At 32.9% G+C, this 72089-nt stretch overlaps 1 protein-coding gene across 1 annotated transcript; it reads right to left on the reverse strand.

The window, feature by feature from the left end:
* Positions 1-25689: 25689 nt before the first annotated feature.
* LOC126883915 (basic salivary proline-rich protein 2-like) lies at positions 25690-53536 on the reverse strand. The gene is made up of 2 exons (XM_050649634.1): positions 53369-53536; positions 25690-26563 (listed from the first exon to the last, which is right to left on the reverse strand). Exons 1-2 carry the CDS (start codon positions 53424-53426, stop codon positions 25857-25859), a joined length of 765 nt encoding a protein of 254 aa, XP_050505591.1. The 5' UTR covers positions 53427-53536; the 3' UTR covers positions 25690-25856.
* Positions 53537-72089: the final 18553 nt, after the last annotated feature.

A 72089-nucleotide genomic window follows, 5' to 3' on the forward strand; every position in this document is an offset into this window, starting at 1 on the left:
TCATTAGGCTTATGGTCCTATAGTCTTCACAAACTTTTGCTCCTAGTTTTTTGGGCAACGGTACAAACTCAGATTTGAGCCACTCTGCTGGTATTTTTCCTGCCTTTTATATGTCATTAAATAGTTCAGATATTATTTTTATTTGTGCTCCATCTAATAGCTTTAGCAGTTCTGCAGGTATCTCATCAAGTGTCGGTGCCCTTCCATCCTTCATTTGTCTGATGGCTGTGGTTACTTCTTCTGGTAGCATTTCGGGACCTGAATTATTTTCAATGGTGGGTGCTTTTCCTGTTCTAAGGTCGTGGAAAAGTTTCCCCAAGTATTCTTCCCATACTTTCTTTTTATCTTCTTTGGTTATGGCAAGATTGCCTTCATCATCTGTTATTTTTCCGCTGCTGCGTTTTCGGAACTTACCAACTATTTTCTTCACCTTTCGGTGGATATTGAAATTGTCATATCGACTCTGATACTCCTCTATTTCTTGACATTGTTCTGCTTTTTATTTCTCTTTTGCTTCTCTTATCTTTGTTCTGACGATGGTATGTATTCTTTTATATTCTTTGAGATTTTCTTTGTTCTTTTTCCTCTGATCCATAAGATCGAGTATTTCATCGGTCATCCACGATATCCGTTTCTCTGTATCTTTCTTCAGGTGTTGTTATTTTATTTGTCTCACTGTTTCTTGTATGATGGTTAGACTTCCATCTATAGTTCCTGCATTTCTGCATTTTAGCATCTTTGTATTGAGGTTTTTACTCAACTTCAGTTGAACATTGAGTTCTTTCAGTTTTCTAATATCATACCCCTTCATCGACTTACTTGTAACCCTCTTTATTCTGACTTTGAAATTACCTACAACTGGTACATGATCAGAATTTATGTCTGCCCCCGGGTATGTTTTGACATATGTACAGCTGTTCCTATACCTCTTATTTACTAGTATGTAATCAATCTGATTTCTCACAATCCTTCCCACAGAATCCTGTGGAGATTTACAGGTGTACAGTTTCCTTGGGTGTAACTTAAACCAGGTGTTCGTTATTACTAATTGATTTGCTTCCGCAAAAATTTCCAATGTGTCTCCCCGATCGTTCCGGTTTCCTAGTCCAAATGGTCCAACTGCAGATGATATTTTGCTAGCCCCAACTTTGGCATTGAAGTCACCCATGAAAATTGTTAGGTCTTGCTTTTTCAACCTTTTCACGACTTCATCAATGCTACGGTATAGTTCTTCTACCTCTTCTTCTGTTTCTTCTGTTGTAGGTGCATGCACTTGAATTATATTGATGTCGATTGGTCTGGCTTTCAGTTGTATAAGCATAACTCTTGCTGAGACTGGGATGAAGTTGTCAACAGATTTTGCAACTTTTTTTGTCAATATAATACCTACACCTAATTCATGTTTGCCGTTATCTGTTCCAGAGTAGTATACGCGGTGTTCTCCAATATTTGCGGTTCCTGAGCCTGGCCAACGCATCACGCTTATTCCTAGAATATTTAATTTCATGTGTGCCATTTCTTGTATTGCATTCTGGATTTTACCTTCCTGTGCCATGGTTTTCACGTTCCGTGTGCCTGTTCTCATGTTTTCTTTGCATTTTAATCTATTTGTTATACTTGTAACTGCTCCTCTCGGAGATCCGATTAAGGAGCTTACTCCGGAACTGAATTTCGCTGCAAGCATAGCCATTTGATTCTACTAGGACTTATCCAATCCGGATCTTTAATGAGGTGTCTTGTCCCAATCTTTCTTCCACATCTCTATGCCGTTGGCCGCTTCCGCGGTTCTTCCGCCTTTGAAGCCAATTTCCCAGCTCCAGGACAAGGGGTTGCCCTACCGTTTACTCGCTACTCCACCCGAAGCTGTTGACCAGTAAACGGGGATTGCTTATTCCGGCAATCATTCGGCCCCTATCTGCCTATCTGCGTCAGCCATCAAAAGTTGATGTTGCCAACCTTCTACCACGTGGAGGTGCAGATTCGGATTTTCCCTTCATCAATATTAAGACCTTTCGGCATTTCCTAATCTCTCCAGAGCTTTAGAAGGTACCTGGAGAGTACCTCTGGCCCTGTTACAGGAATTATGACAGGTGATAAATAGCAGTCTGATTTTTACATGAGAGTTTAATGAAAGGGTAACAAATCAATTGGAAGTTTTGACGGACAAAATACATGTGACGTTTTCGTGGTCTGACCGTTCCAAATTTTTAACCTGTTCCACAATTAAAACTCTCCCTGTTCCAGTGTTCCCATATATCACAGTTTGTCCGACTTGACACCCTTAAGCTATTAACAAATTTTCAGCTTGCTATTAATCAATTTTTTTTTCATACGCAGGATCCAGACCTAATTTTGAAGGCTTCGATATTAGTTCTATCGATTTTTTTTAGAGTCCGTTTTTCAACTACATATATAGCAATGGAAAGAATAAGAGAATATCGCATGTACCAACATGAGCTTAGTACTTTTTGATATTTTTCGGTCCATATTTTAATTAATTTAGCTGTTATGGTCCGGGCCAATGCTAGTCTGCGCTTGATTTTTGAGAAGCTATCGCTATAGTTGCTAACCAGGGAGCCCAAATATACAAATCTGTCTACTATGTCGATATTCGCCAGTGGCATACTAAGCATGATTCCGCGGTCCTGTGGAACCAGGGTCCGAGCCCCACAGGGGCCCTCTCTAGCGCCCTTTTTGCTTCTTTTGTTTCTAACTTGATATGGACATTTTGAACCACACAAGTACACAGTACACACTAGGAAATCTAACTGCTTAATAAATTTTAATTTTTGTGTCGTGCCGGTGGTCCGGAGTTCAAATCCTACCACCGGCAAGAACAACTAGACATTTTTAAAATGTTTATAGGCCCCAGGTCGACTCAGCCTAAATAAAATGAGTACCTTGGGTAAAACCAAGGGTAATAATAGGCGGTTGAAGCGTAGCACTGGCCCTGTTACCTTTCTTGTATACCGTAGGCACTAGATAATGTAGCAGACTACCCTGCTATACTCCCAAAGCCACGTGAGCGGTATAAAACGGGAGATTATTATTACTTATAAATAAAAACGAAGAATACCTACCAATATCAAAATCAAAAAATTTAAAAACAATATTTATTAAGAAACACAGGGATTGGATAAGTCCGGAATTGGATGAACTAACTAATTCTAAGCAACTTTTTTCTATACCGTTTTTTCACGAAGTCAATACTTTTCGTGTTATTTGCGAGTGAAAATGTTTATTTTTCAACAAAAAACCACGTGCAGGCGGTTTTTCGCAAATAACTCAAAAAGTAAGTATTTTATCAAAAAAATATTACATATTAGCAAAAATATAGCTTATAAAGAAGTGAAAAAAATGGTGTATGTATAAGGTCTGTAGACCCAGTAGAAGCAGTTGTAGCTAATGAAAAGTGAGTTCTTACTAGTCAAATCCCGAATCGAATATTTCAACGTGAAATGACCAAAAAATCAAGCACTTTTCGGGGAAAACTCAAATTTTTTTAAAGTATTTGAAAAAAGCTTTTTGTTTTTTAAAAAGTTTCTAACATCAAAAGTAAGTAAGTTACGATCAAAAGAATGTTAATCCATTTTTTTTGTTGGTAAAAAAAAATTAGCATCCAAAATTAAATTAATCGTTACCACTTCAGAAATTACTTCTAAAAACATCTGTAAGATTCATTGGTTCAAAGTGCTTATTTTTGACAAGGCTGCAGTTAAATTGGTTTAAACGGGTCACTAATCACGAGTGTATGCAAATTTTGAACAGCCATAGTTTAACCAATTTTTGTCTTCAGGAAAATAAAAAGTCCAAAATACGTATTGTAATACCTATAAAATTACCAAACCTAATTACCTATAAAATTACGTATTGTATTATTACCAAAACTTATAATATAATTGTTTAAAAAATATTATTTTTTTTACTACTTGAGATTTTTGGTATCACCAATAACTTACAAGAGACCAAATTTATTTTGAGCGCTACATACTTAATTTTGATGCTAGAAACTTAGAAACATAGAAGAACTAGCTGGAAACATAAAAAAAAACAAAAATAAAGCTTTTTTAAAGAGTTTAAGACAGTTGCGATGAGTTTTTCCCTAAAAGTGCTTTATTTTTTGGTTATTTCAAGTTGAAATATTCGATTTGGAATTTGACAAATAAGAACCTAATTTTTATTACCTACAACTCTGCTCCTACTGAGTCTACAGACTTCGTATATAATCCATTTTTTCTTCTTTATAAGCTATATTTCTACTAACAAATTCTTTTTCGATAAAATACTTACTTTTTGAGTTACATATTTGAGAAAAACAATCTAAAAACGTGTTTTTTTTTGTTGAAAAATAACCATATTCACCCGCAAATAACTCAAAAATATTGACTTATACTGAATAACACTATAGAACTAAAGTTGTTTAGAATTATTAGTCAGTTTATTCAATTCCGGACTTAGCTTAAACGCATGTTCCTTCACCCCCGAGAAGAGGTGAAACTCACCCCCAGGGCAAAAGTTAACTAGTTTAGTCGCTCGAAAATGGTAACCATTTCGACTTGTTAGTGTAAACTGCCTGATTATACCAACGAATCTGAAACTCCAGCTTAGCCCAACTCAGCTTATAGATAGGGCCGCTTTAAATCTCACTTACGTTACATCATAATTTTCGATTCTTATCTAAGCACGTCTTAATTGAGACGAAGTTTAAGATGCAATCCACGTGGCAATCCATTGTGGCAAGCTGAAAATTGATCTAAGGGCCGGTATTTCCAACCTCACTTAAGCCAAAGCTTACTTTAAGCCTGAGCTTAAGCGTACATGCCTGTATTTCCACTTCAGTTAGAGGCTTAAGTATGGGCTTAAACTAAATAAATTTAAGCTCGCGCGGGAGTTGGTTTAAGCCTTTGCTTAAAATTTGTTTTCTATTTTTTGACGTTAGATTGACAATTATAGTTATTTTGAAAACCAACTTTTGGGTGAAATAAATAAATATATCGTTATTATGGATTCTTCGGATGAAGAAATCGAGGACGTAAATTTTGTTCTCTGGATAGGACGTCCTCGAAAAGAACGTGTATATCGCAATCGCCTAGATCATTTTGTTGTGTGGAATGATAACGAATTCTACCAACGATTTCGCCTGTCCAAAGAGCAAGCAATTAGGTCTGGATCCCGCGTATGAAAAAAAAGTTGATTAATAGCAAGCTGAAAATTTGTTAATAGCTTAAGGGTGTCCAGTCGGATAAACTTTGATATATTGGAACACTGAAACAGGGGCAGTTTTAATTGTGGAACAGGTTAAAAATTTGGAACGGTCACACCACGAAAACGGCACATTTATTTTGTCCGACAGAACAGACTTAAACTCTCCGAACAGAGATTAAACTCTCATGCAAAAATCAGACTGCTATTTATCACCAAATTGGCGTTTTAATGAGTGGAACATGTAGAATATGTAAAATGACAGGAATTATGACAGGTGATAAATAGCAGTCTGATTTTTGCATGAGAGTTTAATCTCTGTTCGGAGAGTTTAAGTCTGTTCTGTCGGACAAAATAAAAGTGCCGTTTTCGTGGTGTGACCGTTCCAAATATTTAACCTGTTCCACAATTAAAACTGCCCCTGTTCCAGTGTTCCCATATATCAAAGTTTATCTGACTAGACACCCTTAAGCTATTAACAAATTTTCAGCTTGCTATTAATCAACTTTTTTTTCATACGCGGGATCCAGACCTAAATGTTGTATTAAACATGATTAGATTTCAAATCCAGGAGCCCAGTGACAGGTAAATTAATTTTTTCATTGATTAGAAATATGTCTGTTTATAATCATACATCATACTGAAGAACCTACCTGTACATCACTAGTCAACATTTTCAATACTGATTTTGGTTACTTTTTAGAAATCGAGCCGTGTCTCCTGAACAAAAGCTATTAATGACATTGCGTTATTTAGCAAGTGAAAGTTACTTTATAGGTATTGGAAATTTTGCAGGAGTTCATAAAAGTACTGCTTGTAAACAAATATAATATGGATTGTAAAAAGAGAACTAGCAAATTTAAGACCTCGTTTTGTTGATTACCCTGGGACAGTCGATGATATAAACCAAATCAAAGAAGATTTTTACAGGATTGCACAGTTTCCTAGAGTGGTAGGTGCATTGGACTGTACTCACGTGAAAATTCTGTCCCCAGGTAGGGGAAAGGCGGGCAAAATGGGGTACTTAAGGTTGAAAGATCAGTACAAAAAAAATGTGTATATTTACAATAACATCATATGATTTTATTAATAAAAGCATATTTGTACATCCAAAAAAAAACATAAATTATTCCTAGCAAAAAACAAATACAACATGAAAACAATAAAAAATTAAGAAAAGTCCTTTTACCCCGTTTTACCCGTCAGGTAGGGTAAAATGGGGTAGGATCAAAATAAGGCATAATAACCCAATAAACACGTAAACTACCTATTTGCAGAGTTCACAAACAAAAATCTCTTCGTCATCTTCTTCAATCCCAGCGCATGACATATGCGCCCAACGAATGCACCTGGAACATGAAGCCCATCCTTCAGAGGATGTAGAATAAAGATCTCCACAATGAAGGCACTCTGCGTCACTAGCACATGATTCACTATCACTTGAAGAATCGCACTTTTTAGAAACTTTTACTTTTTTCGTGATAGTTTTCCCTTAATACCATCGGTTTGTTTGATGGTTCCTATTTTTCTTTTTACTACCCCAAGCATTGGCATTCTTTTCGGCTTATTTTTTTCTAAAGCGTCTTCCAGCTCTTTCTTGTAAGGAGTAGAAGTCAAAATAGCAGTTTTTCCCTTTCTGTATGAACTCCGTTTAGTTGCAGCACTGGCTTGCGGAATAGGCATAAAAACGGTTGGTGATACTAACGGAAAAGCTGAATCATTGGAACTAGAGGTACCTGGATTCGCATTGCTGATTGGTGTTGTATTCTTTTCAGGGGTTCTTTCGCCGAATGGAACAGTAGCTCTTGATGTGTCTGGTTGTGGGCTAACGGTGGGTATTGTTTTCTTTCTTGGTGTTATTTCTTCGAATTGAGTAATAGCTTTTGAAGTTGATGGCACTGCATCAGAAAACGTCGGATTATTATTTGTTTGCTGGTTTGGCTTACTGCTAGTTCGATAGACCTCACAATTTTGTTCAGAAGTTCTCTCTCTTTTTTCAATCTCAGTTGTTGCGGATGGCAAAAAATCTGCGTCAGAAAAAACACCTAAGTCTACAGGCCACACCCCAGTTTTTTTAAACCCATTTATAGCAGTTGTCATTGTAGCCGCCCTTATAAAAGCAGCACTAAATAATGATGAGAGTTGGTGAAATGTCACTACTCTACCTGGATTGGTTCTCAGCCATTTTCTCACTTCGTCATCGTAATAAGTGCTTAGCGGCTTCATGAATGAGACGTCAAGACGTAACATAAGAGAATTACACCGTTATCTCTTGCATAATTTATTAATTCAAAATTCTTTGTATGGGAAGAGTGGCCGTCCAATAAAAGAAGCACCGGTGCTTCTTTTGACGCTTTAGAAAATTTTACGAATTTCTTAAACCATTTAAAAAAGAGTTCCATGTCTATCCACCCTTTTTGATTCAACTCCACCCAACCACCAGGCACCAGTCCATCCATAAACCCTTGCTGCATTCTTTTGCGAGGAAAAATCAACATAGGAGGCATGTAAGCACCTGCTGCTGAAAAACATATCTCCGCAGTTACTAACTCTCCGCGTTCTCCGGATGTTAAGTTCCCCACCTGCCGTTTACCCTTCGTAGCTATAACTTTGGAACTTCCCTTTGGATTCACTCTAATTCCGGTTTCGTCGACGTTATATATTTTTTCTGCTGAAAAATTATACTTTTCAACTACTTCTACCAGTAGTGTAAAAAACTGTGAAACAGCAACTTTATTGAACCCTCTAGCTCTCATTCCAGACGTAGCCTCAGGTTTTCTTATCGACAGCTCCGCATGTCTCTTTAAGAAGCTTTGCATCCAAGCTTTTCCAGTTTTTTGAGTTCTTTTGTTGAATGGATGATCAACACCATTTAATTCAGCTAACTGAAAGGCGAGACCTCTGCATTCTTCCATCGTAAACCCAAATAATCGTTCTTCCATATTTTTTAGGTAACCAGCGATTTCCTGTTCCTGCGTCTGTGTAAAAACTGGCTTGTAATTTCCCACAGTTTTTGAAATAGGCACATCTGGATCATTTTTTCGTTTTTTCACATAACGTTCGAGTGTGGTTTGTGGGACATTAAACTGAACCGATGCACGGTAATGTCCCATTTCGCCGTTGATTACAGCTCTGACCGCCCCTTCCATAGACTGTGTAGACCAGCTCTGCCTCTGGGTGACACGTTTGTATTTAAACACCATCTGAAACAAAGTACCTAATTTAAGGAAGGGCAAAATGGGGTACCCCATTTTACCCTACCCTACTCTACCCCGTTTAGCCCTCTTTGCACTATTTAGGTTAAGTGTTAAAAAATTCTTAAAACATTGTTTATTTGAACAACCGCTACGACATATTACGCTCAAAATAGTACATGTTTAGCTGAAATGAAAAAAAATAATGTGCAAATAACATAACAGTACTTACCTTAGTTTAAATCGGTCTTAACAATTACAACTACTACTCGTCCGTTAGTCACACAATACACTTCAGTCGCCTACAACGGTATTGTTTGCACTACCGGTTTAAAACTCGATCAAATTACAGAGGCTCCTCTTCTGCAAGTACCTGTGACGGTACAAAGTAGATAGAGTTGGGGGTTTCGTTCTCAATCGCGGTACCCCGTCTTGCCCGTCCACCCCGTTGTGCCCGCCCTTCCCCTAAGTTGTATTAAAAACACTTACAACTTGTGTATAATCTTTTAATTTTTTAGGAGGAGATCAAGCTGAAATATACCGAAATCGCAAAGGTTTCTTCTCTATAAATGTACAAGCCATTTGTTCAGCTAAATTAAAATTATTAAATGTGGTAGCTCGATGGCCAGGGTCTGCACATGATTCCAGAATTAATAATCAAAGTAGGATAAAAATGCAAATATAAACTGAACCACGATTTCAACACTCTCTGTTAGTGGCAGACTCTGGTTATGCCACAGTATAAAGAGGGAACCTCTATATACTGTGGTTATGCCAACACAAACTACTGTATGACGAAACTGAGAGAACCAATTACTCCAGCGGAGGTGGAATTTAACAGAGCATTAATCTTAACACGGTTAACCATTGAAATATGTTTTGGGATCTGGAAAAGAAGATTTCCAATACTAGCTGTAGGTATAACATTAGGCCATCAAAAAATTCAGCAAACAATAATTGCCACTGCTGTGTTGCACAACATAGCAATTGATGAAAACTTAATTGAATTACCTCCATTAACTGCAGAACAACAGCAAGCTACTGAACATGTTAACAATGTGCCAGTTCCTAATGTAATTGAAGAAAATAATGCAAATAATGTTACTAGAATTTTTTTAATAAATCATTTTACAAGATAATTAATTATTTTGGTTTTTTAGATTTGTAAGTTGTTCCTTTTTTATTTGTAATTCGACTTGTAAAATTCTATTTTCCAACACCATTCTTCTTCTGTGTAAAGTTTGATTTGCTTTCAAATTCTTAATTCTGATTTTTCTTTCCAAAATCTCCAAGGAATTTACTTGTTTTTTATGTTTGGCTTCTTCATTGTCCAATCGGAGTTGGTTGGTAAGTCTTTTTTTTTAATTTGACCCACCCGTGTCCATTCTTTATTTGTGGTGGCAGCGTTATTAGGCTATTGATTATGTATTTTAAAAAGGAACTACAACGTTAACGGGGTTTTATTGTTTCATGTAGTCATTGGACCTCTCAGTACGAAAAAACCGCGGAGTGCTACCATTTAAATGGGTGCGTTTCTGAGAAAAGGGTGAATTAGTCCCTAGGCACAGGGCGAATTAGCACAGGGCACATTTGGTGCGAACGTGTCTTCAGGAAAATTGTTTCAGGTTAAATTTACTATAGAAGTATCACATTTGAAAGTTATTTTTTTTTACAAAAATATATTCAAAATAAAAGCAAGAAAAAAACACGAAAAATAGCAATTTTGTTTTTTGTCCCAAAACTTTTTTCAATGGGGATATATGTATAGGCATTGCTTTTTTTCTTTAAAGTGACGTTTGGTATAAGTTTCTATTATTTATAATTTTCAAATTATGATTTTTCAAAGTTCGCCACTCACAGCGATTTTGGGACATTTTCCTTGTTACTTCGCAAACATTGTTCTGTCATTTTTTTTCTACGAAGCTTTAGGTATATGGAATGTTGCATTTAATAGAAAGAAAAGTCAAATTATCTTTAAAATGGTCTATCGTAAAAGGCTGTGTGACTATTTTTAAACAAGGTATGGTTTTTCAAAGTTGTATACTTTTAATGATTTTTGATATATTTTACGATTATTTTTAAATTTAACTTTTTTTATTGTATATTTAGGTATATACATTGTGCAGTAAAAAAGAAAACTTATTTTATTTACGTTAAAACTGTGAATTGTAAAAAATTTTGGACTATTTTTAAACAAGATTTTTCAAAATGTCACATACACTTGCAATGGGTCCACTAAGCTGGAACCGTATGAAAAACTTTTTTATTAATAACTTTATGAAAAAGTTATTCTTTATAAAATGCTATGCATAGTCTAAAACGTAAGATGCAATCATCAGATATAAAATTTTGTCAATAGTGTACGAGGTATGTTAAAAAATATGAATTTCGCTCAAGAGTAAAGTAGTTTTATATTTCAAAATATCGAAAAGTGTTATTAAGAAAAGTTATTTGAAATTAAAAATTATGTTATAATATGCCATTATATTCTTCTAATTGAAAAAAAAATTAAAAATTTTAAAATTTTTCTCAAATTACGGATACCCTTGGATATCTTACGGATATCTTGTTTAAAAATAGTCCTAGAATTTTTTGCAATACACCATTTTAAAGTAGAGAAAACATGGGTTTTTTGGTTCACAATGTTTATACCTGAATGTACAAGAAAAAAAGTCATAAGGAAAAATTCTAAAAATAATCATAAAAAATATCAAAAATCATAAAAGTATAAAATCTTGAAAAAGCATAACTTGCTTAAAAATAGTCGTACAACCTTATACGATAGACCAATTTAAAGGTATTTGACGTCTGTTTCTACTAAATGTACCATTTTATATACCTAGAAATGCGTAGAAAAAAGTTACAGAACAATGTTTGCGAAATAATGGCGAAAATGGCCCAAAAATGCTGCAAGCCGCGAACTTTGAAAAATCCTATTTTGGAAACTGTAAATCCTAGAGACCTATACCACACGTCATTTTACACGTGACGTCATACAACTGGGCGTGATAATGTAATCGATGATTTTTTAAATGAGAATAAGGGGACTGAAAATTTATATAATTTATTTAATTAAAAATACATCTTACTGCTGCCAGCAAACAGAAAAAATGTAAAATTAGATCAAAACTGGATTGCATTTCTTTATATTATCACATAGGTTTTATTTATATATTCAGGCTATACACTCCGTGCTGAGTTGGAGCCAGTCTTATTGAGCTCCTTGACTCATTTATTGTGGGGAGTCACTCCACATTCTTTCTTCTCTCCAGTTAACTAGTCTAATCTAGAGTTCCTCTTAGCGTCCTCTGTTATTTTCCTCCATATATCCCTGTCCTATATTTTCTGACTCCATCTTGGCACTTTTAATCTTTTTATGTCCTCCAGTACCTGGTCCTCCCACCTACTTTTTGGTTTTCCTTTCGCCCTTGTTATATTTGGGTTTCACATTGTAACTTTCCTTACATCTCTTTCTTCTCCCATTCTTCTTAAGTGTCCATACCACTCGTAGTCGTATAGCTTTCACTATATCCTCGCCTCCTAGTATGTCTCTTATTTCTAAATTCAAGAGCTTTTCATAATCTCCGTGCACGGTTTTCTTTGGTCCATAAATTCTTCTTACTATTAATCTTTCAATTTTTTTTAACATTTCTTCTTCCCTCTTTATTAAGCTCATGGTTTCTGCCCCATATATCACCACTGTTTGAATTGCTGTTCTGTATTTTTTTTTCTAATTTTTTGTTTTTTAAAATACTTTTGTATTTATAATACGCTCGATGAACCGCTTGTATTCTGTTGGTAATTTCTATATTTCTTTCATTTTTGTTGTTAATTATGACTCCTAGGTATTGAAAATTACTATTTCAAAATTATGATTCCCGATTTTTATATTTCTATCCTCTGTATCTTTGTTTTTCCTATCTATTTTCATGTATTTAGTTTTCTCTTCATTTATTGTTAAGCCTCTTTTCACCGCTCCCTTTTCAATTTGTCTGGTTATGTCATTTAAGGTTCTTTTGTCTCTCGCCAGCACCTCTAGGTTATCGGCAAATGCTTCTGTCTGGACTGAATTTTTGGTGATCGTCCCATTGAGTTTGCACGTCTTAATTATGGCGTCTAAAGCCATGTTAAAGAGCGTAGTTGACAGCCCATCTTCTTGTCTTACTCCTGCATTGTATTCGAATTCGTCTGTTCTTCCTTCCTGCGTTAATACGGATTCTTTCATCGTCATTTCCACGAGTCTTATTTTCTTTTCAGGTACTTCTATATTCTTCATATCGTTTACTACTCTCTTAATGCTGTCAAATGCTTGCTTGAAGTCAATAAAAAGGATATGCAGCCACATATCTTATTCATAGAATTTCTCGACTGAGTCACTAGGTGTATGGCATCTATGGTAGATCTTCCTTTCCTAAAACCATTTTGATAATCCCCTATTATTATATCTGTATGCTCCATCAATCGTTTATTTATCATTGTGGTCAAGATCTTATAAACCACATTTACAAACATATTCATATCTGTTGTTAGATTGCCCATTCATGTCCCATTTTCATTTGTTGTGTCATATGCTGTTTCTTTCCCTGCTACCGATCTCCAATATTCCTCAATATCCATCTTGGCATTGAAGTTCCCTAGAATTATAAGTGTGTCATGATTTTTAATTTCCTCACAGAGACTTTCTAGAGCTTCATAAAAACCACCCTTCTCTTGATCATTGGCTTGTTCTGTGGGTGCATAGATATTTATCATTGAGATATTAGCAGCTCTATTACTTACTTTTTACTTAGTCCTAAGCTTTTCTACCTTTAGGTGTAAGGCTGGTGGAGTTGAGTTTGGCACTGTAGTCTCCATGCTTTCCCATCTTGCGTTAGGTTTCTTGCACTTTCCAATGTCAATCCCTTCTTCTCGACTTCTTTCCTGATTTCATCTACCCACATAACTCTTGGTCTTCCACTTTTGTTTTTCCCTGCACTCTCGTTTCGAACACTCGTTTTGTAAGCCTCTCGTTCGACATTCTACACACCTGCCCGAACCATCTAAGTTGTCCCTCCACTATTTTTTCATTGACTGATTCTAGTTTTAGGTTTTGTCTAATTGTTTCGTTTCGTATTTTGTCTGTCCTCTCTCTGTTTGCTATTTTTCTCAGGAACCTTATTTCCATAGCATTGACTCTGGATTTTTGTCTTCCCGTCAATGTCCATGTCTCGCTGCTATACATGATTGTTGGTCTAACTACTGATTTAACGACTTCCGTTTTTACTTTCTCCGGTATCTCTTTTTTCCCCAAAAATGTTGTTTTCATAGCGTTAAATAAGCTTCATGTTCGTCCCATTCTCTCGTTTATTTCCATGTCTTGTTTACCATTTGATTCGCTTATTACTCCTAGGTATTTAAAATATTCCACTTGCTCGAGTTGTTTCCCGTGTAATTCTATTGCGTGTGTTTTCCTCGTATTTGAAATTATCATTGTTTTTGTTTTCTCTGTATTAATTTTCATATTTATGTTTGATATGTAGTTCTTCTTCTAGGATTTCAAGATTGTTCTGTAATGTCGTCTGCAAATAGTAGATCCGATAGTTGAGTCTGTTTCATTTGCCAGTATCCTAATGTTAGTTTTCTCATTCTTCTCTTGGCTTTCTTTATCGCTTCATCCAGTACCACTGAGAATAGCAGTGGACTCAGCACGCATCCCTGTTTGACGCCTTGACTTGTAGTAAATTCTCTGGATTCCTTGTTATTGGTTCTTACTGTATTTGTATTATTTTTGTAAATATCCTTTATTACTTCGATTATGTGTCTTTTATTTGTTATAACTAGTTTGTTCTCCATACATATTTCTATTATTCTTTCAACATTTTTGTTTAGTATTGCTTCTCTTTCTTTTCCCATGCACTCCTCTTTTCCGCTGTTGTTGTTTCCGACTCTACCGTTTAGATCTCCCATTACAATTATGTTTTCTTCCGCATTATCAATTTGCATTTGAAGCTCCTCGAAAAATTTGTCTTTCTCTTCCTTTCTTGCATCTTCATTTACTCCGTAGGCTGTTATTATTGTCCATATTTCTTCGTCCATCAGTTTCATTTTCACCGATAATATTCTCTGGTTAACATATATTTCTCCTATACCTGCTGTATTCTATTCGGTGCAATTATTATCCCGACTCCTTCTTTTGTTCTCTCTTTTGTATCCGCTCCTACCCAAAGTAACTAATATCCTTTGTGTATTTTCTTAAGACCTTTTCCTTTCATCTTCGTTTCCGTTATTCCTAGTATTTCTACTTTGTGTTTTATCATTTCTTCTACCAGTTCTTCCCCTTTTCCATTGATGCTTCTCACATTCCATGTTCCCATTTTTATCTCTCGTTTTGTCTGCAATCTAGCTTTCCCCTTCTTCTTATTTTCATCCTTGTTTACTTGTGCATCATCTTTTTCTTTATCGCTTTTTCCATTCATTGCCTTGGTCGTCATTGTTGTGGGTCCGGTCTCATTATTTTCTTTTACTTTTTTGGAGTCCTTTCCCCGATATTTCTGTGAATTTGTATAATTTTCTCATTATTATGGTCCCATTTCCACTCCTTCCCATTAATCTCCAGTTTCATATATCCTATCTTCGTATTATTACCTTTGTCTTGTTCTTATTTAGCCATTTTCCTAATTTTTGCTTGTATTTCTCTTTCCTTTTTTGTTAAATCTGATTTTATTATCGAGCTAGCTCTATTATTTATCCTTAAATAAGATGTTCTTCTATTTACTTTTTTCAATTTTAATACATATTCTCTCCATTTTCTACTTATCATGAAGCCTGTTTCATTTCTACATTGTGTATTTTCTCCTCCATAGTACATTGTGTAATTTTGCTTGTCTATCCTGCCTTCTCCCTTCCATCTAAAAATGCTTGCAGTGTTTTTATGTCTATATTATAATCTCTCATTTCTTTTGCTACTTCTTTCATTTTTCCCATGGCTAGCATAGTTTTTATATCCCACGTTCCTACATTTATTATACGTCTCAATTTTCTATTTCTATTACTTTTCAGTGCTCTCTTATTCGTTTTCCCTATCCACGCCTGGTCATTATTCTGTACATCCACCATTTGTTTATCACTTGCTAGTTTTTTGGATATGTTTTAGAATTTTCTTTGTTGTTCATTTAGCCTATCACTCTCTGAGGGGTCGTTCACTTGTAGAGCGTTTATAGTATTTTTCTTTTGTTCTTGTTCTTCTTCATTAAAGTTTTCCACTTTATAGCTTAAATAGCTATCCCAGTTTTTTGGTTTTGTGCCAGTATTTTTTGCCATCTTGGTTATTCTTGGCATATTTTCTGATTAATTTACATCATCTCCTGGTGATATTTCAGTAGGTATATTATGTTCTTCCCCTTGGTTTTCCTTGAGGTGTTTTACCATTAATCGTTTCGCTTTGTGTCAGCTGTCTCTTATATGTTAAGTTTTCTACAGTATATATTTTATCGTCTATTTTTAGCTTATTATAATTTAACGATCCACGATTCAGTATTTTTCTTTGGTCTTGTATCTCTTTGGAATAGTCTTCACTTAGGTTAATGTCAGTTTCTTTTTTTTTTTTCGCTTGGTATATTATTTCTGTTCTTTTGGTACCGCTTTTAAGTTCCAGTAGTATAGGTCTCGGTAAATGTCGTAGAGGATATCTTTGGATACTAAAGTGTTTTATATCTACTATATTTTTTATACTATTTATCATATCATTTTCTTGTTCACCTTATTTTTCTGATATACCATATAGGGGAATGGGGGGCATGACGGGGTCTCGAGGTAAGACGGGGTACCGCACACAAACAAGAAACTATACGTTGGTGTGTGTGTGGAAAGATAATGGCATGGAATCAAGTCCATTTGCCACAGAAAGTTGTAAACGGAATTTTCTTATAGTATAACTACAGAGATGTGGGTTATGCCGTTTTTTTGTATTTTATTTTCTTTAATAAAATTTACTAAAAGTTCCAAGGTGTTTTTATTGGCAGCTAACAAAATGTGTGTGAGATTTAATGGAAGAAAATATTTCATTTCAATAAGTGTACGAATTAAATCATTGGATTTTTTTAAATGTTTTTTGCAACCGAAAAATATATGATTTAGATCTCCGTAAGAGTTCTGATCACAACTACAGGCCGAGGACTGTATAATGCCCAGCTTAGCAAGGTGCGATGGAAATCGCCCATGATTTGTTTTAAGTCGAAAAACACTTGCCGAAAAGAATTTTGAAGTAGGGTAGTTGAAAATATATAGAGGTGGGGATGGTAGGGTAGGATGTATTTTAAAGTAGGTATTTTGTGAGTTTTCTACAGTATTTTCCCACTGTCGTTCCCATTTTAATCTTATTTTATTTTTTATCAAATGAAAGGCGTCTGGTAATGTATAAATATTACAAAGAACTCCGTTAAGTACTGCTTCCTTAGCCAAACTATCAGCTTTTTCATTACCTAGTATACCTGTATGACCTTTGACCCATACAAATGTTATATTTAAATCTGCTATCAAATTTTTTAAATTGCATAATATAGGACATTTCATTCTTTCAAATTTTATGCTAAATTACTACACTAAACACTACACGTTGGTGAATAGCATGCAGTAACTCAATAGGAAGAGTCATTCGACTAAAGGTAGACTTCCGCACCAAGCGACCGAGACAGGAGACCGCGACAGGCGACAGATAGGTCGCGATTAGACGATAGTTGGTCGCTGGTCTCGGTCGCGGGCTGCAGAACTACCCTGATATAATTGCATTGAGAGCAGTCGTGGGGAGACCTCGCCTATCTGTCGCCTGTCGCGGTCTCCTGTCTCGGTCGCTTGGTGCGGAAGTCTACCTTAACGGTCCCTGCAAGAGAAACCGTGAATGAGAGTGCACGCGTTTTTTGTTTACAAACGGAAAACTGTTTTAGCGATCCGTTGATCTAATTTTGTGCAAGGACAACCATCATTATTTTAAGGTAATTATGATCACCTCATTAATGTCTTTTTTATCGTTGTTTACTAGTATTCTTATTTTAATAATGGCATATTGTTTGTGTGAATACGTTAAACATTTAATTAGTGAATTTTTTTTTGTTCAAAGTTACCTTTTGAGGCAAGATGGGGTATTGGGTGCGGGGTATGATGGGACATTGGTGGTAAGTCTGGGTTAATTTAAATTTCTTAATAAATAACATTGGATTATTATTTTAGATAATACCATGGTACGTACTTACAAGAAAAAAACAAAAAGAGGAGAGTGGTCGAGAGATGCTATGAAAACAGCCATAGATAAAGTGACATCGTCATTCGTCAGAACCCTGGGTAGGCTGCCAGATCTGTGGATGTTGAGCTCACAATGCTTGTGCTAGGGTGGACAATGAAGATCTGGAGCAAATACACATTTTTGTTTGTTTTGTGAGAATTAATTAGCATCACCATCATGCCCCAATTCCATTACCCCATCATAGCCCATAGTATGGGGCAAGATGGTTTTTCATAATGTTCTTATTAATGGCTAATTTTTGAAAAATGTGATAGGTTGATGTTCCAAAGATTGTACCAAATCATAGTTAGATTAATGACGTAACGTGCCATCAATTAGTAATAGTAATAAACGTAGTAATTATGTTGTATTTTTGTTATTTTCCTTAGCTACCCCATCATACCCCCCTTCCCTATAATATTTTTCTTTCTGACTGATCTTTCTAGATCTTCTATTCTTTTTTCGTGTGCTTTATTTTCTGATTTTAATGCTATATTTTCAGCTTTTAATTCTGTCATTTCCAGTTTCATGAGCTGTAAATCATTTTGCACTTCATCTACTTTCTGTTCCGTTCTTATACCTCTATTATCCATACTATCTAATTTTTCACTCATCTTTTCCAATATATCCATCTTTTTTCAACTATAGATTCTCTTTCTAAATCTCTAGAATAGCGTTAGAAGCTTTCTCACCTCAACGGTTCGGAAGACTTTGCTTTTATCCAATCCTAGAGATTAGAAGTTAACTATTTTTGACACACTTACTCCCGCGGATTTCTCTTACAATCCGGCAACGTCGCCGTTTATCTGGCTGTGTTTCGTGATCTTAGAGTTCCTTAACTGTCAATAATTGTCAAATTTGTCAAAGTGAAATGTCCGCTTACTTTTTTAGTTGTTTACGCTATTTATACAGGGAGAGTCTGTAATTTGGAATAAATTCAATATCTCAAATACTAATTGTTTTTTTGAAAAATGCTCCGACCCGTCGATTAGTATTTCAAATTGTCATTTTTGACATACAATAATAATGTATACAGGATGTCCCAGTTTAGAGATATGACGTCATCGTTGATTTTCTTAAATGGCAACACTGTCATTTTAATAGCTATTTTGATAGGGTGTGTAAAGTTATACACAACTGCAAAATATCAAATTTTTATTCTCTACCATTTACAATATAATAGAAAATAACAAAGTTATGTCTGTAATTTGGAATAAATTCAATAATTAAAATACTAATTGTTTTTTTGAAAAATGCTCAGACCTGTCGATTAGTATTTTTTAAATTGTCATTTTTGACATACAATAATAATGTATACAGGGTGTCCCAATTTAAAGATATGACGTCATCGTTGATTTTCTTAAATGGCAACACTGTCATTTTGATAGCTATTTTGATAGGGTGTGTAAAGTAATACACAACTGCAAAATTTCAAATTTTTATTCCCTACCATTAACAAGATAATAAAAAATAACTAAGTTATGAAAAACAAGTAATCAAATAATAATTAAATTTAATTATTTCAATTAAGCAAATGCCATAACGTTGTCCATTGACAATTTGACAATAATTGAGGGAAATATTATGAGTATTTGTTTAATTGAAATAATTATTAAATTCAATTATTACTTGATTACTTGCTTTTCATAACTTTGTTATTTTTTATTATTTTGTAAATGGTAGGGAAAAAAATTTGGCAGTTGTGTATATCTTTACACACCCTATCAAAATAGCTATCAAAATGAGAGTGTTGCCATTTAAGAAAATCAACCATGACGTCATATCTCTAAACTGGGACACCCTGTATACATTACTATTGTATGTCAAAAATGCCAATTTGAAATACTAATCGACGGGTCTGAACATTTTTCAAAAAAACAATTAGTATTTTAATTATTAAATTTAATCCAAATTACAGACATAACTTAATTATTTTCTATTATCTAGTAAATGGTAGAGAATAAATATTTAATATTTTGCAGTTGTGTATAACTTTACGCACCCTATCAAAATAGCTATCAAAACGACAGTGTTGCCATTTAAAAAAATCAACGATGACGTCATATCTCTAAATTGGGACACCCTGTATACATTATTATTGTATGTCAAAAAGGACAATATGAAATACTAATCGAGGGGTCTGAGAATTTTTCAAAAAAAAAATTAGTATTTGAGATATTGAATTTATTCCAAATTACAGACTCTCTCATCGTGATAGACTTCATAGGTACCGGACGTATTTCTATCAACAAAACCAGTGATAATTACTGATATCGGCTATTAATTATTTAATTTTTACTTTGTAAACTAGTTTAAACTCTTTTTGCGATAAAGTGTACGGAGTGTAAATAGCTCCCCCTAAATGGGGGAAGCTGTAAATATAAAGACGCCGTTAGGTGAAACGATTAACCAGACAGTGAGTGTAAATAACTCTAAAAGTGATGCGAATTATGAATCGGTCCCCGTACAAGAGATGGATACCACTGCTTGTTCTGTAGCAACAGCTGGAACCAGTCGTCAGCTCATTAGTGATAATGAAAAGGATATTCATAAACAAAACAAAATACCTAAACTTTTTAACCTAAGGAATGGAGATAAGTATAATTTGAATAATATTTGTGTTTATATCGAACGGAAAAATATTCAAAATGCAGGTCGGTTGCATCCTTTATGTGTGGCAGATATTTTGCATAAGAAATTGAACGTTAAGAATATTATTCAAATTCGAAGCGTTGGAAAAAATAGAATAAAAGTTTGTCTAAAAACATGTTCTGATGCCAATGCTTTGGTAAACAATCCTCTTTTATCAGAAAATGATCTTGTAGCGTTTATACCAAATCATTTATTGGAAATTAAGGGTTTGATAAGAGATGTTGATACTCAATACGATACGAAATATATTTTAGATAACATAACATCTTCCGCAACAGTAGTTGATGTTAAACGTACACATCGTAGAATAGAAAAGGATGGTGATATACAGTATGTCCCCAAAAAAAACCGTCATTGTAACCTTTGAAGGGAATATTTTACCCAATTATATTTCAATAAATAGTGTTTATTTTTCGGTAGAGCGGTTTTACAGCAGAATTACTCAATGTTTCCGGTGTCTGCTTTTTTGGACACATTTCCGGGAACTGTAAAAGGGTTGAGGAATTGTGCATTAAATGTAGTAACGTAAAAGGCGAAAATCACGTTTGTAACGATTCAGAAATTCGCTGTATATATTGCAAAACTAATGACCATGTTTCCATTTCAAGAAAATGTCCGCATTATGAGAAACAACGTAAAATTAAGAATATTATGGTTGTGGAGAATATTTCCTTTATTGAAGCAAGAGAAAAATATGAAATGTCTTATTCGGGAATATCTGTTAAAAATAGTTTTTCTATTTTGTCCAACGAAAATTTTCCGCCTTTACCAGCAGTTGAATCCAGGTCTGGAAATTCTAACTCCTTTTTACACTCCAATTTTAAGAAAAATAGCAATTATGTTTTGCCCACACATCCTACACGTAGTCCTACCGGCAACAGCAATAAAAAACGTCGAATTTCTAATGACACTCCTCCTCCACAACCGATGTTCCCTTTTCAGTTTGGCCCTAATCAACCACTGCCTCGAAATAATAATCCACCAACTTATCAAGATTTAAATAATAAAAACATTGTAAAGTCAATTGCAGATTGTATAGTTGATTTTTTAAAAAGTATTCATACTATTGAAGATATAAAAAATTTAAATAATGATTTAATTCAAACAAGAATAAATAAAGTGTTGGAGGACACATGTAAAAAGTAACCTTCACTCCATTACTAAAGACATTAAATATTTGTCAGTGGAACGCACGTTCTGCTGTTTCCAATAAAAATAGTTTAATGCATTATCTTGTAAATAATAATATTGATGTGGCAATAATAAGTGAAACATGGTTTAAACCCAACAAAGTATACAGTTTTGTAGGTTATAATGTAATTCGTAAGGATAGACAAGATGGTTTTTCTGGAGTTTGCATTTTGGTCAAAAAATCGATTTCACACCTAGAATTAAGCATAGTTTCCAATTTTAATGTCGACCTTCTTGTTTGTGGTATTAATATTAAATTCAACAATAAAATTTTAAGTATAGTTTCCGTTTATAGGGCACCGGACATTAAAACCAACACGACTGATTGGGTAAATATTTTTTCGCAATTTTCAACTCCATGTATTATTGGTGGGGATTTTAACGCGCATCATTCTACCTGGGGATCGCATAAAAACGATTCTATTGGTAAACAACTCATTGAAGCAAGTAATAATTGTGATTTTGTAGTTATGAATACGGGCGAACCTACGTGCATTACCCGGCCAGGCTGCAATGTTTCTATGATAGATGTTACCTTTTGCTCCTCGGATGTAGCTAGTGATATAGATTGGGCAGTTTACTCTGACACACTAGGATCGAATCATTTTATGATAAAAATAACTCTTGCAATGCAACAAATTCCGCAGGATATCACAGTTCCGCGATATAGATGGAACCTAAAAGGAGCTAATTGGGAGCAATATAAAGAGATTGTGGAAGACTATTTTTATAATTTTACTGATGCAGAATATCCAACCACCAAAGAAAAATATGCATTCTTAATCAATTGTATAAATAATGCAGCACAAAGAACTTTAAGAGAATACAGACCATTTAAGTGCAAAAATCGAACACCTTCACCTTGGTGGGATGCAGAATGTGACAACATAATTTCTGAAAGAAAACATTTACTGCGAGTATACAAAGAAACCCCCACAGAAGATAATTTTCTTGCTTACCAAAAATGTATGGCACTTACTAAACGAACATTAAAAGAAAAAGCTAAAAAAAGTTGGATTGAATGGTGTTCCAATCTCAACAAAAATACTCCAGCGAGCATGATATGGAAACAAGCAAAAAAAATGAATCGTAAAGCAATAAACCTGGGTAAGCCACATAATGATGATTTAATAGATGAGTTTTTTAATCATGTAGCTCCCCAGACTGTTCCTTCCACTGTAAATATCGAACAAACGTTCTTAGATAAAAATCATTTTTTGGCAAAAAAATTTCACATTAATGAACTAAATTATGCTTTAATAAATAAAAAATGTACTGCCCCGGGTTTTGATCAAATAAAGTATCCAATGTTAGAGAACCTACCAATTATAGCAAAAAGGTTTCTTCTACAAATTTTTGATGAGATGCTTGCAGGTGAATGCATTGAAGACTTTAGAAAAATTATAATCACACCGATTCCTAAACAAGGTAAAGACCCTAATTTGGCCCATTCGTATAGACCGATTTCTCTGCTATCATGTGTGCAAAAAACTTTCGAACGTATGCTAAAACATAGGCTAGAATGGTGGCTACATAAAAAAGACCTGCTTACGCCCTATCAATTTGCATACAAAAGAGGAGTGGGTACGCTAGATGCACTTACAACCTTAGTAACAAATATTCAAAATAATTTCTCTAGAAATAACTATCTTCCAACAATTTTTATTGATATTGAGAAAGCATATGACACCTTAAGCTTAAATATTTTGAGTAAAAAAATGATTATTGATTTTAAAATTCCTAAGGCAATAGTATATGCTATTGTCGGATTATATTCAGAAAGACATGTTTATGTCAGGGATTTTAACAACCATTTATTAGGCCCAAGATATGTTTTTACAGGAATTCCACAAGGAGCTGTCTTAAGTCCTTTGCTTTTCAATTTATACACAGCTGACCTACATAAATTAAAGTTGGAAAAATATCCTTTTAAGATTATCCAATATGCAGATGACTTCAGCATATACTGCGAAACAAAGAAGAGAGATGAAGCTTTTGGATTTTTAATGGATACTTACAATGTTGTAGAAATATGGTTGGAAGAAAATCACCTTCAACTGTCGACCACAAAATCAGTAATGACCATTTTCAGTAGACATAATATTCCCAATATAGAAACATTTATAGTAAAACAGCGAGAAATTCCTTTTAAAAAGGTAGTTAAATATTTGGGCATTATACTGGATCACAAACTCACATGGAAATTTCACATAGAATATATGTTAAATAGATGTGAAAAAGGCCTAAACTTTCTGAAAATGACAACTAAAACTTGGTGGGGAACAGATGTTCAGACTTCCTTACTTTTTTATAGGACGTACATTCGCTCTATCGTAGATTATGGATGTTGGTTATATGGATCTGCCAGCAAGAACTTACTAAACAAATTAAACATATTTATAAACCAGTGTCTGCGGATCTGTATTGGAGCCATGAAGACAACTCCTATTGAGCCCCTTTATGTTGAAGCACTTGAGCCTCCAATTTCTCTTAGAAGACATTTCCTGGCCGAAAAATTTTTACTGAAAATTAAACACCAGAACACTTTCCTTTATACCGAATTAATAAATTTAAACAATTATGATTTAACGAATAAATATTGGATGAAGAAAAACTCTCCAACCCTATGTGAAGCTCTTAGAGAAAACACAGTTTCTGCTGATGAAGCTATTAACTTAAAATCACACACAGATACAAATGATTTTGAAACATTTTTTTATGACGTTAAATTTATTAAACCAAATTATGTAAACACTGGAAGAGCAAATAACAACATTATAACAAGCATCTTATCCAATTGGGATTACCACAGTACTATCTACACGGATGCCTCCAAATCAGGAGACGGTACAGGATGTGCCTTTTACATCCCCATGGAAAAGGTAGAAAAAATGTTCAAATTAAAAGCAAATATTTCCATATTTAGTGCGGAAGCAATTGCCATATATCAAGCCCTAGTTTTTGTTTCTAACAGGGAATCCTCCGTTATTATTGTTACAGATGCGATGTCAGTTCTCACAGCTATTAACCAACCTATTTTTCCAAGCACATACTCCAATCCCTATATAATATTAATTAAAAAATTGGTGAAACAATTTAAAGAAAATAAAAAAAATGTGATATTTATATGGGCAAAAGCACACAGTGGGATTAAACATAATGAGCATGTGGACCATTTAGCCAAATTAAGTATTTATTCAGGGGAAACCACAGAATATCTACCAAGTATTTCTGATTTGGTTGCCACACGTAAGGCAGCCTTGAAACATAAATGGAGTGACCTATGGTCTGAGTTTTGCTTTACCAACCCAAATAGATACACTTCTTTACACACAACTGTCCCTGTTTCACATTGGCATAGAACCTATAATGTCCCTAGGCGTTATATAACAACGATATCTAGGCTAAAATTTGGACATGCTTGCTTTCCTGCTCATCTTGCAAGAATTCATGTGGTTGAGAGTAAAAACTGTGTGGAATGTGGAGTAGAAGGTGACCTAGATCATGTAATTTTTGGTTGTGCCAAAAATAATCTGGAATCCACCTTATTATATAATAATATAGTTCACATTACCGGTAAATCTCCGTTTAACGTTTTATCTGCTCTAGCGACTCAAAACAGATTAATTTACGACTGCATAATCGATTTTTTGGCCAAATGTAATATTTTTCTTTAGATAAAAAAAAATAATAATTTGTTTTTACTGTTTACCTTTGTTTTCTCTCCTTTATATGTTTAATCCTATTTACCGTGGCCTAGTTTTCCTGTATATGTTTTATATTATAATGTCCTGATGGGCCCCTGGACGTGAAGCGTGTGACCCTTGTTAATGTGTATGTATATATATAAAATTTTCTCTTCTTTTCACTAATTGTTGTATTGATTTCCAACTTTAAATTTATCTATTCTAGTCTATATTTAATTGAAAATAATTCATAAACTTTTTACTGCTCCTAATGAGATTAAAAAAAACATGTAACTGGGTGTATGGCAAACTGCCAAAGCCATATAAAAAAAAAAAACAGACTCTCTCTGTATATGTCTACTTAGAGTTTTACTTGTGGTTTTCTATTCACAGCACTTTTTTCTATGTAGTTGCTACTTTCTGTGTAAATTTTTTTAATTTATAATCACTATTTTTCGACTATTGTTGGAGCGAAATGATTTTGATGTGTTACCACTCACACACGCTGTTGCCAAGTCCCAAGTTTTATTGATAAAATATTAATACAGCTTTGTTACAATATTCATAAAAAGCATCGGTAAGGAATTAAAATGCCAATTTCTTAAATATAAATATTAGACGCCCCTTATCTAGTGCAGAAAGTTCCATTCTGTGTAGAGTACCTACTTGTAGATTTTATATCGGTGGTGGTGTAGCAGTTGGACCAGGAGGTGGGGCTGGACGAGTATCCGGTGGACTAGGAGGCTTTCCAGGTGGACCTTGAGGCTTTTCAGGTGGACTTTGAGACTTTCCAGGTGGACTTGGATGTTGGCTAGGCGGTTTTCCAGCTGGGCCTGTAGGCTTACCAGGTGGACTTGGTTGAGGTTCTGGAAGTTTTCCTGATGGACCTGGAGGTGAGCCTGGAAGAGTACCCGGGACACTAGGAGGTTTTACAGGTGGACCTGGAGGCTTATTATTTGGACCTGGAGGTTGGCCAGGAGGTTTTCCAGGTGGGTCTGTAGACTTACCAGGTAGAACTGGAGGAGCTACTGGATACTTTTCTTGTGGAACTGGTGGTGAGCCTGGAGGAGTACCAAGTGGACCAGGACGCTTTTCAGATGAACCTGGAGGTTGGCCAGAAGGTTTTCCAGGTTGACCGGCTGAAGGTGGGCGTGGAGGAGTATCCTGTGGACCAGGAGGCTTCTCAGGTGAACCTGGAGGTTTTGCAGGTCCTCCACTTTTACAGCCAGCTCTGCTAGGCCAATCACAAGCAAGTATTTTTGGATTGAAGTGTGTTCCAGGTCCGCAGGACATTACAAAGTTTCCAGGGCATAAATAAAACTTTGTGCAATCTGTTGGATAAGGAGCATTTTTATCTTCATTGCTACATTGCGCCAAAGTAGCTGAAATAAAAGTAAAACATATTTATAAATGGTATCTTTAAAAGAATATGAAAATTAAATGAAAGGTATTGTTTTATATGAAAATATATGGAATAATAAAGTTCTGCTGATAAGCCAGTCAATTGACGAAGGTTTCGGAAGATATTCAGTTCATGAATAATTCTTCCTACCAATTACTCTTTTTCCGTCGACCTTTCCGTTGAGCATTAACTGCAGTATCCAATATCTGCTGCCTCTCATTATATGCCCCAGATATTCTCTTTTTAACAATGATGTTGAAGAGACTAAATGGGACCACTTATTTGACGCCGTGTCATATCCAATACGGAGACGCGCGACGGGCAGGTTTTTATGCGTAATATATAACAGGGATCACCAAATGGCGGACCGCCGTCTGCATTCGGACCGTAGGCTAGTTTTGTGCGGACCGCCATTAGATTCAGAATATAGTCCTTGGCAATTTTGAAAATCTTTGGCAGTGAAATTGTGTACTATGTTTGGCGCAATTTATGTGTGGGAAGCTGTTTTTTCAACAATGAACTTTATTAAAAATCGGCACAGATCTCAGCTAACAGATCAACATCTCAACTCTCTAAAGAGAATCAGTTACACTAATCTTACTCCAAACTTCAGACAGGTTGTACAAAATAAAAACTGTAATTTTTTTCACTGATAATTTAATTTTGTAACGAGTTTTCCCATTATTATTAGCCGGATTTAGGAGGGGGACATGGACGACACGGCTGTCTCACGGGACACGTTGAAGAATCATCTGATATGAAAACATTGGCCAGTTTATCATACGACGGGATGGAGCGACAACGGGGACGTGCGCTGTCTATTTTTCTAAGTCACGTGCCGTCCACGTCCCGTCGTAAGATAAATTGAGTTTATGTTTATGTTTATTATAATCATTAATTTTGAATATAAGTATACGGTAATGTAAAATTGTCATGTGCCTTTTTTATATTCATTTAATCTCTACATGTTAAGTGGAAGTACTTTTTAGCTATGCATTTAATTAAAATAGTTTTCAGAGTTATAAAGTTTCCAACAAACATATTGCATTAAAACTAATGTAGAGAAGATTAACATTTTGTACTATGATTACTTTAATACTGGAAAAGACTGAGGGAGACCTGTATCCAGCAGTGGATAGATCCGGTTTGAATGATGATGATGATGAATATGATTATTTACTTTAAATTGTTCAGTTTCAATAACTGGTTTAAAACAAAATTAATAACTATGTACAAAACTGAAGATGCCTAAAAACTTAAGACATACGTCATTAATATTGAAAATATAAATTCCCGACTTTTAAAATATTCTCTGTGATAATTTAAAATACTGCTGTGTTCAAAATATACTGATAATAATATCAACAATACATAGTATATTTCATTTACTGTACCAAGAAAGTATTCAACCATAAAAAGTGTCCAAAAAACAATCAGATATTAATTTACCATTCCGTATATAGTTTTTTATTCGCCGTAAAATGTTCAGAACTGCAGTTGTAAAGTAAACAAACAGTATTTACGATAAGCTATTATACTCTGGGCTAATTAGTAAAATTCATGTAAAAGTTATTTACCAGCAATTTTATTGCTGGAATCGAATTATAAGATCCTATATATTAATAATATAGGTATGCAAAGTCCGCAGATAGTGTGCTACTTTTTTTATAAACAAAATGGCGCCGACCAATCGTATTTTTTTCAATTATTGCTCTATAAGTCCGAAGATTTTAACTTTACAACAAAAACACCCAAATAAAAATTCACTGCAATTAAATTCTGCATAGAGATATGTTTTCCCAACAAAAACTGTAATTTTCAAATAAAGTTTTAGGTAAGTAATTACTATTCGATAATTAAATAACTTAGTGACATCAAAGCTTTCTTGGTGTAGATTATAACTGCAGAAGCCGGTGAAAATTAAACGAATATTTTAGCAACAATTCAATTGTTAATTAACAATTTACTGTCGCAATAACAACCAAAATAATCATGAGACACTGATCAAATTTATAAAGATTATAAAAATGAGATGCTTATTTAATATTTTATCGACAAAATATAAATTTTTCGTTTTTTTGCATAATCTTTAAATGTTTTAAAAAATAGTTATAAACAAATTAATATTTCTCAGAAATTGTTTATTACATTCTAATTTAAAAAAATAATTGAAGTGCGTATTTCAAAGGTCTTGAAAATGAATGCTTTAAAAAAATTTTCCAACCATTTGCAAAAAGTTATGAAACAGCAAAATAAATATACGATTTCTCCGTTGTTTATAATTCGTTTTAATTGTTTCAAAGCTTAAAAGTGAGTCTGTGGTACAATCTAATTACTCACAAAGAATATCAGATATAAGTCAAATGGTTATATTTTAATCAAAGATTAAAAATACTTTTTTTGTAATTTTTATCGCGAAAGTAGGCTTGATACAGAGCCGGAGCTAAAATGTTCACTCGAAGCGACTGACACGCAGCATACATAATACTATAATTTTATTTATTAAGTGTACATCGCGCGGCGGACGTCGCTTCGAGTGAAAATTTTAGCTACAGTACTGTATTAGTCTACTTTCGCGCGTGTAAATTACAAAAAAATATATTTATAATCTTTAATTAAAATATAACCATTAAACTAATATTCGATATTTTTGTAAATAATTAGCTTGTACTTTAAACTCACATTTAGGCTTTGAAAGAATTAAAAAAAAATTATAAGCAACGTATTAGTCGTATGTTTATTTTGCTGTTTCATAACTTTTTTGCAGATGGTTGAAAAAAAGTTTTAAAGCATTCATTTTCAAGATATTTGAAATACGCATTTTAGCTATTTTTTAAAATTAGAATATAATAAAAACTTTCTGAGAAACGTTAATTTGTTTATAACTATTTTTTTAAACATTTAAAGATTATGCAAAAAAATAAAAAATTTATATTTTGTCGACAAACTGTTAAATAGGCATCTCATCTTTATAAGATTTCAAAGTTTGATCAGTGTATCATAATTATTTTGGTTATTATTGCGACCGTAAATTATTAATTAACAATTGAATTGTTGCTAAAATATTCATTCAATTTTCACCAGCTTCTGGAACTATAGTATAAACCAAGAAGGCTTTTAAGTGGCCAAATTATTTAATTATTGATAGATAATTACTTCTCTAAAACTTTATTTAAAAATTAAAGATTTTGTTGGGAAAACCCGCATTTTCCGAGGAAAATTTTCGTCGGAGTAGATCGGGAAAGACATATCTCTATGCAGAATTTAATTGCGGTGAATTTTTATTTAAGTGTTTTTGTTGTAAAGTTAAAATCTTCGGAGTTATAGAGCAATAATTGAGAAAAACACGATTTTCGGGCGCCATTTTGTTTATAAAAAAAGTAGCACACTATCTGCGGACGTTGCATACCTATATATTATTAATATATATAATCATGAGCTTCGATTCCAGCAATAAAATTGCTGGTAAATAACTTTTCCCAAAAATGGCTTATTCTCCGATATAATCAGCCCAGACTATTACTAAAATTCAAAATTTAAATGCAATATTGCCCAAATTTGTTCCATAAAATTGTTGAACACAATAGTTGCAGAAAAAACAACCAGAAACAGGTAGCATTATATCCGGAACCCGGAAGTCTCATAGGTTTTCGAAACGGACTCTAAGGCAATATAATTGGCTCTCCCTGATATATTTAATATAATACGCCAGGGAAATAGGGCAAAGTATACCATGTTCGGGACACTTGAGCAGCCAGGTTGCAAATGGGTTTTTTGGGTAATATATACCTAAATAAATACAAAAATGCTCGTCACAGTTCGGACGAGAATTTTTGTTATTATCAAATAAGGGTCAGAAATGGCGATTTTTTTTGTTTAAATCGCTACAGGTAAAAATATTGTAATTAAATATCTTATTTATAGTATCCTTCTTTTAGTAGGTGAGCAAAGGTTTAAAATGGCAGTTTTTGAATTTTGGTCCGATCATTTTTTTCTTCGAAAATTGCAAAATAAGACTAAAATTCCGAAAATAAAAAATTTGCCATAACTTTTGCGAAAACGATGTTGAGACTTTCATATTGCATAAAAAGTTAAGTCAAACAGTCCATATAATTTACAAAAAAAATTAAGACGATTGGTCAATTAGTTTAAATTTTATTCAATTTGTTTATCATAAAGAGCTTTTGCTTTGCAATGTTATTGTTCAGAAAATAACATCGATACAGCAATTCTCTGCAAACTACATGAAAGAAGAATAGTTATGTTTTGAAGTTATAAAAAAATTATTAAAAAGTCATTTTTATCATTCCGAAAACGTTTTACTAAAGTAGAGTCGCTTTTAGCTTATAAACAATTTGAACAAATTTGTTAGTATTACGGTAGATTAAAACTACTTTGGGATTTAAATAGCTGGTATTTTTACACAAATTCTCAAAAAAAAACTTTTCGCCTAGGTTAATTACGGTCAAAGTTAGCCACTTTATTTTATTTAATTCACTGCTACTTTGTTTATAATTATTAAGCAACCCAACTAGCGCCATTTTGAAGTTTAAGGTATATATTTAATGTGCAAAAGTTTGAGTAAACTTTGAACTTTAACAGAGTGGTTAATAAAGCTTTAAAAATGACGTCCCAACGAAATCGATTCTTGGTCGGTGGAGGGGATAAATTAAAATCCGTAAAAAATAAAATTGATTCTTCAAACATATGCTGCGATTCTGCGATTAATATCTCCGGAGCTTGTTGATGGAATTTAATAATAATTTTTTTAATTTGTATGTACTCGTAGTCTTGTAGAGTACGTTATGTACACATATCCCCACCTAACATTACAAAATGTTAGGGAAACTCTCCTTATCACTCAGGGATATGAAAAATAGATTACGACCAATTCTAAGACCTACCGAATACATACACATATAATATATAATTTCATAAAAATCGGTCAAGAGGTCTCGAAGGTGTATGGCAACTAACACTGAGACAGGAGAATTTAATAGAGGTAAATATATATAGGTGGCTATTAAAAAATAGGGGTTATAGGTCTGGATCCCGCGTATGAAAAAAAAGTTGATTAATAGCAAGCTGAAAATTTGTTAATAGCTTAAGGGTGTCTAGTTGGATAAACTTTGATACATGGGAACACTGGAACAGGGGCAGATTTAATTGTGGAACAGGTTAAAAATTTGGAACGGTCAGACCACGAAAACGGCACATTTATTTTGTCCGACAGAATAGACTTAAACTCTCCGAACAGAGATTAAACTCTCATGCAAAAATCAGACTGCTATTTATCACCTGTCATAATTCCTGTCAATTGACATATTCTACATGTTCCACTCATTAAAACGCCCATTTGGTGATAAATAGCAGTCTGATTTTTGCATGAGAGTTTAAACTCTGTTCGGAGAGTTTAAGTCTGTTCTGTCGGACAAAATACATGTGCCGTTTTCGTGGTCTGACCGTTCCAAATTTTTAACCTGTTCCACAATTAAAACTTCCCCTGTTCCAGTGTTCCCATATATCAAAGTTTGTCCAACTAGACACCCTTAAGCTATTAAGAAATTTTCAGCTTGCTATTAATCAACTTTTTTTTCATACGCGGGATCCAGACCTATTAATGATAGAAGAGTGAAAATTAAGGGCTGTATGTATTTTTATTGCTAGATCATATAAAATTAAAGTAGACAATATTGACCAAAAAAATAAAAAAAAGGTCGGGGTGGCAACCCCCCTTATAACTTATGGGTATGAAAAATAGATTAAAACCTATTCTCAGTCCTACAGGATACACGTGTAAAATTTCATATAAATCGGTCAAGCCGTTTCGGAGGAGTTTTAAAACTAACACTGTTACAGGAGAATTTCATGTGTATAGAAGTAATTATGAACTAAACAATAAAAGTGGCTAACTTTGACCGTAATTAACCTAGGCGAAAAGTTTTTTTTTTAATTCGTGTAAAAATACCAGCTTTTCAATCCTAAAGTAGATTTACTCTACAGTCAATATACACAAAGCTATTTAAATTGTTTACATGCCAAAAATTACTCTACTTTAGTAAAATGATTTTTTTTATTTTTTTAAAGATTTTGAAAACATAAGTATTCTTTTTTCATGTGGTTTCCAAAAAATTGCTGTATCCTTATTATTTTCTGAACAATAACATTGCAAAAAAATCTGTTTGGGATAATCAAATTGAATAAAATTTAAACTAATTGAGGAATCGTCTTGAAATTTTTGGGCATTAAATTTTCATGCAATTTCAAAGTCTTACGTTTATTTTCTCAAAAGTTAAAGCAAATTTTTTATTTTCGAAATTTTAGTCTTATTTTGCAATTAGCGAAGAAATTAATGATCGGAGCAGAATTCAAAAAATGCCTTTTTAAACATTTGCTCATCTGCTAAAAACATGAATACTCTAAATAAGATATTTAATTACCCTATTTTTACCTGTAGCGATTTAATCGAAAATACTGCCATTTCTGACCCTTATCTGTTAATAACTAAAATTCTCGACCGAACTGTGACGGGCAGTTCGGTTTATCGGCTACAAAGGCCGGTATATAAATATGCTGGCCGATAACTTATGCTCCTACAAAGACCAAATTTTGAAAAATAAAAAATATTGTTTAAATAAAAAGAGTGTGTACTTCGTAGCTTCGTACGCACGTAAGAAGTTATACTACGTAGTTAAAATTGTAAAATTTTCAGTGACAATAAAGCATATTTCTTTTCTATTCTATTTTTTAAGGCTATCTTGATTAATTTACCAAAAATAAAAAATAAACTGATGTTTTCTTGATACCTTACAAACCCATTTTATTTTTAAAATTTAAAAAATTAAAGTTAGGGGTTGTAACTAAAGGATGAATATTTAGGGAATGATTTTTTTTCTGCGCCATGTTAAGGTGTATTACAAATGGAATAGATCAGTTTTTGCCTCATTCGGAAATTTCTATTCGAGATATATCCTGGAAAAATTAGTCTGGGACACATAATTGTCAAAAATAAAAAATAAACTGATATTTTCTTGATTACTTACAAACCGATTTTATTTCTAAAATATCTGTTGAATAGACGATAGAAGATTTCAACAAAAACTATAAAAAAATGTACAGGGTGTTATTAAAAAAATTTAAGTTAGGGGTTGTAACTAATGGATGAATATTTATGGGATCATTTTTTCTTCGCCGTATTAAAGTGTATTATAAATGGAATAGACCAGTTTGTGTCCCTTTAAAAAATCTCTATTTTGTTAAGAAATATAGCCTGGATAAATTAGTATGGGACACTTAATTAACAAAAATAAATTTATTTCTTGATTATTTACAAACTGATTTTATTTTTAATAAATCTGTTGAATAGACGATAGAAGACCACATCCAAAACTATAAAAAAATATACAGGGTGCTGTTAAAAAAATTAAAGATTTAAAAATAAAGCCGTAGGCTCTTGTTAACCCGCCGTTACACGCGTCTTCTATTCGGACGTGGTTGCACGCGTATGAGCGTCGCCCTCACCTACATAAGTTCGACTTATTTCGAAGAAGAATGAATGTCAACATGTATAAATATAAAATGGGTTGTACTCACATATTATAGAAAGTCTCGTATACCAACTTTTTTTTATTAATTTAACAAAACAAAAGTAAAAATAATATACATAGATCAAAAGCAAGTTTTCTTAATTTTCAATTTCAGCAAGCCACTGAAGAAATTAACGTTCTTTACGCGAATTAATTTTACTAAAAATACAAATTAAAATTAACAACTGTTCTGAAGCTATTTCTTTGTGGTATTTATGTAATTAACTATTAATATTTTGTATTTTGATAACGACGTCCCAGGTGGAATTCGAAACGTCAATAAAATCAATTTTTCAAGTTAAATTGTGGCTTATTTCCCAATTAGAATAGGTAAATTTAAAAATGGGTTCTTAACCAGTGGCGCACCTAGAATTTTCCTCTGGGGGAGGGGGGTTTAGCTTGGGCACCGAAAGTTTTTGGTATTATTTGTGAAAGACAAGTTACATTTTCCTACTTTCTTTTTATATATTTCTATATGCTCTGGGTGAGCTTTTAACCCCTAAACCCCCCACTCGGTGTGCCACTGTTCCTAACCTAATCCAAACAATAATATTTTAATTAAACCTACCTAAATATTAAATAAAAACCTAAAAGTTTCTTTGAGATAACAGAAACGTGATTTCACCGTGATTGCACGCGCAGTGAGGAATTCCCTCACTTGAAGAGGGATGTCTCTTCTTTCAACTATCACACAGCACACTGACCGCCAGAAATATTCTATAACTTTTTCATACCCTCTCATGAACCATGCTAAAGGCATTCCTGGGAGCTTAAGGTTATCGTATTAGTTTACACAATTTCATTGGTTATAAACAAATATGGTGAGGGATTCCCTCATAGCGCGTGTAATGGCGGGTTAATAGTGTATGACTACTTCTGTTATTAATGAAAACTCGACGTCGATCTGGAATACTTCTTATTAAATTGTGAATATCGTCTTGCTCAATTTGTTACCATTGCATTTACATACAGCTTGGCAGCTCTTCCCTTGTCTGAAACACTAATCCTTGATCTTGCACATTTTTTAGGATATCCCAAACGTGCTCGAAGGGATTCACGTCAGGGGATTGAGCAGGACAGGGCAATACCTAAATATTGCTTTGCTCCAAAAAAATGTCTCACGATTATTGCAACTTGCGGACGTGGATTGTCATGCATCCACAAAATTTTGTCCGAATTGTGTAGCATATGGGCAAACAATAGGATCAAGAATAATATTTTGATATTCATTTGCTGTTAAAGATAAGTTTGAAAATCTATTCAAATACCAGTCCAAACCATCAAAGTTCTCCCTTGATATATATCAACTTATTGAACGGTTTCCAAGCGATATGCGTTGCCAGGTGTTGGCCACGCCCTCGATCTTTGTGAATGGGTTAAACTAAACCTGGATTCATCGGTGAAAAGAATGTTTGACCATTCTCATTCTTACCTAATTTGATGTCCTTCAGCCCATTTTAACCTCTGTGCGCGATATCCACGGGATAATACTGGAACTTTAACGGGACATCCTGCATGAAGATTACCCTTATGCAACCTATTCCTGACAATTTGAGCAGACACATTAATGCCATGAATGTTTTGAAACTCACTTCCTAGTTAGCTAGCAGTAACACTGGGATTCCTTAATGCCTGAAGGCGACCAAACCTGTCCAGTAGCGGTTGTGTTGCTCTTGTTTGACTAGTGTGTCTTTACCTTATATTACCTGTTTCTCCAAAAGGCTGCCATAACTATCCTACAGTACTTTTGGTAGAATGCACAGCTTCTGCTACGTCGCGGATCTGCATACCACCCTGTATCACAACAATAGCTCGTAGCTGTGTGTCACGATCAAGATAATTTATTTTCATATTAACTTAGTTAAAACCACAACAACAACAAACTCTAACTACACTTTCAGCAAAAATTTACTTTTAAGTTGAATAGGTAAACTTAAAAAAATTTACCTTTTTTTAAGATCAACAAAAACACTAATCGATATAATAAATTGTGATATGCCCAACCAATAGTATACAAATTTTAATTTAACAAAAAAATAGTGCTTCTTGAAAGTAAACGACCCTCATTTCTAATCCCCTACACAATTTTGATGTGTGTAAATGGGGTTAAAAAAGAAAAAAAAAACGTCAAAAGAAGGCTTTGGTATTAATGGACAGAATATGATAAAATTTTTAAATACGTAAATTCATTGAATAGTTTTTACTGGTAGAGAAAATACCATAAAATAGAAACTAGCATACTAGAAGACAAGGTAAAGTGGACATCAAGACTGGACAAAATTATTGAGAAAGACTGGAAGAGAATGTAAAATACGTTAAAAAATATATTGATAGTGAAAGAGACAAACACTATAACAAACACTAGGTATATAATAACGATTGCCATACCAGGTCTATCAATAACAGAAGTCATAGCTATTCTGGTGTATCATAATTATTATGGTTATTACTGTGACCGTAAATTGTTAATTGACAATTTAATTTTCCGAAAATCGGTCAGGAGTTTAGACATTTTTGACATTTTTGAAAGAAACGTTCGATATTTTCATATACTTAGTAGTGTAAGAAACAAAGGTTGAACCTTGCAAAATGGACACAAGTCCGGTTTTATTTTTTTTCTGGTATATCAAGGGGTGTTTATTATAAGACTAACTTTTTCTGAAAAAATTTCGCCCTGGAACCCCCATTTTCACCCCTTTAAAGGGGGTAATTTGTGGTTTTTGCGGAACGTAGCCCTTCCTGTACCTTTTACAAAAAATTTCTTTTATAGAAATATGAAGAGGAATATATTGTCTACGATTTATTTCCCGACAGTATTTGTCTATCGGTTGGCAACGTTGCTTGGCTAGATAAACAAGTTCGGAAATTTACTGTGAATAAATCGCGAAAATTCTTAAAACTGAGGTGAAAATAAAATTTAAACATCACATCAATTCGTATCTAAGGACAACAGCGAAGTGTACAATCAAAATTCGGAGCGAAACAAACATTTTTAAGTAAATAAAACCTGCAGAGCCAGTGCTGGTCAAAAAAACAAGGTTAGCTATAAATAAACAAAACAATCAATTATTGCATTCCATAAGAAGGTAACTGCTAAACAATTTTTGGCGGTGTTGCCAAATCTGAAAAAAGCACTGAGAAATAGGGAAGAAAGAAATAAATACCCTTTTAAATAGGCCAGTCTAAGAAGGGCAAAAATCTCCGCGAGGTTGAATCGGATTTTTGCACTTACCGCAGACAGCCAAATTATACGTGTGTAAAAAATATATTTAGTATATCAAATAGAAACAATCAAATAGTAACAATCGAATAGTAACAACATGGAAGAATTCATAAAAGATTTGCGAGAAAAATTGGACAGAATGGAAACAAGGGATACGAGGATAGAGCAAAAATTGGATGGAATCCAAGAAGAGCTTAAAGAATTAAGAAATCAAAACCAGGAGCTGAAAAGAGAAAATATGCTACTAAAGCAAGAAATGAGTGAAATAAGAGCAGAAAATAAACAAATGAAAGCTGAAATTAAAGAAGTGCGAGAAGAAATGGAAACGCTAAGCAAACTAAAATTTAAGGAGGCAGTGCCAAAAAGACTAAGCTACCTAGAGGATAGAACGGAAAGAGGGGAGAAAAAGAAAATTGAGAAAAACGTAATAGTCAGGGGAATTAAAATAGGAGAAGAAAATGTAAAAGAAGATCTAGAAAATTTACTAAAAATAAAACTCAACGTTGAAGCTAAAATAGAACAAACAGAGATAATTAGACCAAGAAATTCACAGCCGTTCATAATAGCAAAATTGGAAAATATACAAGATAAAAAGAAAATAATGGAACAAAAGAAAATCCTCAAAGGTACAAAAATATTTATCGACGAACAAAGAACCTATGAAGAACGAAGAATACACAGGCAAGTAAAGAAAAGAGCAGAGGTGGAAAAGGAAGCAGGGAAGAAAGTGAAGATGGGCTTCAAAAAATTATGGATAGACGATCAACTTTGGGAATGGAATAACATAATAAAAGACTTAAAGCTGAAGTGTACTGGAAACAACAGAGAAAATCCAAAAAACTGAAAGAATCAAACCGAAGGATAGTGGAAACAGACCCGGCTAAGGAAATGGATAATGATAATAATAAAACAATGTACAAGAAAAAGAGGAATAAAATTAACATGAATAAAAGAGCTAAACCCATTAAAATTGGATCATGGAATATCCAGACAATGCTAAAAGTAGGGAAAATGCAGGAAATTGCTTTAGAAATGGAAAAATACGAACTAGAAATACTAGCACTACAGGAGATACGATGGAAAAATGAAGGAACAGTTAAGAAGAAAAACTTTACTATGTATTACTCAGGAGAAGACAAACAGGGGAAAAATGGAACAGCTTTTATGGTGAGCAAAAGAATGAGAGAAAAAGTTATACATTTCAAAGCTAGTAATGGAAGAATCTCCTACATCAGAATCGAAAATAAACAAGCCAATATATCTTTAGTTAACTGCTACGCACCTACCGAGGAAGCAGACCAACAAGATAAAATGGAATTCTATGAACTTTTAGAAGAAACCTGCGAAAATATTCCTAGTAACGATATTTTAATAATACTGGGAGATTTTAACGCGCAAGTGGGAAAAGAGAGCTACAACCAAAATGTAGCAGGTAAAGAAACGATCCACAATGTCACAAACGATAACTGGGCAAAAGTTTGCAATCTGGCAGCAGCAACAAATACCTACATCGTCAGTACGAAATTTATTCATAAAAGGGAACACAAGATAACCTGGATGTTACCAGGGAGATCAGATGGCAACCAAATAGATCATGTTTTGATTTCGAAAAAATGGACAAAGATAATACAAGATGTGAGATTCTTTAGAGGAGCAAACGCTGACACTGACCACATACTCTTAATAGCCAAAATGAAGATGAAAATCATCAAAGCCAATAATAAAGTAGGAAAAAGAAGAAAGTGGAACTTAACCAAATTAAAAGTGCAACAAACAAAACAAGAGTATTCAGAGGAATTAGTACAAAAACTAAAGAGGTACAATGGCACGAACGTAGAAGAGGAATGTAAAAATATAAAAATGAGCATCATAGAGGCTGCGGAGCAAACCATAGGACCTCAAGAAAATAAAAAAACTAAAGAATGGTTTGACGAAGAATGTCGATACCAAAGTCAACTGAAAACGCTGGCACGAAACAAATGGCTTGAAAATAGCGGACAAGAGGAAAGAGAACAATACCAGAAAGAAAAGAGAGAAGCGGCCAAACTTTATAAAAGAAAGAAAGAGACATGGATCTCAGATCAGATGCAAGAGATTGAAACAAATAATAGAGACAACAAAAAATTGTTTGAATATATAAAACAACAATATAATGGTAACAAAGTGACCAGCAAAATAAGCAAAAAAGATTGGGAAAATCACTTTAAAGATGACCACTTTAAAGATACAAGCAGCCAAGCAATCGACACAGAAGAAGAAGATATAACAGATAACCGAGATGAAGAAGAAGATGCACCTACCTACCAAGAATTTATAGAAGTAGTAAAACAACTAAAATCTGACAAAACTCCAGGACCAGATGAGATTAACAATGAACTTATTGCAAATGGAGGAGATGACCTTCTAAACCGTATATATAAATTAATGGTCAGTATATGGGAAAAGGAATACATGCCTGAAGAATGGAAGAAAGGACTCATTATACCAGTTTTTAAAAAAGGAGACCCAACGCTTTGCAGCAATTATAGAGCAATTACGCTATTAAATACAATATATAAGATCATGACAACAATTATAAGAAATCGGCTAACCAGATACACAGAAAAAAACTTAGGACCATATCAACAGGGATTTAGAAAAGGGAGATCAACAATTGATGCAATCCACGTTTTAACGCAAACAATCGAAAAAAGTTACGAACATGGCATAGAATTGCACATATTGTTTATTGATTTCCAGCAGGCTTTCGACAGCATCTACAGAAAACAGCTATTAAAAGAAATGAAAAATATGAATATACCTGAAAAATTAATAAGATTGACCAGAATGACAATGATGGACACAACAGCAAAGGTCAAAACAGTGGATGGTGAAACGAAGAATATCAACATAGAACACGGGGTAAGACAAGGTGACAGCCTATCGACAACGCTCTTTAATATAGCCTTGGAGGGAGTAATTAGAACCACAGGACTAACAAAAAAGACAATAATCCAAAGTTCTACACAAATAATAGGATATGCAGACGACCTAGGGTTGATAGCCCGTGACAAGAGAAGTCTAGAAGATGCACTGCTAACATTGACAAGAGAGGCAAAAATCAGGGGGTTAATAATTAATCAGAAAAAAAACAAAATACTTAATAAGTACGAGAAATCAAGACCAAGTAAATAGAATAAAAGAGATAAGAATAAGTGATAATGTATTCCAAAGGGTTGACTGCTTTAAATACTTAGGAGTGATAGTAGATGGTCAAAACAGAAGCATAGAGATAAATGAAAGAGTTAAAGCAGGGAATAGGGCATTCTGGAAATACCACAAGTTACTTAAAGATAAAAACCTAAGCAAGAAAACAAAGACAAAGATATATAGAGCGGCAATTAGACCAGTCATCACTTATGGAGCAGAAGCAATGTGCCTTACAAAAAAAGATGAAGAAAAACTAAGAATAATAGAAAGAAAAATTATTAGAAAAATACATGGCCCAATCAAAACAGATCAAGGAGGAATACGAATTCTGATGAATCACGAAATAAGAAATCTAATGGAAGGAGAAGATGTGGTGAGATTCATTAAAGCACAAAGGTTAAAATGGTTTGGCCACATCCAACGAAGAGAAGCAGATGCACTAATTAGGCAGATAACAAATTGGACGCCAGTAATAAACAGACCTAGAGGAAGACCGAAAATAAGATGGGAAGACCAACTGCGAGAGGATATATCCAATATGGAAATTACAGGCTGGAGAGAAAAAATACAGAATAGGAAAGAATGGAAACAGATTACAGAAAAAGCAAAAAAACACGAAAATCTATAAAGGATAATGAAGAGGAATTATGCGGACCAATCCACCGCATGAAATGGATTAAAAGAGCTCATGAACCTGAGCGACCTATACTCTATACTAGAGTGACCGGTCTATATATATATATATATATATATATATATATATATATATATATATATTATTTGTCTATCATCCACCGTTTAGCTAGGGGTGGCGCCCCAAAGTTGACAAGTTTTTAAAAAAGATGTTTTTAAAAAAAATATACTTTTCCCTAACTGTAACGGAAACTAAGAAGAAATCCTGCGGCAATTATTCATAAATAATTGATTGATTTTTTGGTATAGGCTTCACTTAAGGCTAATAGCCCTTTTTTTAATTACAGGGTGTTACATTTTAAAAAACCCCTTTTTATACCACCTGAACCGTTTATGCTAGAGTAAAAAAACTTTTCCCCGAAACCACCCAAAAAAAAAAAAGAATAATTAATAAATAAAGTGATTTTCTTGGAATCCTTCACACACAATGCCCTTTATTTATATGCTTCATATATCATTTTGTGCACCTTATTATTACCCATGCATGGATACCAAAAGCGATTTCCTAGTGCAACCCTTGTATCCAAAAAAAATAAATAAAATGGGGGGTTGAAAAGTTTTTTATTTTTTGCTTTTTGATCTATATGGGCATATGCCTCATCAATAGTGCTTTTCAAAAATATATATGGTTATTGCAACATCCCTGCGGAAACCACCCCTATCCTTGAAAATATACTGCAGAAACTACCACTAGCCCTTGGCGAGCATGTTTTTACGATTTTCTCATTACCTATGCATTATTTTTAAACAAAACTTATACAAGGTTAAAGACCACTATTTACTCTAAAAATTAGGTCCTATTCATTTTTTTCGTATAAGCAACCTTTACGGCACAGTGGCGCCGTAAACCTCATATATGCTTTGGCGGGCTCCAGTTTTTGTTTTTTATTTCGTCATATGTTCGTTTTATTGATAAAGTACTTATGTATAATAAAACAACACAGTGTAGCCTACAAATTATGACCTATGCACATTTTACATTCTTTCCGCCCCAAAGCCAGTGGTGGCCCAAAATCAATTTTTGCATATTTTCGCCACCTACACGCATTTTATTGCGTTAATGTTACTTTAATAGCACAATATTCACCCCTAAGTGTCACTGAGCAGTGGCGGATCCAGGGAGGGATGATTGGGGCGATCACCCCCCTCTCAAACCAAGTGATATTCTATTTAAAGATTATAAAAATATTCATTTATTTTTATAGAAATACTTATATTATATTATTATTTTTATTAGAATGGCGTACTTTTTATGCTTTAGCGACAGTGGCGGATCCAGCATCGTTAAGAGGGGGGTGCCAATTGGCTAAATTTTTATAAAAATAAATGAATATTTTTATAATCTTTAAATATAATATCACTTGGTTTAAGAGGGGGGTGATCGCCCCATCACCCTCCCTGGATCCGTCACTGCTTAGTGACTACTTAAGAGTGAATATTGTGCTATTAAAGTAGCATTAATGCAATAAAATACGTGTAGGTGGCGAAAATATGCAAAAATTGACTTTGGGCCACCACTGTGGCTTCGGGGCGCAAAGAATGTAAAATGTGCATAGGTCATAATTTGTAGGTTACACTGTGTTGTTTTATTTTACATAAGTACTTTATCAATAAAACAAACAGATGACAAAAAAAAACAAAAACTGGAGCCCGTCAAAGCATATATGAGGTTTACGGCGCCACTGTGCCGTAACGGTTGCTTATACGAAAAAAATGAATAGGACCTAATTTTTAGAGTAAATAGTGGTCTTTAACCTTGTATAAGTTTTGTTTAAAAAGAATGCACAGGTAATAAGAAAATCGTAAAAACATGCTCGCCAAGGGCTAGGGGTAGTTTCTGCAGTATATTTTCAAGGACAGGGGTGGTTTCCGCAGGGATGTTGCAATAACCATATATATTTTTGAAAAGCACTATTGATGAAGCATTTGCCCATATGGATCAAAAAGCAAAAAACAAAAAAAAATTCAACCCCCCATTTTATTTATTTTTCTTTTGGCTGCAGGGGTTGCACTAGGAAATCGCTTTTGGTGTCCATGCATGTATAATAATAAGGTGCACAAAATGATATATGAAGCATATTAATAAAGGGCAAGGATATTATGGACGCTGATCTCGCGTTTCCTATGCGTTGTTTTATTTAACTTGAGTGGTCCCACTGGCTGTTTATGTTGGTACCAAGGTATGTGTAGCTGTCGACCCTGTCAATTAGTTGTTGGTTAACCAAAAGCTGTGTATTTAATATTTGGCGCTTACTGACCACCATGTACTTTGTTTTTTTCGTATTGAGATCAAGTCCGTTACTTATATGTGATATGCGCGACATTATTCTTTGCAAGCCATCTAGACTGTCTGCAAAAACTACAGCGTCGTCGGCATAAGTATATCTAATGTTGTTCAGACGCACTCCATTGACTAATACGCCTTCCTGTAGTTCTCCCAGCGCTTGCTCGAAGATACATTCAGAGTATATATTAAACAGCACCGGGGACAGGATGCATCCTTGCCTCACTCCTCTATCTATGGAGACCGCCTCTGTCAATTGGTCATCCACTTTAATATTGGCAGTTTGGTTGTAATACAAATTATATATGATTCTCAAATCTCTATCATCTACTCCCGCTTCTTTCAAGATGTTTATGAGTTTATCATGTTTTAGCCTAATAAAATAAAAAAAAGTCAAAATGTAAATTCGTACAGGTTAAAACAAATTTTATATCAAAGTTTAGGTGGGTACAAAAGATATTTTCAAGAAAGTATCCAAATCATACTAGGGAATCATTGTTTAAATAATTAAAAAGGGGTCATTTTTGCAAAAATAAATACTTTTTTAACTGCTGAGGTAATTCACTTATCAATGAAGGTCTATGGGATTTTTTTCTACAAAGCTGAAGGGTGAATCTTTCACATAAGACTTACTAAATTAAATTTGACCCCCTATTTATTTAAATAATTGTATATAAAACTTAAAAAAAAATTCGCAAATAATTATTTTTAGCGTTTTAAATAAGCACTATAAAATATCTTATTTTACAGACTAAGTTGCACTATGTTACCGGTATTAAGCAAAAAAAAAATTGGTCAAAAAATATTTAATATTTTTTGAGATATTGAAGTTGTTTATTAAATGTTACTATATTTTCAATTGCAAAAACGCGATTGTTGCCAAAGAAATATTCACCTGCTTAAGATCTCATTATTTTTATTTTTATGTATGTTGTCGATAATTGTATGGATACATTCAAATTTCAATTTAACTCCCCCCTAAAATGGCATTTGAAAATCATACAAATTAGTTTATAATTTGTTTTTTTAATAACGTCGCGGGGATTAAGTATTTTAAAATGCCGTTTCGATAATTGGGTTCCTGGGAATTTTTTACTAATTAACAAAATTTTTTTGTCGTTTTTTCTTCTTCTTTTTTTCCTTGGAGTTATATTACTACGGGCACTTTTAGGGTTAAATTTTATTAAGAATGTCGAGTCTATGAGAACTAGATTGTAGACCTAAAAATATTAAGATTTAAATAAAATCTCTTAAATAAAATGTGGCTACTGACTGAGTTACGGGGTGTTCTATTTAAAAATTTAAAAATTATTGTTACCAAGTACTTTAAAACTATTTAACGTATCCTTATCATACTTGGCAGAAAGTGTTGCTATTATACACCCTACTAAAATGTGATTAATAAACGTTTCTAGCTAGTGCCAGAGGCGTACGACAGGGGATAGTGAATGATTGACCCTTCCCAAATTCTACGCCACTGAGTGAATTACTATTTTAACGAAATTTTTCGATTCTCCAATACTTTGTATGTAAATAACTTTATTGGTATCGATAAAGTCATCAGTTTGAGAGATATTGGAAGTTTAAAATGAATGAATGGATGAATCAAAATAACTATGCCGTTTCATTTTTAACGTCCAATATCTGGAAAACTAATGACTTAATCGTTACCAGTAAACAGTATATTATTTACATATAAAGTATTGAAAAATCGAAAAATTTCGCTAAAATAGTAATTCCCTCTGTAGTGTAGAATTTGGAAAGGGTCAACCATTAACTATCCCCTGTCGTACGCCTCTGGTAGTAGCTAGAAACTTTTTTTTTGTCACAATTTAGTAGACTGTATAGTACCCACACTTTCTGACAAGTATGATAAGGATGCGTCAAATAGTTTGAAAGTACTTGGTAAAAATAATTTTTAATTTTTAAATTAAACACCCTGTAACTCAGTAACCAGCCCCATTTTATTTAAGTGATTTTAGACCAATCTTAATATTTTTAGGTCTAGAATCTATAACTTAGAGATTCGACATTCTTAATGAAACTTAACCCTAAAAGGGCCCGTAGTAATATAACTCCAAGAAAAAAAAAGAAGAGGAAAAAAAGACAAAAAAATTTGTTAATTAGTGAAAAATTCCCAGAAACCCAATTATCGAAACGGCATTTCAAAATATTTAATCCCGTTGACGTTATTAAAAAAACAAATTATAAACAAATTTGAATAATTTTCAAATGTCATTTTAGGGGGAAGTTTAATTGAAATTTGAATTTATCAATACATTTATCGAAAATATACATAAAATAAAACTAATAAGATTTAATACAGGTGAATATTTCTTTGGCAACAACCGCGTTTCTGCAATTGAAAATAGAGTAACAATTAATAAACAAATTCAATATCTCAAAAAATATTAAATATTTTTGGACTAATTTTTTTTTATTAATACTGATACCATTGTTCAACTTCTCCTGTAAAATAAGATATTTTATAGTGCTTATTTAAAACGCTAAAAATAATTTTTTGCAAATTTGTTTTTAAAGTTTCATGTATAATTATTTAAATAAATAGGGGGTCAAATTTAATTTAGTAAGCTATATGTGAAAGATTAACCCTTCAACTTTGCAGAAAATAATCCTATAGACCTTCATTAGTAATTGAATGACCTCAGCAATTAAAAAAGTAATTTTTTTGCAAAAATGACTCCTTTTTAATTATTTAAAGAATGATCCCCTTGTGTGATTTGGATACTTTCTTGAAAATATCTTTTGTACCCACCTAAACTTTGATATAAAATTTGTTTCAACCTGTACGAATTTACATTTTGTTTTACATGTAGTGAAATTTTATTTTACTAGACTACTCTATCAAACGCCTTTTTGTAGTCGATAAAACAAATATACACGTCACAGTCAACATCCCTGCATCTTTGCATAAGCACTTGGACAGCGAATAGAGTCTCTCGGGTGCCTAAGGCATCTCGGAATCCAAACTGCGTCCATGATACCTGTTCTTCGCATTTTTTATATATTCTGCCGTGTATCACTTTCAGAAACGTTATGAGTAAGTGGCTCATTAGGCTAAATGTGCTGGTGTCTTTACATGTTTTGGCATTTACTTTTTTGGGTAAAGTTACAAAGGTCGACTTTAACCATCTTTGGGGTATATTTCCAGTTACGTATATTTTGTTGAATACAGTTGTTTTCCATTTTATTCCTTGTTCATCCATAAGTTTTAGGAATTCTACATAAAACTGATCAGGCCCTACAGCTTTACCATCTTTAGTTGTTTTAATAGCTGACGTGACTTCTTCAATGGTAATCGGGGGTCCTGTTTGGCATTCAGTGTCTTCAATGCTATTCTGTCTTTCATCTGCAAAAGTTACTTCCACATATTTCTTCCACGTGTCTAGTTTTTCTTCCACACTTAACAGTGGTTTGCCTTGGTTATCTGCCAAACACCCAACTCTTCTAGGTTTGTATAAGCCTGCAGCTTCTTTAACTTTTTTGTGCATATTGAATGAATCGTGTTTATGTTGCAATTGCTGGATTTCCGCACACTGTTCTCTTAGTCGTGTATTCTTAGATATTCTAATTGCTTTTTTGATCTCTTTGTCTATTCTTTTGTATAATGACATGTCCTGATCTTTGGACTTTCGCCTCTCTTCCATCATATCTAAAATCTAGTTTGTCATCCACGATTTCTTCTTTATTTTTGGTGGTTTGAGGAATTTCTCACGTATGTCTTGTGAAACTGTATGCAACTTTTCTATCTCCTGGTCCATTACCTGGTATTCAAGTTGTTCTATATATACCGTTTTACTCTCTGTTCTGTGTTTTGGTCTTTTAATAGCCTGATGTCGAATTTTGAATTGAAACTACGTCTAATATATCTTATATTTTGAAAAAATATCAACTTTGTTACATAAAACCCAGGCAACCAAGTGACGTTAATAACGTCAAGGAAACGTCAGTTTTTGGTTGAATATATACACGTGTTTGAACATTACGTCGTAGAAACATCTTTTGTAGGTGATTTTCGTAAGATTAATGACGTTAAAATACGTTTAAAAACACGTTTTTACTCGATAGCCTAAGCCTGACGTCACAAAATTGGGAGGAACTTAAAGACTTAGGTAATTCTTATGACTCCAAATAATTTCCATAAGAAATTTTTCATTTATTGTTTACATGTATTGTATGGTAAGATAAGACTTTTCATTTAGATAGGTATTTAGTTGAAAAAAGTGAGTTAATTCAATGCAATAGTTCTTCTTGGAAACTGTTTGAGGTTATGTTATTTGTTTGGTTTTGGTGTTTATTTTCTGTTAATGAACTAATTATATGTTATTGAGTGTAATTAAATTAATTTTCGTACTTCCGGGCCTAAAGTGACAACTTCACTCCCTTGTGACAGGTACTAAAGTGTCACATTTAATCCCTCCGGGATTAAATATTGACGAAACTCCCGGAACGATTAAATCACAAACAAACGAATTTAAGGGATATTTTATTGAAAAATATAATTAATTAGAATGGTAATTAACGTTAATATTCAAATTAATATTGTGACAGTTCGTCATATTGACCAGTCTTTCCTGGGTTAATGCAGCAGGTAACTGACGAGTTTACCTTAAGCATTAAATATTTATCATCCGGAGCCTCCCGTAAGAACTGATCTACCTGCTCAGACGTGAGAATTCTTGACTTCTTTGGCTTAAATCCCTCATTTCTTCTCTTCAAAAAAGCTAATAATTTTGGAAATTTACTTATATCAATATCTTCTCTAATGTTAATAACCGATTTCAGCATTGAGTAATGTGCCCAGAGAGTTGAGGCACAAACCGCTTTTGATTTATCATCGAAGTAGACTAACAGCGCATTTTCAGTAGGTTGTCTCACATTTTTTAAGCGGCACCACTTTTTAAAAGCATCGTACTGCTGCTCGTATAGTTTTCTAGATTTCGGTGGTAACAATTCTTCACCTACTTCGGCTGCTCTTTTATCAATATCAGATACACCTTCTTCACTCATGATACCAATAATTATCAATAACAATGTTTCTTTACAATGACACTAGTAATGACAATGTTTCTAAATTATAACTGTCACAACGCAATGTTACTATGGTAACTTATTTTAAAGACAGTTTATTAAATGAGTTGAAGAGAGAAAAAACTGATTGAAATTATTGAAATAATTAATAAAATCATACCGGAAGTACGAAAAGTATCGTATATACCTTGCGACTGAAGTACATTTAATCCTTCAGGTAAATTATGGCCCTCCCTGCGGTCGGGCCATAAACTTTACCTTCAGGATTAAATGTACTACTTCAGTCCCGCGGTATATAATGTACTATTTCCGCAAATCGCCAGGAAATTTTGACATTCCTGTCAAAATTTCTTGAAGAAAAAGTCAGGACTTCCTTACTGTAAGGAAATGTCATTTCCTTACTGTAAGGAAATGATATTTCCGTACAGTTGTTAGTGTTCTACATAAATGATAGAAAACACATTGCTATTAAAACCTTGTAAATTACCTTAATCATTAAATTTTCTTTATCTGGAGCTTCCTGGATAAATTTTTCAATTTCTTCCTTCGTTAAAATCTTAGATTTCTTTGCCCTATAGCCTTGAGCTTGCCGTTCCAATAAAGAACGAAGTTTTGAGTATGTAGATATATCTACATTGTGTTTAAGTGCAAGGGTTGACTTCAGTATTGAATAATTGGCCCATAATGTTGAAGATTTCATCTTTAAACAAAGGTCTAGGAAGTATGCCATTACAACATTTTCTGAGAAAGAACTCGTATTTTTACTCATGCGATAATCCATAAAACGTCTGTATGCATTTTCGTACTTTTCTCTTGATTTCTTTGGCAATAATTCTAATGAAGCAGTATTCACTGCCTCAACCAGCTCTGGAGGAGTCCCAGGAATGGAAATTTCATCATCACTTATCATTTTACTTTCGAGAACACCAGCAATTAAATTTATAAGCGTCAAGTTTGACAATTCAACCTCAATACGTTTCCATAGTAACCCAAGTAATTTTATTAGGAATTTCAAAGCACCATTTATTTGGGAATAAAATTATCGCGTTTTTTTTTAAATCAATCAATATCTGTCGAATTTTAAACGATTTGCGGAAAAATAGTATGTTTACCTCGTAGGAAAAGCCACATTCCTGGACTCTGTGTTGCTAAGTCTCGGCTTGCGCCTCGACTTAGCAATCTTCACAGTCGTCCAGGAATGTTAAGCTTTTCCTACCCGGTAAACAATGTACTATTGCTAATCAATTATTTATTAGTTTAGCTATAATATGTTGTTTCAATTTTGACACAGTAAGTGCGTATATGTATATAAAATGTGAAAATTATATAGATATTTGTTGCATTGAGGGTATTTTACATTTTAGGTAGTCTTCCATTTGGTTTTACCTTTAGCCTATTCCAGTGATGGTGTTACCTTTTTTGAAAAATATGTATAAAATTGTATCAAAAAACGAAAAAAAAAAACTGAAAAAATGCGGTTTTTTATTTTTAAAGGTTTTACCAATTTTAAAAATTTGAAAAAATTCAGGGTGAAACATTATACAAAAATACAGGTTATATATTTTTTTCGTAAAAAAGAATGTCTTAGTTATTTTTTATTGTCATTTGAAATTTTAAAATCGTTCTAAAATTTAAATTTCCCGCCAAAAATTAAAAAAAAACATTTTTTTCGGGCAGAACTTTTCAAAGCTTACAACTTTTTTATTTAAAGTTTTTCGCTAGTTCTCGATGCGGCTGAGATAAAAAATAAAGACATATAAACCCTAATTAGGCTCTAGGAGGGTCACATGACCACTTAGGGGGCTAAGAATTTCAGAAAGTGAGTTTCACTATATATGCTAAGCGGTGACCTATATGAACTTCGAATCGAGTTGGGGGCAGTTTTCGGCATCTTACCCGGCTAGGCCCTTTGACGCATTTGCTTATTTTTGACAGTATGTTCTACGGAAGGAATCGTTATTTATCTACCATGTCAGTAAAGTTACTCTTTATGGAACGAGTCTGATATTATAAGCAGAGCGAGCATAGCGAGCGAGGCAAATAACAGACGAGTTCGATAAAGAGTCTTTACTGACGTGGTGCATACAAAATTGTATCGCCAACAATTTGATATTGGTTTTAACACATACAATTTACAATTTAAAAACTTTTTAAATTTTAGACGCCATAATAATTTCATGACAGTCATGACAGATAACTTTTGCAAGATGGCCGCTTTCGATTTTTAATTGATAGTTATCAATATTGAATAATTACTAAATCGGTTAAGTTTTAATTTATTTTATATGAATCATCATCATCATCAGTAGCTCGACAACCCTTTTTGCGTCCTGGCTTGTTCTAGGATTTTCCGCCATTCTGTTCTGTTCCTTGCTTTGTTCTTCCAGTGGGTAATCTCAAGTGTTTTCAGATCTTGTTCCACTTGTTCCATGTATCTAAGTTTGGGTCTCCCCTTTGACCTTCTCCCTACTGGTGTTTGCTTCATTATATGTTTTGGTGTTTCGGTCTCCAACATTCGTTCAACATGGCCCATCCAGCGCAGACGTCCCATCTTTATGGATGTTATGACGTCGGCTTCGTTGTATGCTGCGTATAGTTCAAAATTATATCTTCTGTGCCATACGTCATTTTCTTTCACCCCCTTATATATGTGTCTAAGGATTTTTCGTTCAAACGTACCTAATAAGTTCTCATCGCTTTTCGACAGTGTCCATGTCTCTGATCCATATATAAGGACCGGTTTTATCAGGGTTTGTATATTTTGCATTTGGTTTTTCTCGTGATGTTGTTAGATCTTAGATGTTTAATGAGTCCATTATATGTTTTATTAGCAATATGTATTCTTCTCTTAACTTCTTCGCTGACATTGTTATCTGCGGTAACTAGTGAACGTAGATATGTAAAATTTTTACGCTTTCGATGTTATAGTCTCCTATTGTCAGATTCTGTAGGTTTCTTTGGCCTGTCGCTTTGCTGGCCTTCATGTATTTGGTTTTTATTTCATTAATATTTAGGCCACTGTTTTGTGCCGCTCTTTCTGTAGCATTAAATGCTTCTATCATTTCTCTTTTGCTTCTAGCTATGATATCAACATCATCTGCAAATGCCAATATTTGTACACTTTTTGTTATTATTGTTCTTCTGGTGTTGACTTTTGACTCTCTAATTATTTTCTCTAATGTGATGTTGAATAGAATACAGGATAGGGCATCTCCCTGTCGTAGGCCTGTTCTAACATGGATTGTATCTGTTAGTGCGTTTTGAATTCGAACCCTGCTTTGTACATTTTATATGAATATAATTACAAAATACTACAGAATTTTCCTTATTGACATAAATTTAATTGGTAATATCGCCAATTGTGTACAATATTTATAATAATTAAAGTAAATAAATTTTAAGTTCACTCAAATACTCGCCATTTGGTTACTGCCATCGACAACTTACATTCAATCTCGGTTAATTTGATTAATCGCGGCAGGTAAAGTAAAATTCTTCTTTCAGTACAATAAAGTGTTACTTTACTGTCGCAAATTAGGGCAAATGAGTACAATAATGAATGACTTTAGTGACGGTTGACGATAAAAATATTTCCTTACAGAAAATTTGACAATTCAATATTTTTGTTTTTATAGTTACAAAACCGGTATTTGGGCATCACGAATATTTGATTCAAAATAATAATAATATGTCTATTTGAAAATTTTAACATGTTTATTTTAATATAAATTAATTTTTCGATTTTAGGAAAAATAGTATGTATACATTGTAGGAAAACCCACGTTCCCGGCCTGTATTGCCTTGTCTCGGCTAGTGCCTGTAGTCTGTGTTATTTATGCCTGGTTGCACCAACAGATCTTAAGCTCCAGCTTAGCTAAGCTTTACTTATAGATAGGGCCTCCTTGAGTATCACTTACGTTGCACCATAATTTTAGATTCTTACCTTATTATCAATTATATCTATTATTATATTATGGTATTCTTATTGTAATATATTATAATTATATTAGGTTTGTTCTAGCATCAGTTTTAAACGGTTTGAAACCATCAGCGAATAGTGGACCAGCGCGAGTAGAGGGGAGAGCACTGGTGACTGTATTATGTTCTCTCACTGACCAACTGTTTGCTGACGGTTTCTGACTAGTTTGACTGTTTGCTTGAACAAACGTATTATATTAATTCTTATGTTATTCTCGACTTGAGCTTAAGATCTGTTGGTGCAACCGGGCATTAATTATGTACTGATACATAATTACTTACCTAAAATTTTAGTGGAAAATTAAAGATTTTTTTGGGAAAACCAGCATTTTTCGAGGAAAATTTTCGTGGAAGCAAATCGGGAAAAACATGTCTCTGCAGAATTTAATTTCCGTAAATTTTTATTTGAGTGTTTTTGGTGTAAAGTTAAATTCTTCGGAGTTACAGAATTATAATTGAAAAAATACTCCATTTGGGGGCGCCATTTGTTTATAAAAAAATAGCACACTATCTGCGGACTTTGCATACCTATATTATTAATATATTACAATCATAAGATTCGATTCCAACAATAAAATTGCTGGTAAATAAGTTTTCCTTGTATTTTGCTAATTTGCCCAGAGTATAAAAAGAAAGAGAAATAAATGTTATAAAAAGAAAATACTGGCGGCCGTCCATAAAGGCCTCAATAATTATTTGTTTTAATAGAAGACATTCGGAAAAAATATTTTTTATATATAAATATGGTATTGACTACATGGTAAATTTTTGAATACTTACCTTTCAAATAACATGACAACGTAATACATAATACCAACATTACTTTTTGGTCCATCATGGAAAACCTAATTTGACAACTATTATTATTACTGGTAATGCGATCACAATTTATAGGTACATATTTTGATTATATTGTAAATCATTTTGACATTACACCTACGTATGTAGCTTTAGCACCAAAATCATAAAATACTATAATATACAGAATATCAATTTGTAGGTGTGTGTACTTAACTTGCGTGTCCGCACACCCAAGGATTATAACCGAACCGACTACAAGCACAATCCGATTGCAGATCCTAGCTTTCTACGCATAGGCAGTACGAATGGATTATTATAAGTTTATGGATATGTACTTACTATAATTTCACCTAAAATACATCAAAATTTTAATAATTTCATATAATATAAGTGTACATTAACTCTTTCAGTCATAATCGTCGCAGATCTTTACATAATTACATATATGAAACTTCGTAAAAAGTCATGTAATAGATTAAAATATTTTTATAAAACAACTTTTTATTTACATGAAATATCGATTAATACTAACAATAATATTTAATATAATAGAGGCAGGTACATTAACATCTTCAGTCAAAATTGGGAATGGCGGTTGTTGATAAAACGCCGGTTTTCGGTTATACCGGTTTTTTTACCTACAATTTAACCTGGTGGTTATAACCGCTCAAAAAACCGGTTATTCCAAAAACCGGTTATTCCCAAAACCGGTTTTTTACTTATAGCCAACACCCAATATGTTACATTTACATTGTGCTTTACTTTGCGATACTCCATTGGAATCAGTCCATATCAGTTATGAAATCAGTCATCAGTGTTGTGAAATCGGTTTGAGTCAGCTTAAAATTTCTCATTAACGCGCGGGAGGCGATAAATTTTCTCTTTTTTTTTCTGAATTTAGTATTTTTTCCACTTATCTGGTTTTCGCCTGTTATTACCTTAAAAAGAAAAAACCGGTTATAACCAGGACAAAAAAACAACCAGAAAAACCGATTATTGCAGAGGAAAAAAACCGGTTGTAGGTCATAACCGGTACTTTTTCCCATCCCTAGTCAAAATCGTCGCAGATCTTTACATAAGTACATAATTATAATATGAAACATCGTTCGTCCACTGAAATGTTACATTTTTTAGGCCATAGCTTGCATTTGTTAGAGGAGTCAATTTTATTTTTTTGTCCCCCGGCCGCCATCTTATAAAAGGGGTGCAAAGAGGTTAATATGGTGGAAATAAAGACGATTCTCTGGAAACCCTGAGATACAAAAGATTCGCTAAAACAGTGACAAAAAATGCATTTAATCTCTCCTCACTTTCTCCAACACAAGATGAAGCCCGTTTCCACAAACTCCGAGTGTATCACCAGATTCAGTCACGGCTCGGTAAACATTGTGATCCAGAAGATTGGGGCTGGAAAAAGCATGAAAAATTTTGGATACCAATCCAAACTTCCAAGCCTCCAGTAGCATTGGAGCTTATTAAATTCATCTTTTGCAGATGCAATGGAAACTGGAAGTGCGTGTGGTTGCCGAAAAGCTGACCTCAAATGTTTAGCAGTGTGCCTCTATTGTGGTGGTGAAAGCTGAAGCAACACCGTGGACATATCAACATTAATTATTATTGAAGAAAATAAATTTCATGATGAATTACCGACAAGGACGCCAACGCTAACTCCCATTATACCACAAAAATTCACCTCGGATTCTGATTCAGATCTTGACTCGCAGCCTGGACCATAGAAAAAATAAAAAAATAATAAGTATGATAGACCTTGTTCAACATTTACTAATAAATAATATTAGTTTTTTCTAGAAATTGTCTGTGGATTAGGCTTATTGGGGATACCACACAAAAAAAACGCAAAAGGGTCAAAAATAGCTTAATAATAGCACAGGAATCTGAAAATCATAATAAAAAAAATATATAGATAAAAAAGTAAGTCTAACGTTTTGTTTTTATTGTATTCCTATGAGCATTCTAGTCAAGTTTGGAGCGCTGTAAAACCTAGATAAATAAATAAAATTAAACAACTTTATAGCGGAAATTGTTCGTTGAAAAATTCTCTACAAAATTGCTATTATATTATTTTATTGTAAAATGAATGAAAAAAAGTTATAATCCCCAAAAGAAACTTGTTACAAAATTTTTTTCTTATTTTTGTTTATAACTTTTTTGTTGGTCCTTTTGTATAAAAATAATGGAAATAAAATTGTAGAAAATTTAATTAGCTACATTTTATTTGTAATTAAATTTTCTATAGGGTTGCTAGTTTACGAAATACAGCTCGAAACCATTTTGCGCCCCTTTTTCCAAGATGGCGGCCGGGGGACAAGGGTGGCGACCCCAAAAACTTGAACTTAAGCTTCTACTAAACCCCCCTATACATTTAAAAAATAAAATTGACTTCTCTAAGAAATGCAACCCTAAATGTAACATTTCAATGGACCATAAAAAGTAATGTAATAGATTAGTTGTCAGTATTAATCAAAGGACCACGCAACACTATTATTGAGAAGTAGTCTCGGTTAAATTTGGTCAATAATACTTCTCGAAGTGTAGATTAAAAAAGTCCATGAGACCTAGTTCTGAATAACTACTATTCTCGAGCTGCAGCCTTCTGAGATTATTGGATTCGAGTGCTAATCTTTGTTTCACGTTAATAATAGAACGTCAAGCTTAGGGAGATCAGTGTTGCCAAACCTCTCGGGCACGGGTGGCTACTCGACTGCCGATATACGATTCATTGTAATCAGTACGGCGTGGCATCGGCGCGTTTCTATCGTCCATAACAAATACATGGCGCTATTTCCGCAATGTTCTATTCTTAAAGTGAAACGCTCATTAGGTTTACCTTAAGTGCACTAATTCACAATCAAATTACGAAATTGTTTATTGTTGGAAAAAGCGGGACTCATTTCATTCATGCATATTTGCGTGTTGCATAAGAGTTAGTGGTCAAAAATAGATGCATCGTATTTTAGTCTTCAGAAAACTACCGAAAGTTGTCAGACGATAATCGAAAAGACGGTTAACAGAACATTAAAAAAAATTGATAGTACAACTCTCAAATTTTATTTACATATATGTTTTGTTGCAACGGTTGGCAATGGATAGGACTGACTTGCGTAATAGACTTGGGAAGGTCGAGGCTGTTTTATAGGGCTGTAGCACCATTGATGATGATGATATGTTTTGTTTTACAAGATAAGAGGAATTTTTGTTCGTACAATCGAATCAATTTGGTTTAAAATATTCTGTAATCTTTGTTTGTTTTACATTTTCACATTTTTCTTAATCCGCGTAAGATTATGCAATCTACTTTATTGGCTTATTCTTGTCATGAATACCACTCGATGAATTGTTGCATGTACGATGCAGCTTCTCTAGCTTCTTTACGCAAATCTTTGTCAGTAGTTGCAATAACATCATCGACATTGCCACCATCAAATTCTGAGTCTGTGTCAGCATCTGAATCTGTTTCGTCCGCCTCTTTTGCCATTTCAATGATTTCATCATCTGTCAGCAATCTATAGCCGTTTGCATCCTTATCACAAATTAACGCTTATGTCATCTTTAGCCAACGAAAACAAAATAGTTGATTCAACCATAACTTCATTAATTTGTTACCGTACTGTACATTTCAGCGAATTTCGTTTGGCTTATCGCAATGCTCAAACAAAATGAAATGATGACCCAATTTTTGCTTATGTAGTCAATACAACTTATGTACGGACCCTGACGGTTAACAGAGGTGACGGTTAATGGAGAGACGGATAATCGAGGTTCCACTGTATTGTATAACTGTGAGGCATTCATGAAAACATAACAATTTTTATATCGCTGTAGCAACACATTTTATATCGCACTTCTAAGGACTTTTCGGAGGTATTCTGAAGACTAAAATACGATGCATCTAATTTTGAGGACGAATTCATATACAACACGCAAGTATGAATGAAGAAAATGAGTCTCTCTTCTTCCAGTAATAGAGATTTTCTTTTTATTGACCGTGAATTAGTACGCTTAACGTAAACCAAGCACTCTAATCCAATACTTTCAGAAGGTTGTAGCTCGAGAATAGTAGTTATTCAGACCCAGGTTCCATGGACTTTTTTAATCTACACATCAAGAAGTATTATTGACCAAACTTTCGGTTAATTTGACAGGGACCACTTTTACATAAGGAGTGTTGCGGGGAAAAGTTATTTTTATAAATGTTAGTTGTCAGTATTTACTAATATTTCATGTAAATAATAAGTTGTTTTTCTAAATGGTAAAGATTTCATGACTTTTTACGAAGTTTCATATAATTGTGTCAAGATCTGCGACGATTATGACTGAGGGAGTTAATGGACATATATTATGGAGTAAATGGTTATATACAATTATTAAATATTTGATATATTTTAGCTGAATTTATATGTTTTAGGTATATATCCATACACTTTTAATAGTCCATTCGTAATTTACCGTGTGTGCGTAGAAAGCTAGGATCTGCAATCGGCTTGTTCTTGTAGTCGGTTCGGTTATAATCCTTGGGGCTGTACGGATATGCAAGTTGTGTACTTATGTATATACTCGTACAAGAATAAAAAAAAACCGCCAAACGCGGTAAAAATGAGTGACGCACACAATATTTCAGCTACAAAAGTGCTGATATGAATATTACGGGGCGCGAAAATGAATTTTCATTTTGATGGAAAATAAAGTTATAGTTTTATTTTGAAAGATTTTTGCACAGCATTTACTAAATTTGAAGTAAAACATACCAAAAAGAAGTACCTTTGATAAAGTTTGCAGTTTGAGGCTCTTTTATGAAAAATACTATAATTTTATTTTCCATCAAAATGAAAGTAGATACATTTTTGCGTTAAGTAATTTTCATATCAGCTCTTTTGTAGCTAGAGTATTGTGTGCAGCACTCATTTATACCGCGTTCAGCGGTTTTTTTCTTTTTATTCCAACCCCCCCTCCATAGTAATCTGTTTACATCAATTTAAGAGGGTACATCAGCGCGTCATCAATTTTTTTTCTGCGAAAGTTCTGTGGAAAGAACTTTCAACAGTGCGGTAGTCACGTCAGCAGTACGTGACATGTTACTATCAAGAACGAAGACACAATATTGTGGTGAAAATTCCACACCTGCATAGGGATTACGAACACTCGATACGAATCGTATCCGCCATGTTTTCCCGTAAGGCGCTATGTGAAAACATGGCGGATACGATGCGTATCGAGTGTACGTAATCCGGGCTCTGTAATTTTGAACCAATCAAAATACGTTATTTTGACAGATCACCATGGCAACGGAGGTATTTTATCGGAAATTTTTTGCTCGTGGGGTACCCAACAGTAAATTATAGTGGAAATTTTTTGACGTTTACAATAACAGAACATTTTTGACAGACTGGTTTTTATTTGTTTACATAATTTAGTTTTGATTCATTTTCTATCACTTGTAGTTACTCAAAACTTATGTAAAATTGAAGAATATACTATTTTCTACCTTGAAATGGTATTCCCATGCAACTACAATGAGTAGAAATTACGAATTTGAAAGCCTAAATAATTGCTGACAAAGCTATGGCGCGCTATTAATCTGTTCATGCAGCTTTGGATTTTCAAATGCAAATTTGGTGTGGAATTTTCTTACCGAATACCACGCGAAGTCAAATTAATATCCGGAAATTTTTTTTTGATCATGAATATTTTTAGAAAATTTCCCTCGTCTGCGACTCGGGAAATTTTCAAAATATTCATGATCTCAAAAAAATTTCCGGAAATAATTTGACCTCTAGTGGTATTACTAGTGAAAATTCCACACCTGTAATTTTGAACCAATCAAAATACGTTATTTTGACAGATCACCATGGCAACGGAGGTATTTTATCGGAAATTTTTTGCTCGTGGGGTACCCAACAGCCACGGTTATTAGACTTTATTACGGTTGTCTTGTCCGACGGTGGTGGGGAGACTTATATTTTTGACTTTACGTCACAAGAGTTTACATTCCCATATTTTTAAATGATTTTCGATCATTGAATGTGTGTTATTGTGTATATATGTGTATTATTTGTGTTATTATGAAATAGTAAGACAAATAGTATACATTTTATTTTATACCGGGTGGTGAATCGTAAAAAGGGCCATAAGAAACTCAATGTAAATTCTGAATTGTTGAATTCCTGCTTCCCTAATTATTTTACATCAAAAGTCATGAGAGAATACTTGTAAAGAATTAAAATCTGTATTAAAATCAAAAGTTAAAATTGTTCTACGATTTAAATGCATTCCAAAATTTTGAAAAATATGATACATTTGCCACAATAGGTATGCATGTAAAAGTAAGGCCACACGTTACTATTTAACTGACAGTGCTCACACCATTGACTGAATAAAAAAATCTTTATTATTAATCCTTTCTCCGCAACTGAGGGTATCTTATCAACTGTATTGTTTTTAAACAATAGATGATAAAATAAAAATATTGACAGTTCAAAAATGTGAACATTATTGCATTGTGTGTGGCCTAAGTTTGGGTTGAAAACTAAAATGTATTACATTTTTACAAAATTTTGGAATATGTTTAATTACGTAGACCAATTTTTCAAATAGAGATTTCAATCCTCTACAAATAGTTTCTAATGTCTTTTGATGTACAATAATTATTAGGGAAGCTGGAATTCAACAGTTCAGAATTTTACATTGAGTTAATGCAAAATTTTGACGCATGTCAAAATTCTCAATGTGTTTTAATTGTATTCATTTTTTTCGAATCCTGAGAAAATTAGTAAATATTTTTGAAAAATTTAAGCTTAGAATGAAAGACTACATTATTACCGAGGGCTGAAAGTCCCTGAAAACTTCTATAATGTTTATTTTAATAAGTTACAGGGCTGAAAATAAAAGAGAAGTGTGATATTTAATTTCAAATATTTCATTCAATAGAATCTGCTTGTTTATTCTAAGGGGCTTTCCGCCCTCGGTAATAATGTAATCTTGCATCCTGCTTTTAAATTTTTCTAAAATACTTGGTTTTCTCAGGATTCGAAAAAAATCATATTACGATTCAAATGACAATAGACTCTCGTGACGTAATCTCACCCTTAATGTTCATTGGTTAGTCGATTTAGGCCACCGTAGTCACGGTTCTTAGACATTACTACGGTTGCCTAAATCGACTAACCAATGAACATTAAGGGTGAGATTACGTCACGAGAGTTTACTGTCATTTGAATCGTAATATGATTTTTTCGAATCCTGAGAAAACCAAGTATTTTAGAAAAATTTAAACACAGGATGCAAGATTACATTATTACCGAGGGCGGAAAGCCCCTTAGAATAAACAAGCCGATTCCATTGAATGAAATATTTGAAATTAAATATCACACTTCTCTTTTATTTTCAGCCCTGTAATTTATTAGAATAAACATTATAGAAGTTTTCAGGGACTTTCGGCCCTCGGTAATAATGTAGTCTTTCATTCTGAGTTTAAATTTTTCAAAAATATTTATTAGTTTTCTCAGGATTCGAAAAAAATAAATACAATTAAAACACATTGAGAATTTTGACATGCGTCAAAATTTTGCATTAACTCAATGTAAAATTCTGAACTGTTGAATTCCAGCTTCCCTAATAATTATTGTACATCAAAAGACATGAAAAACTATTTGTAGAGGATTGAAATCTGTATTGGAAATAACTGTTAAAATTGGTCTACGTAATTAAACATATTCCAAAATTTTGTAAAAATGTAATACATTTTAGTTTTCAACCCAAACTTAGGCCACACACAATGCAATAATGTTCATATTTTTGAACTGTCAATATTTTTATTTTATCATCTATTGTTTAAAAACAATACAGTTGATAAGATACCCTCAGTTGCGGAGAAAGGATTAATAATAAAGATTTTTTTATTCAGTCAATGGTGTGAGCACTGTCAGTTAAATAGTAACGTGTGACCTTACTTTTACACGCATACCTATTGTGGCAAATGTATAATATTTTTCAAAATTTTGGAATGCATTTAAATCGTAGAAAAATTTTAACTTTTGATTTTAATACAGATTTTAATTCTCTACAAGTATTCTCTCATGACTTTTGATGTAAAATAATTAGGGAAGCAGGAATTCAACAATTCAGAATTTTACATTGAGCTTCCTATGGCCCTTTTTACGATTCACCACCCGGTATAAGATAAAATGTGTACTATTTGTCTAATTATTTCATAATAACACAAATAATACACATATATACACATTCAATGATCGAAAATCATTTAAAAATATGGGAATGTAAACTCTTGTGACGTAAAGTCAAAAATATAAGTCTCCCCACCACCGTCGGACAAGACAACCGTAATAAAGTCTAATAACCGTGCACCGTAGTAATGTCTAAGAACCGTGCCCAACAGCGAATTATAGTGGAAATTTTTTGACGTTTACAATAACAGAACATTTTTGACAGACTGGTTTTTATTTGTTTACATAATTTAATTTTGATTCATTTTCTATCACTTGTAGTTACTCAAAATTTATGTAAAATTGAAGAATATACTATTTTCTATCTTGAACTGGTATTCCCATGCAACTACAATGAGTAGAAATTACGAATTTGAAAGCCTAAATAATTGCTGACAAAGCTATGGCGCGCTATTAATCTGTTCATGCAGCTTTGGATTTTCAAATGCAAATTTGGTGTGGAATTTTCTTACCGAATACCACGCGAAGTCAAATTAATATCCGGAAATTTTTTTTTGATCATGAATATTTTTAGAAAATTTCCCTCGTCTGCGACTCGGGAAATTTTCAAAATATTCATGATCTCAAAAAAATTTCCGGAAATAATTTGACCTCTAGTGGTATTACTAGTGATAATAATTATTATTAGACTCTGTGCGCTAAATGTTGCAAAGTCAGTCAAGTTCGATTTCTTGTTATAGATTTAGTCCAGGGTAATAAGGTTTTTTCCATGACACTTGATCAGCCAGAGTACTGAAGCGTTTTTTCAGCAGGTGATACCTATAAGAGCAAATTGTAACTATTTCCTGGGTAGGATCTGGCGGCCATTTTTATTTATAAACAATTAAGTGTCAAAAATGGCATTTTTCACATTTTTTTTTTCAAATCAATGGAAAACAGGGAAACTTATGGTTTTTTTAGTACAAATATCTTCTAGATTATGGAAAAGCTTTAAAATGACGTATTACAAAGTTTGATATACTCATTTATTGTTAATATTATTGCGAAAAAATGTCGGAAGTGCAAAAAAATATTTTCGCAATAACTGTTGTATAAATTGGTGTACAGCTTTGAAATTTTTGTCAAATAAGGGTTCTTTGGTGCTTAATATGTCATAAAAATTTTAAGGCGATTCATTTGATTGTTTAAATTTTATATAAATTGTTTTTCCCAGAGAGCATTTTTTTTGCAATAACATAAGTCAGAAAAAAATGACGTTAGAATCAGTCCACAGGTGTCAAATAAAAGAGCATGAGCTATATTTTCAACTTGGTTTAAAAAAAGTGAATAAAAAATGCATTTATTAGTAATAAATAATTATGCAAAAGTATCGTAAATTTTTCCTTATAAACTTTTTATTTTGTTATATAAGAAATTATATATATTTATTACAATTTTTTATCAATTATGATATAAATAACATTACTTGATAGTTGTGCACTTAAATCAGGGTAAAAAAGTTAATTTTTTTGGAAAAAGTTATTCAAAAAGTTTATATTCAAAAATTGACGATAATTTTGCGTAATTATTTATTACTAATAAATGCATTTTTTTCACTTTTTTAAACCATGTTGAAAATGTAGCTCATGCTCTTTCATTTGACACCTGTGGAATGGTTCTAACGTCATTTTTTTCTGACTTATGTTATTGTAAAAAAAAATCTCTCTGGGATAAACAATTTGAATAAAATTTAAACAGTTGAATGAACGCTTTGAAATTTTTTTCACATATTAAGCACCATAAAACCCTCATTTGACAAAAATTTCAAAGCTGTACACTAATTTTTACAACATTTATTGCGAAATTTTTTTTTACATTTCCGACCATTTTTCGCTATTATACAATAAATGTATTAACGATAAATGAGTATATCAAACTTTGTAATACGTCATTTTAAAGCTTTTTCTATAATCTCGGAGATATTTGTACCAAAAAAATCATAAGTTTCACTGTTTTCCGTTGATTTGAAAAAAAGGGAAAAATGCCATTTTTTGACAGTTAATTGTTTATAAATAAAAATGTCCACCAGATCCTACGCAGGAAATAGTTACAATATGCTCCTATGGGTATTACCTGTCGAAAAAACACTTCAGTACCCTGGCTGCTGAAGTGTCACTAACAGGGTATATTTTTGTCTTATTACCCTGGCCTAATTATAGATAATCGATTTCAGTAATTCCAATGTGATACAAAATCTAGGCATGGGATAAAAAAGTTTATTTCAATAAAGTGTGTTTTTTGTTATTCTTAATGGCGGTACAAACTCGATTTTGTAATACATATTTTATTTAATTATAGAGTAATTTCCACTTACTAACAGAGAGACTAATAAAAATTTCTCAAACTGGACTCGGTATGTGTGAAAAATATCTCAACAAAATATTCAAAATTAAAGCTGTAAACTTAGAACGTGTTTTCCGCGCGCTGATGTAGCTTGCTAATGATTTAATGTCTTTTGCCTGTTAATTTTATTTTGACATTATATGGGTGCGTTTTATGCTTTCTAAAACGCAATTTTGCATTTCCACCCATTTTTCGATTGTAGATTTTTTTCCTGCTTCTATTGTAGACGAAGTGAGAACCTATGCTAAAAAGATATTGAGGATGGACAGCTAGAGGAGAGCAGCCAGAGAGAGAGATACTTGGGGGCGAATGTTGGGTAAAACCAACATCTGGCAATGGGAAGTGCTGTATTTAAAAATCGATTTATTCCGGTGTTTCTAGTGACCTGGTTTAGTAGGATATCTTTTAATTTTAAATTTTCATCCTCATTATACTATATTTTTGCATTAAACTGTTTTGATCATTATTTCTTATGTATAGGTATTCTTGATCTCACCAAATGATGGTCCGATCCACAAGTGGATATATACCTGATCATTGACTCTTTCCTAATAAGTAAATTTTTGATTAAGAATTGGTTTTGTATATATTTACAAGAATAATAACAGCTAAAAGCCGTAAAAATGAGTGGTTCACACAATATTCCAGCTACAAAAGAGCTGATACAGCACACTAGCTGCGGACTTTGCATAGGTACCTATATTATTAATATATACAATCATTAGATTCCATTCCAGCAATAAAATTGCTGGTAAATAACTGTTCCTTGTATTTTGCTGATTAGACCAGATTATTATAAACAATACTTTTTTTCATGCACAAAAAATCACATTTCAACAAAAATTTTATCAGTAATTTTATTTAACGCATGTCTAATTTTGAAAATCGGTTATACCATTCAAAAGTTACCGGGCTCAAAAATATGACTCAATTTATATTTAAAAAGCGGAAAATGTTTGGGGGTTTGTGTTTGGAAAAGTTACAGCGATACAAATATTTTCTGTGTTTCAAGAGGGGGTCGGGGCCAATTCAGAACCGGACGTCCATCAAGTTAGCAGAACAAAGTCAGCAGAACACAGTTTTTCTTATACCATAATTAAGTGTAAATTAAATGCAAATTTAATGTTCCAAGAAAAAAATTATTGCTCTTTTCTTTTAAAAGTTATCGCATGTTCTGCTAACTTGATAATTAAGCTAGCAGAACACTAGTTCAAAAATTTGATAAACAATTTATAATTGAATGCCAAACTATTCTCTGAATTAAATGATAATTTAATGTTCCAAGAAAAAATTATTGCTCTTCTTCTTTAAAGGTTATCGCATGTTTTGCTAACTTGATAATCAAGCTAGCAGAACAGTAGTTCAAAAATTTGATAAATCATTTATAATTGAATGCTAAAGTATTCTCTGAATTAATATACTAATTCAAAAATTTAATAAATCATTTATAATTAAATGCCAAAGTATTCTCTGAATTAAATGCTAATTTAATGTTCCGAAAAAAAAATGTGTTGCTCTTCTTCTTTAAAAGTTATTGCATGTTCTGCTAACATGATAATCAAGCTAGCAGAACAGTAGTTCAAAAATTTGATAAATCATTTATAATTGAATGCTAAAGTATTCTCTGAATTAAATGCAAATTTAATGTTCGAAGAAAAAATTTACTGCTCTTCTTTTTTAAAAGTTATCGCATGTTCTGCTAACTTGATAATCAAGCTAGCAGAAAATTATTTCAAAAATTTGATAAATCATTTATAACTGAATGCCAAAGTATTCTCTTAATTAATTGCAAATTTAATGTTCCAGGAAAAAATGTATTGCTCTTCTTCTTTAAAAGATATCGCATGTTCTGCTAACTTGATAATCAAGCTAGCAGAATACTAGTTCAAAAATTTGATAAATCATTTATAATTAAATGCCAAAGTATTCTCTGAATTAAATGCTAATTTAATGTTCCAAGAAAAAATTTACTGCTCTTCTTTTTTAAAAGTTATCGAATGTTCTGCTAACATGATAAGCAAGCTAGCAGAACAGTAGTTCAAAAATTTGATAAATCATTTATAATTGACTGCTAAAGTATTCTCTGAATTAAATGTAAATTTAATGTTCCAAGAAAAAATTTACTGCTCTTCTTTTTTAAAAGTTATCGCATGTTCTGCTAACTTAATAATCAAGCTAGCAGAAAATTATTTCAAAAATTTGATAAATCGTTTATAATTGAATGCCAAAGTATTCTCTATATTAAATGCAAATTTAATGTTCCAAGAAAAAATTTATTGCTCTTCCTCTTTAAAACTTATCGCATGTTCTGCTAACTTGATCTAGCAAAACAGTAGTTAAAAAATTGATAAATCATTTATAATTAAATGCCAAAATAATCTCTGAATTAAATGCAAATTTAATGTTCCAAGAAAAAATGAACTGTCTTCTTTTTTAAAAGTTATCGCATGTTCTGCTAACTTGATAATCAAGCTAGCAGAAAATTATTTCAAAAATTTGATAAATCATTTATAATTGAATGCCAAAGTATTCTCTTAATTAATTGCAAATTTAATGTTCCAGGAAAACATGTATTGCTCTTCCTCTTTAAAACTTATCGCATGTTCTGCTAACTTGATCTAGCAAAACAGTAGTTAAAAAATTGATAAATCATTTATAATTAAATGCCAAAATAATCTCTGAATTAAATGCAAATTTAATGTTCCAAGAAAAAATGAACTGTCTTCTTTTTTAAAAGTTATCGCATGTTCTGCTAACTTAATAATCAAGCTAGCAGAAAATTATTTCAAAAATTTGATAAATCGTTTATAATTGAATGCCAAAGTATTCTCTATATTAAATGCAAATTTAATGTTCCAAGAAAAAATTTATTGCTCTTCCTCTTTAAAACTTATCGCATGTTCTGCTAACTTGATCTAGCAAAACAGTAGTTAAAAAATTGATAAATCATTTATAATTAAATGCCAAAATAATCTCTGAATTAAATGCAAATTTAATGTTCCAAGAAAAAATGAACTGTCTTCTTTTTTAAAAGTTATCGCATGTTCTGCTAACTTGATAATCAAGCTAGCAGAAAATTATTTCAAAAATTTGATAAATCATTTATAATTGAATGCCAAAGCATTCTCTTAATTAATTGCAAATTTAATGTTCCAGGAAAACATGTATTGCTCTTCTTGTGCCCCCTGCCCGTGTTTATGGGCGCCTATGCATGATCCTGCAACTTGTGCCCACCCTGGTGTCTATAAAACTCTTGCTCGAATCCAAGAAAATTATTATTGGCCGAAAATGCGAAAAGATATTGTTAAATATGTCCGTGCCTGCAAAACGTGTGGAGCACAGAAAGCACCTAATATGTCGCAAATGGGTAAAGAGAAAAAAGCCAAATACCCATGGCAAATTATCGCTATTGACTTAATAGTCCCTTTAACCAGGAGTATAAATGGTTTTACTTGGTTGCTGGTGGTCTCAGATTGACTTTCTAAGTACACTTTGTTACATCCTCTTCGCAAGGCTACTGCTTCAAATATCTGTAAATTTTTAGAGGAACAGGTGTTTCTCATATTACTCTGGGCTAATTAGCAAAATTCATGGAAAAGTTATTTACCAGCAATTTTATTGCTGTAATCGAATCATAAGATCCTATATATTAATATTATAGATATTCAAAGTCCGCAGATAGTGTGCTACTTTTTTTATAAACAAAATGGCGCCGACAAATCGTATTTTTTCAATTATTGCTCTATAACTCCGAAGATTTTAACTTTACAAAAAATACTCAAATAAAAATTCACCGCAATTAAATTCTGCATAGAGATAGGTTTTTCACGATTTGCTCCGACAAAAATGTTCCTCGGAAAATGAGGGTTTTCCTAACAAAAACTCTAATATTCAAATAAAGTTTTAGGTAAGTAATTATTAATCAATAGTTAAATAACTTAGTGACATCAAAGCTTTCTTGGTATAGATTGTAATTCCAGAAGCCGGTGAAAATTAAACGGATATTTTAGCAACAATTCAATTGTTAATTAACAATTTATGGTCGCAATAATAACCAAAATAATCATGATACGTTGATCAAACTTATAAAGATTATAAAGGTGAGATGCTTATTTAATATTTTATCGACAAAATATAAATTTTTCTTTTTTTTGCATAATCTTTAAATTTTGAAAAAAAAATAGTTATAATATGCTTGTCTAATTAGTAAAGTACAAAGAAAGGTTATTTACCAGCAATTTTATTGCTGGAATCGAATTATAAGATCCTATGTATTATTAATATAGGTATGCAAAGTTCGCAGATAGTGTGCTACTTTTTTTATAAACAAGATGGCGCCGACAAATCGTATTTTTTTCAATTATTGCTCTATAACTCCGAAGATTTTAACTTTACACCAAAAACACTCAAATAAAAATTCACCCCAATTTAATTTTACATAGAAGCATGTTTTTCCCGATTTGCTCCGACGAAAATTTTCCTCGGAAAATGTGGGTTTTCCCAACAAAATCTCGAATTTTCAAATAATTTTTTTGGGCCAGTAATTATTTATCAATAATTATATAGCTTGATGAAATAAAAGCTTTCTTGGTATAGATTATAAATTCAGAAGCCGGTGAAAATGAAACGAACACTTTAGAAACAATTCAATTGTTAATTAACAATTTACAGTCGCAATAACAACCAAAATAATCATGAGACATTGATCAAACTTAGAAAGATTATAAAGGTGTGATGCCTATTTAATATTTTGTCGACAAAATATAAATTTTTCATTTTTTTGCATAATTTTTAAATGTTTAAAAAAATTGTTATAAACAAATTAACATTTCTCAGAAATTGTTTATTATATTCTAATTTTAAAAATACTTAAAATGCGTATTTCATAGGTCTTGAAAATGAATGCTTTAAAAAAAATTTCCAACCATTTGCAAAAAAGTTATGAAACAGCAAAATAAATATACGAAATCTCCGTTGTTTATAATTTGTTTTAATTGTTTCAAAGCTTAAAAGTGAGTCTATGGTACAATCTAATTACTCACAAAGAATGTCAAAAACTAGTGCAATGGTTATATTTTAATCAAAGATTAAAAATACTTTTTTTTGTAATTTTTAGCGCAAAAGTAGGCCTGATACAGAGTCGGAGCTAAAATGTTCACTCGAAGCGACTGACACGTAGCATACATTATTTATTAAAAGTGTACGTCGCGCGGCCGGCGGTCGTCGCTCCGAGTGAAATTTTAGCTACAATACTGTATTATTCTACTTTCGCGCGTGTAAATTACAAAAAAATATATTTATAATCTTTAATTAAAATATAACCATTAAACTTATAATTGATATTTTTTTGTAAATAATTAGCTTGTACTTTAAACTCACTTCTACGCTTTGAAAGAAATAAAAAAAATTATAAACACCATAGTAATCGTATGTTTATTTTGCTGTTTCATAACTTTTTTGCAAATGGCTGCAAAAAAGATTTGAAGCATTCATTTTCAAGATATTTGAAATGCGCGTTTTAGCTATTCTTTAAAATTAGAATATAATACAAACTTTCTGAGAAACGTTAATTTGTTTATAACTATTTTTTTTTTAAACATTTAAAGATTATGCAAAAAATTTAAAAAAATATATTTTGTCGACAAAATTTTAAATAGGCATCTCATCTTCATAAGATTTCAAAGTTTAATCAGTGTATCATAATTATTTTGGTTATTATTGCGACCATAAATTATTAATTAACAATTGAATTGTGGCTAAAATATTCGTTTAATTTTCACCAACTTCTGGAACTATAATCTAAACCAAAAAGGCTTTTAAGTTACCAAATTATTTAATTATTGGTAGATAATTACTTATCTAAAACTTTATTTTAAAATTAAAGATTTTGTTGGGAAAACCCGCATTTTCCGAGAAAAATTTTTGTCGGAGCAGATCGGGAAAAACACGTCTCTATGCAGAATTTAATCACGGTGAATTTTTATTTAGTGTTTTTTTGGTAAAGTTAAAATCTTCGTAGTTATAGAGCAATAATTGAAAAAAACACGATTTTGGTGCGCCATTTTGTTTATAAAAAAGTAGCACACTATCTGAGGACTTTGCATACCTATATTATTAATATATAGGATCTTATAATTCGATTCCAGCAATAAAATTGCTGGTAAATAACTTTTCCCAAAAATGGCCTATTCTGCGATAATCAGCCCAGATTATATTTGGAGTTCCACGACATCTTATGTGTGATAATGCTTCTAATTTAAATTGTGAAATAATGAAAGATCTTTGTGAGAGATATGCAGTACAAAAAACCTGGTTCCCTGCAGTTTATTCTCCCCAGGTAAATTTTGTTGAACGGAGCAGTCGTACTATTGGTACCGCAATTAGGAGTTACATTGACAAACACCGCGATTGGGATAAACATATACACACATACATTAAATTCGGCAAGCTTTAAACACCGCGAAACATGAGGTAACCCAATATACGCCCGCATTTTTGAATTTTACTAGACATGTACCATTATCTTGAAATTATTACGGTCAAATACCCCATGATTTTTTTGATATAGAAATCCTACCGGGTTATCGCGATAGTTGCGCTTCCGAGGTCATGGGATTAAAAGAAGTTTTCACGACCGTGCGTAAAAATTTGTCTCGTGCATATGAGCGAAATGCAAAAACGTATAATTTGCGTAAACGCGACGTACAGTTTAACGTTGGCGATCATGTTTGGAGAAAAAATATGGTTTTATCTAGCGCCCCGAAGCATTTTATGGCAAAATTGGCTCCCAAATATATTTTGTGTACCATAATTAAAAAAACTATCCCCTTTGGTGTACGTTCTTAGGAATCCAGATGGATCGAATGCTGGAAATTGGCACATAAAAGATTTAAAAGCTTATCATCCGTTAATGGTTCGTCAGATGATTCAGATTTGTCCGATACAGAATAGAAATGTATATTCCGTTATTACAGGGTGATATGAACCAACTTTAAATATAATTTTTTGATATATCTGATTATTATTTATAGCACATGGTGCGGAAAGTTTTTCAAAGAGAAATAATTTTTTTGTTATATGCACCAAACTTTTTTTTATTAGTCGAAATTCTTCATTTTTGGAAAATGTGATTTCAAATAGCTAATTTTGCATATATGAGTCTTTGATCTGAAAGCCTACTATAATCTAAATATTTTGATAATTTTTTTTGAGCGACGCCCCATTTCCTCCGTGGTCGTGATAAAGGAAAAGTTGCGCAAAAGCGAACTTTATCCTGGAAGGGATTTGTTTCTCTTCCAAAAATTTTTTTGGCGTGGGGTCAGTAAAGCACTGATACCCTAGTACTTATTACATTGAATACCACTTTGCTTCGGCAAAACCGGCCCCAAGTGTCCCGTTTTCCTTCAGGACGAGAGACACGTATTAATTTTTTTAGAGCTGTCTCAACAACCTTTATTTTGTTTGTGGTGATGTCCAACAGTCGGGAATTGTCCCGCTGCGGTCAAAAGGGATGAAGTCCCAAATGTTTTATCTTTTTGATATTTTTTTGAATGTTGTCACGAGGAGGCGAGATCCTCTGGAAGTAGTGTAGGGGATTCCGCACGTTTGATCTCCAGAGCAAGTCAGTTTGGCTCACACCCTAGTTCTTTAAACTGTTTTACCTTAGTTTATAAGAATATAAAATTTTGTTTTGTTGAAAGGACATCGTAAAGATCCTTCTACAAATGTTTTAATGCCGTGTGTTAGTCCGACATAGAAATAAAACTTTTTTATATAATAAAAAGTTTGATTTTTTTATTTTTTAATTTTTTATTTTTTTGGGATATCCTAATAAGATATATTACTTTCATGTATATGCAATCCAGCTTAAGCTGATGAAAGATGTTTTTTTACTTTTTTATTTTTTTATTTTTTTTTTTGGTATCTAGATTGATATCAGAAGTCCTTTGTTTAGTTACTAGTGATAGTTCGTGATAGAACCTGTTTGTTTTGCCCAAGTTTATTCTTACTTCAAGGACCTACGTCCTGCAGTATGAATGGCCAGACATTGAGGAAGGCGAGGGATGAAGTTAGCGGATTCCCGCTAGTTGACTCGTCGGAATGAGAAGTCATTCATA

The sequence above is a fragment of the Diabrotica virgifera genome, chromosome 4 (assembly GCF_917563875.1).
Source record: "Diabrotica virgifera virgifera chromosome 4, PGI_DIABVI_V3a".
NCBI classification, from domain to species: domain Eukaryota; kingdom Metazoa; phylum Arthropoda; class Insecta; order Coleoptera; family Chrysomelidae; genus Diabrotica; species Diabrotica virgifera.

What these genes read in the sequence shown, in the direction of transcription:
- LOC126883915 (XM_050649634.1), bottom strand. Translation starts at nt 53,426, where the DNA reads ATGATGGACCAAAAAGTAATGTTGGTATTATGTATTACGTTGTCATGT. An exon ending in GTTGTCATGTTATTTGAAAG is followed by an intron (nt 26,564 to 53,368) that starts GTAAGTATTCAA and finishes CTTTTATTTCAG; the next exon opens with CTACTTTGGCGCAATGTAGC.